Source organism: Triticum aestivum, chromosome 3A (assembly GCF_018294505.1).
Source record: "Triticum aestivum cultivar Chinese Spring chromosome 3A, IWGSC CS RefSeq v2.1, whole genome shotgun sequence".
Lineage (NCBI taxonomy): Eukaryota > Viridiplantae > Streptophyta > Magnoliopsida > Poales > Poaceae > Triticum > Triticum aestivum.
Genome location: NC_057800.1, coordinates 654,685,665 through 654,757,753, shown reverse-complemented (window position 1 = coordinate 654,757,753; position 72,089 = coordinate 654,685,665). Strand labels below are relative to the sequence as shown.

Here is a 72,089-nt window from a genome sequence, read left to right as displayed (position 1 = left end):
ATTTGGGGGAACCCTGTTTAAAGAAGTCTAAAAACATGATAAAGTGTAATACGAAAGAGGATCTATAAGCATCAAATCAGGACATAATTTCTAGTTGCCTCCCATGCGACCACCTTGTGTGCGGCTGTATCTTCAACAACCAAGAACCGAACGAAAGCCCCTAAAATTTGGGGGTTTGAGGGTTTGTGTGTGTGTGGGGGGGGGGGGGGGGGGGGGGGGGGGGGGGGGGGGGAGGGAGTTGAGCTCTCGTGCTCCAGGTCGGCGTGGCCTAGCATGTTGACGCGGCGCCACAGCTCGGGCTCGTCGCGGGCGGCGCCGCGCCAAGAGCAGCACACCTGGCCGGGTCCCATCAGGATGTCGACGTGGTCGAGCTTGTGGAGGATGGCCGAGATCGCGTCCAGCGGCAGTTCCGCCCAGTTCCTCGTCTCCTCCGCCGGCACCGGCGCCGTAGGCGGATGGAGGCCGCGTCTTCCGTCGCACTCGCCTGGACGACGGCTGGACGAGGAGGAAGAGGGCATCGCGCTGGGCGGCTGGAGAGGGTTAGGGTTCGGGGGAGGAAGGCGCGGGAATGGTGGACAGTTTTTTTCTAGGGGGAGAACGATGGACAGTTTTTGGGAGGAGCGATGCCGAACGGAGAAGAAACCCGGGCAATAGAAAGGTGCGAGGCTCGTGGGCCTACGGGCCCAATAGGAGCCTCGAGAGCATTTTCACGATCAGGAAAGCGCGGCCTCTTTTCCCCTGAAACAGAAAAAACAAACTAAAGCGTGGCCTCTTTTCTGGAAACCTCCCCAGGTTGCGACGAATAGCACGCTGCATGTGCGCCACTTGTTGTAACCAGGGAGTTTTTCTTTTTTTTCATAGATTCGTTTATTTGAAACGTTTTATCTCTTAAATTGTGCGTCTAAATCTGGAACTGTTTCACCGTTGAATTCCTCGTGTCGAGATTTTCAAAACTAGATTCCATGTTGATAGGTTTTGACGAACTTTTTTTTCACGAAAAAAATCAGACAAAAAACCGAACCAGGAGCACGAGTTTTTTCCGTTTTCGAAAGAGGTATGCCCGTGCCTCTCGTGAAAAGCACAACCGTGCCTCTCGCGGAAGCAAAACCATACCTCTCATGGAAGGAAAAACAGAAAACGTGTTTTTTTCGTTTCCGAGAGGCACGGTCATGACTCTCGTGAAAGCACAACCGTGCCTCTCGCGGAAGCAAAACTGTACCTCTCGAAAAAGAAAAAAAAATAGAAAACATATTTTTTTTTTGTTTTCGAAAGGCATGGCCGTGACTCTTGCAAAAGCATAACCGTGCCATTCGCGGAAGCAAAACCGTGACTCTCGTGAAAGAAATAAAATGTGCTTTTTTCACGCAAAAAAAATTCATTTTTTACCCAAAAGCTAAGGAAGGCCGGTGGAAACCAAAACGTCAAAAAAACCCTGGAAAAAACCGTTTAAAAAAATGAAAACTTTGCGAAAAAAAATCAAAAAAAGCGCCCAGAGCGCGACATGTGGCGGGCGGCTGAGAGCATGCCAAGTAACGCTGATCATTGTATTGGACGCATCGTTGTGGGATCAAGTACAAACGCACAGGAATCGAGCGGGATCGAGTGCACTGGACCGGCCCAGTTAAGTGATCTATTACGTTCGGTTCGGTTTTAGGAACCTTCTAGCACGTACCTGTGTGGTTTTATCGGATTTGGGAACCTTTCAGAGGGTTCACTAAACCGTTTTGTTACTGTATATTTTCCTATTTTTAAATTTTTTACTTTTGTTTTTCATTTTCATTTTCTTTTTTCCCTTTTTTGTTTCTCTTTTTACTTTTTTACCTTTTTATTTTATTTTCAACAAATGTGCATAAATTTAAAAAATGTTCGCAATTTAAATTTTTGTTCACAAATTCCGACAATTTTGGGGAACGTCAAAAAATGTTTCCATTTTCAAAATTTTGTTTGAAAAATTCAAAAATGTTCATGTTTTGCTAATTTGTTCACATATTCAAAAAATGTTCAGAAACTTTCAAAAATGTTCCCACTTTCTAATTTTGTTTACGAATTTGAAAATTGTTCATGTTTTGGAAAAAAACAGAAATTTAAAAAGTTTTGGGAATTTAAAAAATGTTCGCATTTTTTTGTCCACAGATTTAAAAATGTTTGGGAAATTCAAATAATGTTTCAGCTTTCCAATTTTGTTTACATATTCATAAAATGTTCACGTTTTCAAATTTTGTTCACAAATACAAAAAATGTTCATGTTTCTGAAAAATTGTTCGTTATTTTTAAGAAAGTTCACACTTTCAAATATTTTCCTGTTTTTCAAAAAAATGTTCATGTTTCTGAAAAATGTTCACCAATTCATACAGTGTTTATTCATTCAATTTTGTTCCTGTTTCTTCAAAAAATCTTCGTGTTGTAGAATTAATTTTTTTTGCAAAAATGTCAAGTTCAAAATTTTAAAATAAGTTGAAATCTATCGCGGTTGACAATTCATATAAACTCGGATGCCATCTTAGACATGAAGTTGCAGGTAGTACAGTGGCTAGCGATGTAATAAGTTGTTGCGATGTCGTGGGTTTGATACCTTGCACACACTTAATATTTTCTGGAATTATCACATGTGTTCGGTCGTAGTTCGCTCTAAGCTGGGCCGGCCCAGTCTAGCGACCCCCTGACCCCCCCCCCCCCCACGCGTGCGCGTTTGTTGGACGCAACATGCATCACATAGGGAGGTCCCCTCTTTTCCCTGAAACAGAAAAAACTAAAGTGTGACCTCTTTCTCTCTCTCTACAACCCTTCTCGTTTTTCTGTGGGAAAACTTCTGATATATTCATCATCAATCATGACAGTGCAATGAATACTAGAAATAATAAAAATTGCATTCAGATTCGTAGACCACCTACCAACGACTCCAAGCACTGAAGTGAGCGAAGGCGCGCCGCCGTCATCGCCCCTCCCCCAGCGAAGCCCAACAAAACTTGTCATAGTACACAGTCGAAAAGTCGTCGTGCTAAAGTCCTATAGCATCAGCGCGCCAGAGCCGCAACCACCGTTGTTGAAGAGAATCGTTGATCGAGAAGATCCAACCTGTAGACACACGAAGACACCCGAACAAAGACCGAATCCATGTGAATACACCGAAGACAAATGACGACCGATACCCACGAGATCCATCGGAGACAAACCTACACATGTCCTCCAACGACGCTAGAAGCACCACCGGGACATGGGCTAGGCAGGGAGAACTTTATTTCATCTTTATAGAGTCGTCGTCGCCTCGTCTATGTGAGCAGAACATAAACCCTATGAAAACTCAAAAAAGCATAAAAAATGAAGCCCTCCCACCGACAAGCTCCAAGATCGACCACGCCACCATGGCCCTAAGGCTACAGAAGACGAGGCAGACCGATGCCGGTGACGGCGCGAGGCAGGAGAAACCCTAGTAGCAGTTGGGTGCAATCTTTTCTCGTTGGGAGCTCACCACCCACATATAGAGCCGACCCATTATCTCACCACCCGTGCGCTTCTCAGGTTCGCTCGCATCGCTCTCACTCGTTATTCCATGTAGTGGTTTTAGCCCTTTTATTTTTGTTTTCTTTTTTCTTCTAATTTTTTGTTTCTCCACCAGTTTTACTTCTCTGTTTTCTTTCTTTTTCTTTGTTATTATCTTTCTCGTTTTTCTTTGTTTTGTTCTTGGTTTTAATTATTTTAATTCATTTGCATTGGTTTCCTTTTTGGTTTATTTGTTTTATTGGTTTTCATTATTATTCGCATTTTTGTTTATTTCTTGGTTTTCAACTTTTTTTTGCTTTGTTTCCGTATCGATTTTAACTATTTTTCATTCTTTTTGAACTTGTTCCTTTGGTTTTGTTTCTTTTTTTGGTTTATTTTGTTTCTTTTTTCGTCCTTCATTGTTTTTTTTTTGTTTTTCTTTGTTTCTATTCGTTCTAAGTTTTTTCTATACATCAAGAAGATCATGATAATACACGTTTAACTTTTTCAAATACAAGTTTAACATTTTTAATACATGTAAAACATTTTCTATACATATTTAATATTTTCAAATGCTTCATTAACATTTTTACCAGATAAACATTTTCTTATATATTTTTGATATTTTTTATACACATTTAACCTTTTTCACATGCTTGATTAACATTTTTGAAATACTTATTTCACATTTGAACAAATGATTTACTAACATTTTTAAATAGAATAGATGATAAACTTTTTTTCACACAGATTATATTATTTATACATTTTTTGTATACATGAAAAATAGATTCTTTGTATTCATTTAACATTTTTCCAATACGTGGTCAACATTTTTTGTACACATTTTAACGTTTTTAAACGCATGATTAAGATTTTTCAAATACAAGATTAACATTTATTAATACATGATCAACTTTTTTATACACATTTAAAAAAATTCATATGCCTGATTAAAATTTTCCAAACGCTTGTTTAATATTTATTCAAATGTTTGACTAACATTTTTAAATAGATGATCAACTTCTTTCACCCAAATTCTATATTTTCGTATACATAAAAAAAATCTTTATAGACATTTAACATTTTTCATATACAAGTTTAACATTTTCTGAATACATTGTCAATATTTTTCGCAATGTTTTTAAATTCTTGATTACTATTTTTCAACTACAAGATTAACATTTTTTAATACATAGTCAACATTTTTTATACACAATTTAAACATTTTTATGCACATTTTTGAAGAACTCTGGTGACTATTGCAAATCTACAAATTTACTTGAAGTATGTGTTTGGATTGCTCTCACCGACAAATAAAATGCAATACATTCTTAGAGCAGATATAAATAGAAAGTGCATGTCGACAGAATTTATTTGTACTAACTATTAATTTGTGCCAAATCCCAAGGACAGTCAATTTATGATAACTTCAAATAAACTACAAATTAAAACCATACAAACTAGGACTAGCCCTTGATGAAACTTTTTGATGAACAAAAGCATGCACCCAACAGAGGGCGAGCCTTGAACATGGGTCCAACAAGCTGCACATATTGTAGCCCACTCTAGCTAGACAACTACTTGATGCCTGTTCTTCAACCTGGAAACCGAATACATATGCAAAACACGAGGGCATGACCATTAAAGAAATATTGTAAATGTAAAAGAGAAACAAAGGTAAGGAATCCCGAATATAAATGTTGTTTGTTTACCATTCACTCCACCATTCAGTTTTTATGTCTATAAAAATATGAGGGCGTGGGCACACAGATGCGTGGGAATATATGTAGGACCTTGAAGTAGATGTGTCTAGAGGGGGGTGATTAGACACTTAATGCTAAAGTTGCAATTTTTAAGCTTTTTCGGTTTAAGTGGAATTTAGGCACAATTTCAACATTCACAATACATATCAAGCAAGCATGCAAAGAGTATATAGGCAGCGGAAAGTAAAGCATGCAACTTGCAAGAATGTAAAGGGAAGGGTTTGAAGAATTCAAGCGCAATTGGAGACACGGATGTTTTTCCCGTGGTTCGGATAGGTGGTGCTATCCTACATCCACGTTGATGGAGACTTCAACCCACGAAGGGTAACGGTTGCGCGAGTCCACGGAGGACTCCACCCACGAAGGGTCCACGAAGAAGCAACCTTGTCTATCCCACTATGGCCATCGCCCACGAAGGACTTGCCTCACTAGCGATAGATCTTCACGAAGTAGGCGATCTCCTTGCCCTTACAAACTCCTTGGTTCAACTCCACAATCTTGTCGGAGGCTCCCAAGTGACACCTAGCCAATCTAGGAGACATCACTCTCCAAGAAGTAACAAATAGTGTGTTGATGATGAACTTCTTGCTCTTGTGCTTCAAATGATAGTCTCCCCAATACTCAACTCTCTCTCACAGGATTTGGATTTGGTGGAAAGAAGATTTGAGTGGAAAGCAACTTGGGGAAGGCTAGAGATCAAGATTCATGTGGTAGGAATGGAATATCTTGGCCTCAACACATGAGTAGGTGGTTCTCTCTCAGAACATATGAGTTGGAAGTGTAGATGTGTTCTGATGGCTCTCTCCACGAGTGAAGAGGAGATGGAGGGGTATATATAGCCTCCACACAAAATCCAACTGTTACACACAATTTACCAATCTCGGTGGGACCAAATCAACAAACTCGGGCGGACCAAAATAGTAAACCTAGTGACCGTTAGAGATTTTCGGTGGGACTGACATGCAACTCAGTAGGACCGATATGGTTAGGGTTAGGGCATAACGTAATCTCGGTGAGACCGATTACACAAACTCGGTGAGACCAATTTGGTAATAAACTAACCAGAGGGTTGGTCAGGCAAACTCGGTGGGACCGATTACACAAACTCGGTGAGACCGATTTTGGTAATGAGCATACACAGTGAGTTTGCATTGTAACCTCGGTAGTACCGATTGCACAAGATCGGTGAGACCGATTTTGGCAATGGACATACACAGTGAGATTACAATCCCATCTCGGTGAGACCGAGATCCCTATCGGTAGAACCGATTTGCTAGGGTTTGGCAATGGCTATGACAAGTGAAACTCGGTGGCGCCGGATAGAAATAATCGGTAGGTCCGAGTTTGGCTTAGGTTTAGGTCATATGTGGAAGTGGGAAAGTAGCTGAGGATTTTGGAGCATATCATTAAGCACTTGAAGCAAGAGGCTCATTAAGCAACACCTCATCCCTCCTTGATAGTATTGGCTTTTCCTATAGACTCAATGTGATCTTGGATCACTAAAATGTAAATGAAGAGTCTTGAGCTTTAAGCTTTAGCCAATCCTTTGTCCTTAGCATCTTGGAGAATTTCCCACAACCTTTAGTCCATGCCACTCCATTGTTGAACTTATCTGAAACATATTAGATAGAAACGTTAGTCCAACAAGAGATATGTTGTCATTAATTACCAAAACCACCTGGGGAGCACTTGTGCTTTCAATATAGCATTTAGAATTAGCCACTAATGGGAATACATGCACAAAGAAGCTCTACAATTGGGATGTCAGTGCCACATTTCAACCGCCCTAAACATGTATAGCAATGAAAGCTTGATATTAAGGTTTAATGAAACTTACAAGAATTAACATTTATATCTCTACCTCATGTAGGACCATGCTAATCATAAATGCCAAAAAAACACTCACAAGAGCTAGAGATAGACAAAGCATTCTGCTCAACCATAGGTCTCGAAGATGTTGTATATTTTAGTGCATCTAGTGTTACTTGATGTGACCTCCCGTGAGAGCCTCATAATAATTTTTTAAGCTTTCGTGCAAATATAAGTAGTAGTTTCAGAAAATCAAACTCATGATCCACTCCTTCAAATCCATTGATTTCCAATTCTTCAAGAGCATTCAAGGAGATCGCTTGGGATCTTCAGTTTGTGGACTCACAGGGACAATTTGTTGGGCATTTTTTAAAATATAAGAACATTTTTCTTAAACTCATGAACATTTTTTATTTCCCGAAAGTTTTTCAAAAACATGAACATTTTTCGAGTATGCGAACATTTTTTGTAAAATCACAAACAATTTTTGAAATCGAGAAAAAATTTAAGATTTCCTGAACATTTTTTAGATTTGAGAACTTTCTGTAATCCCAAATTATTTAGAATAGACAAAAGGAAACACAAAAGAAAATGAAAAAACTCAAAATAAAAAAAAAGACAGTCGGCCGAACGGGCGTGCTGGGTGAGCGAGGGGTGCGCGCTGCATTTCCTCGAATTCTGTTTCTCGCATTAAGTGAGCCCTATGAGAACTCTCACTACGAGGTCCACCAGTAAAGGTCCGGCCCACTCGCGCACACTTCAAACGAAAATAGGGTAAAACGGAGCTCTGCGCGGGGGGGGGGGGGGGGGGGAGGGGGGGTTGGGATTCAAATCGTGGTTGTCGAACCGTGGTTGTGAAGATAAAAAAAGATAGTCGGCCGAACGGGCGTGCTGGGTGAGCAAGGGGTGCGCGCTGCATTTCCTCGAATTCTGTTTCTCGCATTTAAGTGAGCCCTATGAGAACTCTCACCACGAGGTCCACCAGTAAAGGTCCGGCCCACTCGCGCACACTTCAAACGAAAATATGGTAAAAGGGAGCTCTGCGGGGGGGGGGGGGGGGAGGGGTTGGGATTCGAACCGTGGTTGTGAAGATAAATTTCGACGGTGCTAGCCACCAGGCTAGGGTAGGGATTCTGATCACATAAGCGGGACCTACTTGAGGCGAAGGTAGCCTGAGTTTCATTAGTTTTTTTTGTTTTCTTTATGTTTTTTACAGTGTTTTCTTCATTGTTTGTTTGTTTTTTTCCTCTTCATTGTTTTCTTCTTTCTTCTCCATTCTTTGTTTGGTTTTCTTTTTTATTCTCCATTTTCTGTTTTTCTACTCTTTATTATGTTTTTTTCGTTTTCACTCTACATTTTTGTATATGTCAAAAACATTTTTTGTATACACGTTTTGTCCGAACGCTTATTCAACATTTTCAAATGCTTGTTTGACATTTTAATACTTATTTCAACATTTTTAAAATATTTACTCAACATTTTTCAAATAAGTGAGCAACATTTTTCAAATACTCATTCAACATTTTTCAAATACTTGTTCAACATATTTAATACTTATTCAACATTTTGAAATACTTGCTCAACATTTTTTAAATACTCGTTCAACATTTTTTGAATTGTGTTTTGAATAGTGTTTTTTGTAATATATGTGTTTCTATGTGTGTGTAGAATATTTTAAAGTATAAATAAAATTACAAAAATAAAGCAAAAATCGAGAACATAAAACAGAAAAAACAGAAAAAATAGGTCGCGGCCTCCCGCGTGGCTGGGCCGGTGCATCTGGGCCTCTCCCCGACACGATGGTTCGCCCTCGTCTCGCATAACGCAAGGATAGGTGCCCCCGCGCATTTGCACCCAAGCACGCAGCGCGCCGAATAGGAGCTCCCATATCTCGCTATCGCTGCCCGTATTTGGCGCGTGACGCACTGACGAATGAGCCAGCGCGCACCCCATCCCCTCCCGCGCCCTATTGGGCCGACCCATGATAGCGACTCGACGATGCCCAGTTTTTTTCGTTTTTATGCTATTTTTATTTTTCCTTCTTTAAAACAATGCAGAATTTTCAAAGAGTTCTATATTTCAAATGTTCCAGAAATTATAAAATATTCATAGTTTAAAAATTAGTTCATGATTTAAAAAAATGTTTGAGTATTGAAAAATGTTTGTGAATTAGAACAAAAGGTTTGTGAGTTAAAAAATGTTCATTAAGTTTAGAAAACTTTCATCAATTTTAAAAATGTTCATGATTTCAAAAACAAATGTTCATGTATTAAAAAAATGTTCACAGTTTCAAAAATTGTCCATGCATTTAAAATATTCAAAACAATGTCCAGGAATTTCAACAAATTATTCTCAATTAAAAAAAATCACAAAATTCCAAAAAGTTTGCTGATTCAAGAACATATTAATGAGTTCATAAAATGTTGGTAAAAAATAAAAAATGTTTATGAATTTGAAAAGTTGTTCCTGAATTTCAAAAAATGTTCACCCATGCAAAAAAACTTGTTCATGATATGCAAAAAAATGTACGCAATTTCAGCATGAAAAATGGGAAATGGCCACAAAAATTAAATGATAAGCCTTGTTTTCAGGGAGTTTTATGCAAAATACTCCCTCCATTTCATTTTAGTCTGCATATAAGATTTGGTCAAAATTAAATTTTGTAAAGTTTGACCAACTTTGTAGAAAAAATATCAACATTTACAATATTAAAGCTATATGGTATGAAAATTAATTTTATGATGCATCTAACAATATTGATTTCATATTGTGAATCTCGATATTTTTTTTCTATAAACTTAGTCAAAGTTAACAAAGTTTGACTTTGACCAAATCTTATATGCAGACTAAAAAGAAACGGATGGAGTATTTCACATGGCGGTGATCAGCATGTCACATATGTAAATCAAAGCTAGGCCCACATAGAGATGTGTGATTTTATGAATATTAAGATGAGCTATTTTTCCATTCAAGAAGAAAAGAGACTAGCTATTTTTTGGCAGTTTAGACTTACTTTTTTTAAGCTTATGAAGAATCACCCCCTCGAATATGGTCTAGGGCTTCTGGTGTATTTCACTCGCATAAGGGCATACAAACAGATGATGTGAAAATTTGATGCCCTAAAGTGGTTTTAGGGTAGGAGAGAAGGTTTTTGACATCGCGATTGCTATTCTTTTCAGATGCCCAAAATAATTAGCCCTATTCTTTGCTAATCCACAATTGCATATATATTGAAACAACGACATGATAATTAAAATTGTGTGAGATCATAACACACAAAATCAACAACAATTCAAATTCAAATTCAAATCCACTAATCAAATTCAAATTCAAACTGCATTACGCATCACAATCACGAAAAACTTGTATAGAACATGAATGCATAGCCATCTCAAATGTGATTGCTTCCATTGCCATCACTAGTGCTTGCATTGTATCCATGACTTACTTACTCTCCATTGGCACCATTATTTTCATTGTCACCAAGGCCTCCCATGCCTTCCCCATGCCTCCTCACATGCGACCCATGACACCATCCATGGCACTATCCATGCCTCCCATGGCACCTAAGGATGAAAATGGACATGGTATGGTGTAGGTACAGTAATCGCATGCCATTACCCATGTGTCTCATGGACATAAAAATCCTACCCATGCCCTATCTATCACGGAAAATCCATGATCGTGTCAATACCAAATGGATATCCATGACGGGTACCCATCGGACCTATCAACACATCAATGAAGGGTGGCGGCGTAATTACTAGATCCATTGGCTCCATGCGAGGTTTCTAGGTTTGGGGAAATGGTGATTGTTAGGAGGATGGGGCAACGTATGGCTTGGGAGTGCGAGTAGAGGATGGAGGAGGACTATGGTATAAATCTCTAGTGCTTTAGTGCTTATATACAAAGATTCAGGTTTGTGACACATGTGGCCCACCTATAAGATCATCGGTTCGGTTTTGGGCATATCCATGGGCACATAACCATATCCATGCCCTACCCATGACTAGTATGGTAGGGTTCAGGTACTACCATTGGCATAAAAATGTGTCAATACCCCATCCATTCATGTTGGGTACCCATGCCCATGGGTAAAACTGCCATCCTTAGGGCATCTCCAACGTCGATCGTCAAACCGTCGGCATACGTCTGGACCACACGGTTCAGACGTATTGTGCCATTCAATGCGGGCCTATATCTGTCCGCTGACTGGTCCGGACGCACTTTTTCCCACAAATTGGAAGCAAAGTTGTGGGGGCTTTGCGGGAGTCCGGACAACAACCACATTGGACTCTAATGCCCCCGACCCACTAATATCCCCCGGTCCCATTCTCTTCCAATCCGCCCCTTCTCCCTCTTACTTTGCATCCACAACCTCCTTCTTTGACACTGTTGATGTACCTATCCGGTTGCTGTACAGGCATTGCCGGACTTTCACAACTAGCACAAACGCTCCCGCTCGCCTTTTACGACGGCACCATCCACCTAGGACCCGTCCGTAACCAGCTACACCCCTGTCAACGACATCCATGGCGGACACCATGCCCAGTAGGTGCTTGATCAAATGCCATGGAGATTATGTTCGAACGTCGTATTGTTTCTCAGAGTACAAATGATGGCGGGGTACTCAACCATGGAGGATGAGTTGTTGTGCGATGCGTGGTTAGCCGTATCCGCGGATTTCGTCGGCAGGAGCAGAAGAAGGCTCCTCTGGGAACACGTGCATGATTTGTTTCACTTGCGAAAGCACATTGCGTCCTACGACATGCACAACACCCGTGATAGTAATGTGAAGTCATTATCGTATCGATGGTACACCATCTAGACCACCATCACCAAGTTTTGTGGTGCAGTTGCTCGCCTCGAGTGTGACGCCCAGATAATTAAGCGATAATGAACCTCCGCTAATGATGCCATGTCACCTCGGTTACTGTTGATAAACTCGCGTTAGTTTGAAACCGATTCAAATTCAAATTCAAAATCAAGCAGACCATAAAAGTTTTCAAATAATAAAACAAAAATGTTCGGAGTGAACCAAATATTGCATAGGTAATTTTGGTGATGAAACCACACTTTTATAAAAGTGTTTAAATGCACTATAGTAAATAAAACAGCAGCAAAACTATTATTTAAGTGATATTTAAACAAAACCGTTTTTTTAGTTTGGGTAGAAAATTAATGTGACAGTGGCATAGCTGGTAACATCAATTTAGGTGCCACTTTGATATGTTAATGAAACTATTATAAATAGGAACTAAAAGAAACAGAAAAGAAATAAGATAAGGAAAAGAAAAGAAAAAAAACAAAGGAAACAAAAAGAAGAAGAGCAGGACCCCCTGGCCTCTGGGCCGCTAGGCAAGCCCACGCCCCCCCATTCTCTCTGGCCTACAAGGCCACTCCCCCCGACCCCAAACCCTAACCGCACCCACTCTCCCCCACTCCTCGCTCTCCCTCCCCGATCCGATCTGGATCGGGGGCACGAACACCTCAGCCGCCCGGATCGGCCTCGTCGCTCACTGCCCATCGCCCCTCGCCGCTGGATCGCCACCCGGCGCCAACCACCGCCCTCGACTGGAGCTCCTTCGCCTCGACCGCCGCACGTCGTCCCCGTCTTCCTCCCCACGGGTCACCCTCGAGCCTCGCCGCCCGATCACCTGCAACGCTGGTGAGGCCACCGGCCTCCTCTCCCCTCGTTCTCTGTCGCCGTTGACGTCCGCCGCGCACTGACGCGTTTGGTCCCGCGCCTCACCGTGGGCTCCGGCACCCACCTACCTCGCCGTGCGCCGCCCTACTCGCTCGCGTGCCTCGGCCACCTCGTCAACACGCCCGCGCTGTCCATGCCCGCGGTCACCGCACGTCGTGCGCCCTCACAGCCACGCCAAGCCGCACCCGCCGTGTCGCTCCTCCTGTAATGCTCGCGCCTGCTGTGGCCCGCGTAGCCGCAACCATCTCGGCTGCCTCCACCGCCTGGCCGCGCCGTCGGCACCCGCCTCGCGCTCCACCCCACAGCCGATGCCCTGCCGCTACACCGCCCACCACTGCGGCCCGCTCTGCCCTCCCCCCGTGCGACGCCTCGGCCGTCGAGCCTGCTCTGCCCACGATGTCCACGCGCCCGACCCCGCCCTGACCTCACTCGCCTCCGCTCTGCCGCATCCCGCTCCTCCTTGTCGGGCTTCTCCCCTTCGCGCCGCTCCCTTGCTGCTGCTGCTCTGGCAGCCGCAGCCACAACCGCCAGTGCCCCACTGCGCTGCGGATGGCTTGGGCGAGCGCCCGCCGGGCTGGCGCCTATGCGCCCTATGCCCGTAACCCGCTAGCGCCGGCGCCTGCTAAAGACCCCCTGGGCAATGACAAGTGGGGCTGCCCCTATGAAACGTTTTAGAAATAAATGGATATAATAAAATAATTAATTAATTAACTTCACTAATTACGTATATTAAACTTACTTAACTTAACTAATTACATATATTAAACTTAGTTAACTTAATGAAGTAAGTAACCTAATTAATTGGTAATTAGATAAACAGTCAATGACAGTGGGCCCCACTGCCCAGTTTGACCAGTCAAATGCATTGTTGACTGATGACATCATGCTGATATAATGCTGATGCAATAAACATATTTTTGATTTAAATTAATTCTGTTAATGAAAAAGGAATTAAATCTTTATAAATTAATATAAAATAATCCGTAGCTCGGATGAAAATACTTTGTACATGAAAGTTGTCCAGAATGACGAGACGAACCCGGATACGCAGCCCGTTCGTCCGCCACGCATCCCTAACCTATCGAACTCGCAACTTTCCCCCTCCGGCTCCTCTATCCGAAAACGCGAAACACTGGGGATATTTTCTCGGATGTTTCCCCCCTTCACCGGTACCACCTCGTACCGCGTTAGGGCACACCTAGCATCACACTTTGTCATGTCATGCATCATCATGCATTTGTTTGCATTATATTTATTGCTTCTTCCCCCTCTTCTCTCGCTAGACACCGAGACCGACGCCGCCGCTACCCAGTACGACTACGGTGTTGACGACCCCTCTCTCTTGCCAGAGCAACCAGGCAAGCCCCCCCTTGATCACCATATATCGCCTACTCTCCTCTACTGCTTGCATTAGAGTAGTGTAGCATGTTACTGCTTTCCGTTAATCCTATCCTGATGCATAGCCTGTCATTGTTGCTATAACTATTGATACCTTACCTGCAATCCTAAATGCTTAGTATAGGATGCTAGTTTATCATCAGTGGCCATACATTCTTGTCCGTCTGCCATGCTATACTATCGGGCCGTGATCACTCGGGAGTTGATCAAGGGTATATACCTATACTTTATACATGATACATGTGATGACTAAAGTCGGGTTGGCTCGAGGAGTACCCGCGAGTGATTCATGGATTGGGGGCTGAAAGGACCTTTGTCCCGACGGCCCTCTGGGTGGATCTTTGTGGCGGAGCGACAGGGCAGGTTGAGACCACCTAGGAGAGAGGTGGACCTAGCCCTGCTCGGCGTTCGCGGTGTCTTCAAGATAACACGTTTAACGAGATCTTGGTATTTGATCTGAGTCTGGTTATTGGCCTATACACACTAACCATCTACGCGGGGACAGTTATGGGCACTCGACGTCGTGGTATCAGCTGAAGCCTTCGTGACGTCAGTGAGTGAGCGGTGCCCGCTGGGTTGGACCGCGTAACACAACTTCCTTTGTAATGGAGGTTGCTAGGTCTGCTCACCGGCCGCGTTCGCAACATGCAGGTGTGCAAAGGGCGATGGGCCCAGACCCCTGCGCCATAGGATTTAGACCGGCGTGCTGACCTCTCTGTTGTGCCTAGGTTGGGATGTGACGTGTTGATCTTCCGAGGCCGGGCATGACCCAGGAAAGTGTATCCGGCCAAATGGGATCGAGCGTGTTGGGTTATGTGGTGCACCCCTGCAGGGAAGTTAATCTATTCGAATAGCCGTGATCTTCGGTAACATGATGACTTGGAGTTGTACCTTGACCTTATGACAACTAGAATCAAATACTTAATAAAACACACCCTTCCAAGTGCTAGATACAACCGGTGGTCGCTCTCTCACAGGGCGACGAGGGGAGGATCATCGGTTAGGATTATGCTATGCGATGCTGCTTGGTGAACTTACCATCTACTCTCTTCTCCTGCTGCAAGATGGAGGTTACCAGAAGCGTAGTCTTCGAAAGGACTAGCTATCCCCTCTGATTCCGGCATTCTGCAGTTCAGTCCACATATGATACCCTTATTCCATTTGATACCAATGCATACATATGTAGTCTAGCTCCTTGCTTGCGAGTACTTTGGATGAGTACTTACGGTTGCTTTTCTCCCTCTTTTCCCCTTTCTATACTCGATTGCTGCGACCAGACGTTGGAGCCCAGGAGCCAGACGCCACCGTCGACGACTACTACTACTACTCGGGAGGTGCCTACTACTACGTGCAGCCCGATGACGACGACCAGGAGTAGTTTAGGAGGCTCCCAGGTAGGAGGCCTTGCCTTTTCGATCATTGTTGCTTTTGTGCTAGCCTTCTTAAGGCAATCTTGTCTAACTTATGTCTGTACTCAGATATTGTTGCTTCCGCTGACTCTTGTGTATTCGAGCTTATGTATTTGAGCCCTCGAGGCCCCTGGCTTGTAATATAAAGCTTGTATTATTTTGATTTGTGTCTAGAGTTGTGTTGTGATATCTCCTCGTGAGTCCTTGATCTTGATCGTACACATCTGCGTGTATGATTAGTGTACGATTGAATCGAGGGCATCACAAGTTGGTATCAGAGCCGACTGCCTATAGGAATCCCCCTTCCACACTCCTTGGCCGAAGTTGAGTCTAGTCATTACAAAACTTTTACTAACATGGTTGTGCGTCTTACGGGCCCACGTCGCCATTGGGTGGTATTAGGATCTTTTACTCCTTGTCTATACTCTGGGACTCTGATCTCTCTTCTATTCGGGTTAAATGAATTTTGCTAAATCTAACATTAGGAGCTCGTTATCACTTTCACCCGGAGAGCCCTTTATTACTGATGATCATCTGCTGCACGTGAAGACCCTGAAGATACGCTCCGCTGTTAACCCGAGAACTTGTGTTCATCGCGTTTGCAATTCCCCTTCCACCGTCAACCCTTATGGATAACTACTTACAGTTGTTATTCTTACATTCATCCCTAGTTGGTCTTGTTATTACAAGATACCCCGAAATACTCGTTGTTGTTTCGATAATCCTTTGAGCTTACTGCCTTGCTGTTCTTTGTCACCTGAATAACCCTATGGATAATTCTCGCACTTATCGAGTATCCGCTCACCCCCAGTTGTTCATGTGTTTCACAATGGTCTTCGAAATACTATTCGATCCTCTAAGAATCCTTAGTAGCTTATTGCTCTGCAATACTTGTTTGCTTGCATTTTGGATGCTTTCCATATGTCTGGCAATATTTGTTAGTATCCTTAGACACCGTAATTTTGATCCTAATGATTCAACATGAGTGCGAATGCACGCAATTATCAGTTGATCCTTTTAAATTATCTTTCTAACTCAGACGTCATTTTTGAACATGAGCTTGTTCTCGACCAATCTGTTTGCCGTCAATTGTACCCTTAGGTCTATTGAACTTATCCACCCTTGATCAGAGCGTCTGCTTCTGATCCTTCTATTTGGGAATCATAATTCATTTGATAACTAAGCATCAAATCATTCAGGTGTTCTATAATTTGAGGCCCTTGCATCCTATCTTCAACTGATTGTGTGCCGATGCTCACATCAGCTCCGCTATGGAACGTCAGATCCTTTATTGGTTTATTATTCGACAGTGTCCTCCTTATTCAATAACCTTGTGAGCCTTTCCTCGGATACATAATGCTTTTGGTGAATTGTATCATCTGTTTTCTCAACCATGCTCTGTTTTCGAGCTGGTGGTATTTACGATTGAAGCTTGTGGTATATGATTCCACGATACCCTGACGGGTTGAACCTATGCCTTTCTTAATCTGTGTGAACCCGAAAGTTTTTCACGGGTCATGCTCCTCTGGTAATTCACCAGGTAGGTTTTTGACACTGAAATCATTTTTAGCTAGAGCAGTGAATGAAAGTTCTTGCATTGAAGGAGTGGGAGTCGACCTTGAACCTTGTGTTCATGCCCATGGACACAATGTAGATCTTATCATTAAAGCTTCTCTTAAATTAATTATTCCTTTGGTATAAGTTCATCTTATATCTGGGATCTGACCTTTTGGTTCCGACCATGTTCTCCTTTAAATACCATTTCTCGTGCAAGTTTAAGCACTTGTCTTCTGCGGAGTAATACCCCACTCCAACCTCTACTTTGATTTTTCATCGAGTATTACCCCCTGGTATCTCAAGATTATCATGGAACTGCATAACTTCTTATGAGTTCTTCATCAAGTGCTACATTCTCATTGATTCCAATTTTTCATGGGTTCTGAGTTGTTAGTCGCTCAAGAACACCGGTAAGTGAACCGATTCCGCACTCTGGTTCGATAACTCTAAGTAATCTTCATTGCTTATGAGTTTAATAATCCTTCAAGTCATTCCAAGCCTGATCGGCTATATCATTAGCGTGCTAAATTTTAACTATGCTACCTGGTCCTTAATCCCGGAGCACAACTTTCGATGATGAGCTAAGCTTACGTCGACTTTCCACGTCAGATCATTTTGCCTTGAACAACAAGTTGGATTCCGAGTTTGTGGCGTACTCGTGGTTCCAATAACTTTTCGCTTCATCATTCCTTTGACTTGAGATGTCATCGCCAACCGATTACATCTCCATGAAACCTCTCGACAGAATTTGTCATGATCATCATCACCATTCTTTTCTTGGTCCCCATGTTGTTTCTAATCGGAATACCGACAAATGGTTTGTGATGTGTAAATTCTAAAATTCTAGCAACCCTATTGCTTTGAAGTTATTGGTCTATAGTTTCATGCTACGTCTATGGCTTATTGAATCATCATTCAAACATTGATCGTGCTACCTAGCCCATATTTCGGGTGCGCATTTCAACCAATGTTTAATTGTGTATGTTTTCCTCGAGCATACATCATTAAGTCATTTGATCTAGCTTATGTTATCTCCTTGTTCACATAGTTGTGGAAATCCATCTTTTTGGAAATCTCAATGGATTATCGCTGAGTCAATCAGTCACCTCCTCACCTCTCCTTGATTTAATGGTGAACCCTTGTTCGGAACTTGCTTCCATAGTTCATTTCCCGAGAACCTTACAATGTCATCTCGACAATTTGTGTTGCATCTTTCTTCTCAGGCATCCTAAGTCCGAGTTATCGTGACACCAATCAGATATGAATCTCGGTCAGATATGATGGTTGGAACATATTTCCAGGAGTTATAACATCTTTATATGACTCGGTAAGGTGATGTCATGCCTAGCACACCTGGCCGGAGGACTTATGGTTATAGTTCATCCTTTTTAGCAAGGTTATCCATTCTTCCCTGAGGAAATTGTAAGGCTTATTCTACAAGTTGTTCCTGATGAATCCCTTGAGTATCCAAAATCCGACATTTGACTGTTGACCATGTCCATGCTGTCTCGAAGCATGTCTGTGGTACTCCGATTTTCAATAAGAGCATTTTAAGCACAATGCTAAATTATCTTTATCAATTATCCAAACACCGTTGTATGGGTAATGTCATGAAATTTCTCTCCCCTTTCCGAAAGGGTTTTCTACTTTATATCCTATCATGGCTATCATGCTCTGTTTGTCCTTGGGAAGGATATACCCCCTGAAATTTGTGTTTAAACACATTTTCCTTTCCATTGTTCTGTTTAATATGAAGATCACCTTTTCCTTTCCATTGTTTTGTTTACCCTTTCTGATGACCTATATGATCTAAGCAGTAATGTTCTTCTGCTTATGTAAACACCTTGGTGTACAACCGTGTCAGTAAGACCCTGTTTCTATTGTTGATGACATTCCGGTAACCACCGATGGATGAGAACTTTGCCTATTGGTCCGCCTCGTTCAACGAGCAGGAAAAATGGTTCTCTTCATCCCTCACCCTTGGTACCGACGTTGTTGCCAACATAGCTGGCAGGCTACCCTCTGATATGCCTTGCTATCGTGATCGTACAAGATGTCAGCCCCCTTTCTACTTTTAACCCACATGGTGGGCCCATAACCCACAGTTCCACAGGATCAAAACCTGACTCTCCTGTACACCCTGTTGTCAAAGTTATTCCTCATGCTTGACTTTGTATGTAATTCACGGGCCACCTGCCTGTTGATCTATTCTGGTATAAGACGCAATACTTATTCCCGATTGCTTTGAGCCCCTTTCACGCCCTGTTTCAGGCATCGAACGGTTGCCTACTCGCTCGAAACTTCCCATGAAACCTCATTACTTTGCTCTCGATATTTTCTTAAGTATCAATTCGAGAGTTACTTTCCGCCACCTTCCCCGATGTTATCGACCAGATAGTCGACCTTGTAGAGGTTCGTTCTCCCGAAATACCCCCTTACTCTTTCGTAAGTACGATGGAACCCCCGAAGGAAGGATGCCGACTTCATCTTGATGATCTGAAGCAGAAAAATGAAGACATCAATATAATGGATCGACCACTTCGAGAAGAGCAACCAATACCGAGAAGAATCGTTAGAATTTCGTAACCTATTCTTCCCCCTTACTCCCCTCTTAAATCTCGGGACGAGATTTCTTGTAGTGTAGGAGAATTGTGACGCCCGGATAATTAAGCGATAATGAACCTCCGCTAATGATGCCACGTCACCTCGGTTACTGTTGATAAACTCGCGTTAGTTCGAAACTGATTCAAATTCAAATTCAAAATCAAGCAAACCATAAAAGTTTTCAAATAATAAAACAAAAACGTTCGGAGTGAACCAAATATTGCATAGGTAATTTTGGTGATGAAACCACACTTTATAAAAGTGTTTAAATGCACTATAGTAAATAAAACAACAGCAAAACTATTATTTAAATGATATTTAAACAAAACCGTTTTTTAGTTTGGGTAGAAAATTAATGTGACAGTGACATAGCTGGTAACATCAATTTAGGTGCCACTTTGATATGTTAATGAAACTATTATAAATAGGAACTAAAAGAAATAGAAAAGAAATAAGATAAGGAAAAGAAAAGAAAAAAACAAAGGAAACAAAAAAAGAAGAAGAGCAGGACCCCCTGGCCTCTGGGCAGCTAGGCAAGCCCACGCCCCCCACTCTCTCTGGCCTACAAGGCCACTCCCCCCGACCCCAAACCCTAACCGCACCCACTCTTCCCCACTCCTCGCTCTCCCTCCCCGATCTGATCTGGATCGGGGGCACGAACACCTCAGCCGCCCGGATCGGCCTCGTCGCTCACTGCCCATCGCCCCTCGCCGCTGGATCGCCACCCGGCGCCAACCACCGCCCTCGACTGGAGCTCCTTCGCCTCGACCGCCGCACGTTGTCCCCGTCTTCCTCCCCACGGGTCGCCCTCTAGCCTCGCCGCTCGATCACTTGCAACGCTGGTGAGGCCACCGGCCTCCTCTCCCCTCGTTCTCTGTCGTCGTTGACGTCCGCCGCGCGCTGACGTGTTCGGTCCCGCGCCTCATCGTGGGCTCCGGCACCCACCTACCTCGCCGTGCGCCGCCCTGCTCGCTCGCGTGCCTCGGCCACCTCGTCAACATGCCCATGGTCACCGCACGTCGCGCGCCCCCACAGCCACGCCAAGCCGCACCCGCCGTGCCGCTCCTTCTGTAGTGCTCGCGCCTGCTGTGGTCCGCGCAGCCGCAGCCTTCTCGGCTGCCTCCACCGCCTGGCCGCGCCGTCGCCGCCCGCCTCGCGCTCCACCCCACGGCCGATGCCCTGCCGCTGCACCGCCCACCGCTGCGGCCCGCTCTGCCCTCCCCCCGTGCAGCGCCTCCGCCGTCGAGCCTGCTCTGCCCACGATGTCCACGCGTCCGACCCCGCCCTGACCTCACTCGCCTCCGCTCCGCCGCATCCCGCTCCTCCTTGCCGGGCTTCTCCCCTTCGCGCTGCTCCCTTGCTGCTGCTGCTCTGGCAGCTGCAGCCACAACCGCCGGCGCCCCACTGCGCTGCGGATGGCTTGGGCGAGCGCCCCGCCGGGCTGGCGCCTATGCGTCCTACGCCCGTAACCCGCTAGCGCCGGCGCCTGCTAAAGACCCCCTGGGCAATGACAAGTGGGGCCGCCCCTGTGAAACGTTTTAGAAATAAATGGATATAATAAAATAATTAATTAATTAACTTCACTAATTACGTATATTAAACTTAGTTAACTTAACTAATTACGTATATTAAACTTAGTTAACTTAATGAAGTAAGTAACCTAATTAATTGGTAATTAGATAAATAGTCAATGACAGTGGGCCCCACTGCCCAGTTTGACCAGTCAAATGCATTGTTGACTGATGACATCATGCTGATGTAATGCTGATGCAATAAACATATTTTTGATTAAATTAATTCTGTTAATAAAAAAGGAATTAAATCTTTATAAATTAATATAAAATAATCCGTAGCTCGGATGAAAATACTTTGTACATGAAAGTTGCCCAGAACGACGAGATGAACCCGGATACGCAGCCCGTTCATCCGCCACGCATCCCTAACCTATCGAACTCGCAACTTTCCCCCTCCGGCTCCTCTGCCCGAAAACGCGAAACACCGGGGATATTTTCCCGGATGTTTCCCCACTTCACCGGTACCACCTCGTACCGCGTTAGGGCACACCTAGCATCGCGCTTTCTCATGTCATGCATCATCATGCATTTGTTTGCATTATATTTATTGCTTCTTCCCCCTCTTCTCTCGCTAGACACCGAGACCGACGCCGCTGCTACCCAGTACGACTACGGTGTTGACGACCCCTCTCTCTTGCCAGAGCAACCAGGCAAGCCCCCCCCCTTGATCACCATATATCACCTACTCTCCTCTACTGCTTGCATTAGAGTAGTGTAGCATGTTACTGCTTTCCGTTAATCCTATCCTGATGCATAGCCTGTCATTGTTGCTACAACTATTGATACCTTACCTGCAATCCTAAATGCTTAGTATAGGATGCTAGTTTATCATCAGTGGCCATACATTTTTGTCCGTCTGCCATGATATACTATCGGGCCGTGATCACTCGGGAGTTGATCACGGGTATATACCTATACTTTATACATGATACATGTGATGACTAAAGTCGGGTTGGCTCGAGGAGTACCCGCGAGCGATTCACGGATTGGGGGCTGAAAGGACCTTTGTCCCGACGGCCCTCTGGGTGGATCTTTGTGGCAGAGCGACAGGGCAGGTCGAGACCACCTAGGAGAGAGGTGGGCCTGGCCCTGGTCGGTGTTTGCGGTGTCTTCAAGATAACACGTTTAACGAGATCTTGCTATTTGATCTGAGTCTGGCTACTGGCCTATACGCACTAACCATCTACGCGGGGACAGTTATGGGCACTCGACGTCGTGGTATCAGCTGAAGCCTTCGTGACGTCAGCGACTGAGCGGCGCGCCCCGGGTTGGACCGCGTAACGTAACTTCCTTTTTAATGGAGGTTGCTAGGTTTGCTCACCGGCGGTGTTCGCAACGTGCAGGTGTGCAAAGGGCGATGGGCCCAGACCCCTGCGCCATAGGATTTAGACCGGCATGCTGACCTCTCTATTGTGCCTAGGTAGGGCTGCGACGTGTTGATCTTCCGAGGCCGGGCATGACCCAGGAAAGTGTGTCTGGCCAAATGGGATCGAGCGTGTTGGGTTATGTGGTGCACCCCTGCAGGGAAGTTAATCTATTCGAATAGCCGTGATCTTTGGTAACAGGACGACTTGGAGTTGTACCTTGACCTTATGACAACTAGAATCAGATACTTAATAAAGCACACCCTTCCAAGTGCCAGATACAACCGGTGGACGCTCTCTCATAGGGCGACAAGGGGAGGATCATCGGTTAGGATTATGCTATGCGATGCTGCTTGGTGAACTTACCATCTACTCTCTTCTCCTGCTGCAAGATGGAGGTTACCAGAAGCGTAGTCTTCAAAAGGACTAGCTATCCCCTCTGATTCCGGCATTCTGCAGTTCAGTCCACATATGATACCCTTATTCCATTTGATACCAATGCATACATATGTAGTGTAGCTCCTTGCTTGCGAGTACTTTGGATGAGTACTTACGGTTGCTTTGCTCCCTCTTTTCCCCTTTCTATACTCGATTGCTGCGACCAGACGTTGGAGCCCAGGAGCCAGACACCACCATCGACGACGACTACTACTACTCGGGAGGTGCCTACTACCTCGTGCAGCCCGACAACGACGACCAGGAGTAGTTTAGGAGGCTCCCAGGCAGGAGGCCTTGCTTTTTTGATCGTTGTTGCTTTTGTGCTAGCCTTCTTAAGGCAATCTTGTCTAACTTATGTCTGTACTTAGATATTTTTGCTTCCGCTGACTCTTGTGTATTCGAGCTTATGTATTCGAGCCCTCGAGACCCCTGGCTTGTAATATAAAGCTTGTATTATTTTGATTTGTGTCTAGAGTTGTGTTGTGATATCTCCTTGTGAGTCCTTGATCTTGATCGTACACATTTGCGTGTATGATTAGTGTACGATTGAATCGAGGGCGTCACATCGAGGCAAGATGGCCATTGCGCGCGACAGCGGTGGAGATCGTAAGTTTTGCTTCTTCTTGCTCAACTTGTTGATTGAATCATTCATTCACTCATTCTTGCTCTACACATTGTGTAGCTTGTACACGCTGTCGTGATGTACCACAGGACAAAGGAACGACCATTTATGTACATATACTGTTGGATGAAGCTGAAGGGGCAATATGTGCGGGACGACATGATCCGTTCATAAAAAACTTGTTGAACGTCCAGTTAATCTCGTTGAATTTGAACTATATCCTTTTGAATTTAAACTATTGGTGTACCAGACTTATTTTCATGTTATATATGGATGATTTGTGTTATTTTTAATCCAAGCTTTGATGAATTCCGTGGGGTTTGATGGATTTTAGCCATTTTGTTAAAACCCGGCTTGAAATGTATGTGGATAGTGTTGGATGGCTAGCTCTCGCATCCATGTCCATAGACTAACCCTTCCTGTCTGTGGATGGATGCGAAAGAGAATTTGCGGATCAACGTTGGAGATGCATTTACATACAAATAGTGCAAGCTGTTCTCTCCCTGCTCGTCATGCTGTCGAATGTAGTGCTTTTGTTTTCACCTTTTCACTGGGTTTTTACGTCCTTTGATTCGGCCCCTCTACTAACCAACGAAGAAAACATATCAGTTGAAACACACACACACACACACCGCGTGGAATAAATGGTTAGCTATCTAAAAAACAATCAAAAAAGAAACACACACACACACACACGTCCTCCTCGAACAACTTCCACGTCTCTCTAGGATTAAGAGATGCCAGCCACGCGAACCAATCTGTGGTTGGATGGTTAGAGGGACTGTGGTATCCCCAGCCCACTAGGGTTCAAATCCTGTTGCTCGCATTTATTCCTGGATTTATTTCAGGATTTCCGGCGATGCGCATTCAGTGAGAGGAGACGTTCCCGTCGACGACGAGGTGTCTACACTGACTTCGTAAATTTTGAGATGATATGCCGGCTCAGTCTTTCGAAAGTGCTTATAGGGGTAGAGTGTGCGTGTGTACATTCATAGGGATGAGTGTATGCGCGTGTATATGAGCGCTTATGTCTATACTGAGATGGCGGTTACGAAAGCGCTGCATCGTGATCAGCTGCCTCCCCTCCGACGCCACGAACAGCTGCGATCTCTCATCCTCTATCACCAGCAGTTGTGAGGGACCCTAAAAAAGCAGTTGTGAGGAAGGGCAGTATTTCTCCTTTCCCGTGACTAGAAAGCCCGTTTGGCCTGCATGCTAATTTTTCTATCACTCCCCGTGAATCTCCCTCACACATAACACATGCTTATGTATTATCTCTGATTATAATAATTATTTTAGGATTGACCTTAAGTTTTGTGGAACTTATTAGTGCAGCAGGAACACGAGAGAGTATGGATTGAGTTGATCCAGATACACGTAAGTATTTGGAGTAGTAGGCATTTTATTTCAAAAAGGTATGAAATTGATGGTACTCAGTGAAAAAGTTCTCTTGCGGTACAATGCATGGAATCACTCAATATTCTAGATAGATTGACACATGTTATTCAAGTCACAACCTTCATTCTTTCACATCATTACTTCCATGTCGAATATCTTTTACAATTGATTCAATTTATTTTGTACATAAAGCTACCAGTCCTTCAAGAGTCATGAGATTTGTTGACAAGTTATAGAAACGTTCTTTAATTTTAATTCACCGATAGAAACATTTTTAGCACTCTACATCTTTTATTATGGTTGTACATTTATCCACTGACTTGTTATTTATAGAAATGTGTTTATACATCTGCAGTTATGCCTAAAATGTTATCTTCAAGCATTTATGGTTGTATCGAAAGAGGGGACAAAGAAACATGTTTTAAAATGGATCATAATGTTGTCTCGAACATTTTTCTTTACATGTAATGTTGAATGGTTGCACCTATAAAATTTTGAGCTTGAAGATATCTTATTTTGTCTAATAACATGTGATTCAGATAATTAGATTTCATTCAATGATGTTCTTTGGTAGTTAAAATGTCCTATGTCAAAGTTTTCAACAGTTATGCTTCATACCCAAAAATTGTCTTTTTTTAGTTTATTTGATTTGCATTAGGATTTGTCCTCGCACTGCTCTTATTGGCTACTGTAGCAACGCATGGCCACATACCTTTATGGCTAATATAGGATGCAAGCGTCTAGGGTTCGTAGGATCCTAGTTGGTCAGGGTGGTTGAGTAGTCCACCTGGATGCCGACTTCCTTTTAATATACTCCAAGTATTCCGAGTCCTTCCTTTCATAAGGCCTCTGGGCCGAGACGTCGGACAAAGGCGTAACTGACCTAGGGTGCTGTAACATCCCAAATTTTCAAATTGGAATGTTATACATAAATCACCCATGCATATCATGATTTATGGCATTTCCATTCCGCAATCCTCGAAATCCTAAGCAACTCAAGGACCCACGGAGAGAGTTGGGGATTTTCCGGTTTCATATTTGATTTTTATCAAATAGTGAAACGAGGATTTTTTATTTTAATAATTTTTCTCTATGAAAAATATTTAATATTAAATCAAATGAGTGGAGATAATATGACTTCTTCAAAATAATTGAAATATTGGAGGAAAAATACTAAAATCATTTATTGGATTTTATTTGCTTTTATTTGGATTTTATTTGCATTAGAAAAATTGCATGTTTTCGAAATTTCATTTTAGGGCCAAGAAAATGTTCAACTCGTCCTAAATATTTTATTTAGACAGTGAAAATTTGTTTTGGCATTTTTAGGTTTTTTTAGGATTTTATATCGGTCGGCGAAGTTTAAAAAAAAGGTTCCCGCGCCAACTGGGCCTAAGGCCCAGCCGCGCCAGGCCGCCGCCTCCTGCGCGCGCGCGCGCCGCCGCCGCCGCCACTCGGACCGGAGTCCGAGTTGGACTCCGCCTCCGCCGCGCCTTGCCCCCTCCTCCAAGTCGCTGCCCCAGCCCCTTTATATACGCCACCACCCCGCCCCCAACACCACACCACCACCGTCGTCGCCCGCGCCACGCCAAGCCGCCGTCGCCGCTTGCCGTCGCCGCCGCTGCCGCCTGCCGCCGCCACCGCCGCAGCTCGCGCCGCCGCCCCGCAAGCCGCCGCCCCGCAAGCCGCCACCCGCCGCTGCCTCGCCTCGCCGGACCTCTCGCCGGAGGTAGCCGCCGCGCCCCGCCGCCGGTTTTTTTAGAAACCCTAGATCCGTTTTTTTTGGATTCGCTAGTTTTTTTCTCGGTTCTTCTAGTTAGCGGACATTCGTCCGAACATTCGTTTTAACAAACGCGTTCTTCGTTTAGATCCAGATAACGAACGTTCGTTCGTTAATCTCTTCGTCGTTTTTCTTTTTCTCGGATTTATTCCGCGATTTTCTCTGATCGCGATTTCTGATCCGATTTTAATTTCTGTTTATCTTTTCGCTCATTTATCGGAATCAGGCGATTCAAGCGCTTAGAGTTTCGTCCCGAAACCCTCTTTCCGTTTAACCAACTCAAACAAGTTTTCTCTACTGTAAAATTTGACCTAAGTTCAAATTAGTAAACGAAGTGGTTTTCTTTCGCTGTTTGACTTTCGTTGCTTTGTTTGATTTGATTCTTTTTGCGTACCGGAGTTCTTAAGTTGAACTTTCTGGTCAACCTCTCTTATTTGAGTTTTGCTTGTGCATCGTTGCTTGTTACTTATGTATGTTATTGTTTGCTTGCGTTAGAATTCCCGGAGTGCGAAGCGTGTTACTACGAGTCTCTAGGATTCACGGATCATCAGCAAGGCAAGTAACACCTTGATCATATCCCATTATTACCCGGTTTTTATGCATTAGTTTCAATCCTCAAACATTGCATGATTAGGATGTCATTAACTTGTGGGTTGGGAAGTAGTTGCTGAGGTAGAACCTATTGCCCTGTTATATTCAAATCCTTGGGAGTTACTTCTACGTATTGCTTATATTGCTATGCTATGCTCGTAGACGTGGTTTGGGTTTGAGTGAAATTCATGTCATATGTGAGATTGTTAATTAATGGTTCAACTTAAGGTGGCAACCTAATCAAACAACTGGGTGGATTGAGGCACCTGGGGAACCCAGTGTTGTCTGTATTTTTTTTGGAAATCCCGGGGTACCCGTGTGATCTTCCTATGGACCGCCACCCAGGCTCAAAGGGAACTGAGATGATTCATGCTAGAAACTTCCGTGTGCAGCCACAAGCTATTATGGGCTCTAGCATAGTTGAGTAAGTTACGTGAAGCTCTTGAAGAGGTAGATTAACAGGTAGTGGGTTTTGTAGGTTTGGTAGGGTCTACCTGGAGTAGAGAGTTAACGTTTCTGAAAGACTGTGTCTCGGTCATCCGTTTCTCAAACACCATGTAGTGCGAGAAATCCAACGGAGGCGATCGAGTCTTGTGGGGAAAAGTGCGCAAACCTCTGCAGAGTGTACAATTTAATCATGGTTAGCCGTGTCCCCGGTTATGGACAATTCTTGAGTATCTAGTACTTGGGTTATCACATGTATCTCACCATGTTTAATTAATACTGTCGGGTTGTTAATCACTTTAATTGGGATTGAGTTGGGGATACCTTCTCAATGATGTTTCAACCACCATGATAGTTAAACTAAAATCTATTCCTTTGTTGTAGGGAAAAATTGGCTTTTCGCAAAAACTATAACCATACAGCTTTCCACCAGCCATATATGCATGTAGTGATAGCATTATTCAGTTTCCGCTCTGCTGTGTTAAATTGCCAGCATATTCCATGTGCTGACCCGTTATCGGGCTGCAACGTATTATGTTGCGGACGAGGAGTAAGGTTCGTTAAGTCGTTGCTGTGCAGCTCAGCTATGCCGTTGGAGTTGATGGACTCACCTTATCTTCCAAGCCTTCCGCTGTTATCGCATTAGATGGCCTTAAGCCATATTATTGTAATAAGTTCTCTTTTAGACTTTTCGATGTAATAAGTGTGTGATTGCTACTCTGTTATAAATCCTCGAGTATTGTGTGTGTCAGTATTACCGATCTAGGGATGACACTGAAGCACAAAGACTTGACCATTTGAGGTCGGGTCGCTACAAGATGGTATTAGAGCCAGGTTGAGTGTAGGACACGACCACTAAGATAAACCCTAGGTCACACTTCTCTTCTCATTTCTGACTCCTCTCCAGTTTCTACTCTTTAGGATGACGGAGATGAAGAACAAGTTTGCACAACCGGATGAAGACACACCTTTTGGACGCCACTTGAAGGAAGTCACTAGGTACTTGAACATTGGAATACCAAGCTTCACCGGGACGTACAACGCCACTTTACCTGAAGAGGAGCGCTGGATGATTCAAGTACAAGTTCCAGGAAGGACGTTCTCGCCAACCTCTAAACCCATAGAATTTTCTTTCGAAGCACCCACCTGGAGTCTAGGTAAGAGCATGACAGCCCACATTACCATGGGACGCATTGGAGAAGTTTACAACAGGGAGCTTAAGGACTCTATTTACCAAATATGTGGGCGCCGAGACGAGCAATGGGAAGTAATCAACACCAGGAAGGATAGATCCATTGCAGCTTTCATCCAGGAATTAAACCAGCACATCCGACGTTAGGAAAACCAGATGTGCGCAGACATGATGGACTTGAAGAAGGCGAAGACTAGGATCATTGATCTGGAGGAAGAACTCAAGTTTACCCGCGATGGATATGAGGAGGAAATCAAGACACTACTGGAGAAGAATGACGACTTAGTCAAGAAGATCAGAGTATTCATGGGAGGACCAGCACCAATAGAAGAAGAAGAAGAACCCAAGTAAATACGCCCCAAGGAATACATCATCATCGACGACACCGATTCCAATCCTAGTGATGATGACTTTGAAGACGAAGCTGGAGCAGACATCATGGAGTCTTCCACCGATCAAAATTTCTAGATGACTACCATATATCACTAGTATTCCCCATGTATTTAGTAGTAGTTGAGGACTTGTGCGATAGTTCTAGATCGTTTGTATGCCCTTGCTTGATTGATTGAGTGAAATGATTGTGTTTGTCTCATGTGCATATGGGTAGTGTTTTCTCATTAGACCTCTTCTATTCTAAATCTCTCCCATCTAAACCCCTCAGATGCCTCCGAGACGTGACCCCGGTTTTGCTTTCCCACCGGAGCTCACCCAGTTGATCCAGCAGTAGAATGCCTTGATGCAATTGCTAGTTCAGAACCAGGGCAACAACAACAACAACAACAACCCACCGCCAGTGGACAACCTAGCCCGTTTTCTAAGGTTACAGCCGCCGGTGTTTTCCAGTAGCACCGAGCCTATAGTTGCTGATGATTGGCTACGTCGTATTGGAAGGGAGTTGAACACCGCAGGTTGCACAGATGCTGAGAGGGTGCGCTTTGCCGCACATCAATTGGATGGACCAGCAGCCTCATGGTGGGAGAATTACACAACCACTTTTCCTGTAGCCAACGTCACTTGGGACCAGTTTCAGCAAGCTTTCCGCACCGCCCATGTCTCAACTGGAGCTATGCATATGAAGAAGCAGGAGTTCCGCAACCTACGTCAGGGGAACTGTACTGTGGCTCAGTACGTGGATGAGTTTAGCAAGTTATCACGCTATGCCCCTGATGATGTGGCCACTGATGCTGCGAAGAAGGAGAAGTTTATGGAAGGGCTGAATGATGAGATGAGCATGCAGTTGATGGTAGCAACCTTCAACAACCACCAGGAGTTGGTAGATAAGGCTCTTATGATTGAAGGGAAACAACAACAGATTGAGAGCCGCAAGAGAAAGTATGGACACGGGAAGTATAACTCAGGAGCTCAGCAGAAGCCTCGCCTAACCCCGAACTCGGGAGGACTTGTTCACAACCATGGAGGTCACAACCACACTAGAGGAGGATCACATAACCACAGTGGTGCTAAGAATGGGAATGGGAACGGAGCTAACAACAATCTGAACCGCTCCAACCCGTCCTCTCCCGCCAAAAGAGACTTAAGTCAGGTTACCTGTTTTAAGTGCGGGAAGACAGGGCACTATGCCAATGATTGCCCCGAAGGAAGGAATGGAAATGGAAATGGAAGCGCTGGGAAGAAGCCCAATCCATTCAACAAAGGACAAGTGAACCACGTTAACATGGAGGAGGTTGAAGAGCAGCCGGACGCGGTAATAGGTAAGTTTTTGGTTAAGTCATTTACCGCTCTTGTTCTTTTCAATACTGGTGCATCGCATTCATACATATCAAGGGGATTCGTGGATAATTTTCAACTACCAACCCAAACCCTTAGGACCCCTCTTTTAGTGAGTTCACCCGGAGCAGAATATATGGCTAACCGATGGTGTGACCAGATACCCTTAACCATTGGCACACATATGTTTCCGTCCGACCTAATTATCTTGGAGTCGCAAGGATTGGATGTGATATTGGGTATGGACTGGATGTCAAAGTATGGAGGAAGCATTGACTGTGCGAGTAAGTCGATTTATCTCACCACCCCGGAGGGAAAAAGGATTAAGTATGTGTCTAGGCATGTGCCAAAAAGGAGCCAACTGAATGCCCTTACAGGAGTTGTTCAGGAGGAAGTGCCGGTAATAAAGGATTACCCGGATGTTTTCCCAGAGGAGTTACCAGGCATGCCACCGGACAGAGACATTGAGTTTTTGATAGAGTTGTTACCAGGAACAGGACCAATATCCAAGAGACCCTATCGGATGCCCACAAATGATCTGGAAGAAATTAAGAAGCAGATCAAGGAGTTATTGGAGAAAGGATACATCCGAAGAAGTTCATCACCTTGGGGAGCCCCAGTACTTTTGGTTGAGAAGAGGGATAAATCCCTAAGGATGGTTGTTGATTATCGAGCCTTGAATGAAGTGACGATAAAGAACAAGTACCCACTACCAATGATCAACGATCTATTTGATCAGTTGCTAGGAGCTAAAGTGTTCTCAAAGATCAATTTAAGATCAGGGTATCATCAGTTGAAGATACGAGAGAAGGACATACCAAAGACAGCGTTCACAACGCGATATGGATTATACGAGTACACGGTCATGTCGTTTGGACTGACTAACGCCCCTACCTATTTCATGAGCATGATGAACTAAAGGAAACATGCCCTAGAGGAAATAATAAAGTTATTATTTTATTTCCTTATATCATGATAAATGTTTATTATTCATGCTAGAATTGTATTATCCGGAAACATAATACTTGTGTGAATACATAGACAAACTAAAACGTCACTAGTGTGCCTCTACTTGACTAGCTCGTTAATCAAAGATGGTTATGTTTCCTAACCATAGACATGTGTTGTCATTTGATTAACGGGATCACATCATTAGGAGAATGATGTGATTGACATGACCCATTCCATTAGCTTAGCACCCGATCATTTAGTATGTTGCTATTGCTTTCTTCATGACTTATACATGTTCCTATGACTATGAGATTATGCAACTCCCGTTTCCGGAGGAACACTTTGTGTGCTACCAAACGTCACAACGTAACTGGGTGATTATAAAGGAGCTCTACAGGTGTCTCCAAAGGTACATGTTGGGTTGGCGTATTTCGAGATTAGGATTTGTCACTCTGATTGTCGGAGAGGTATCTCTGGGCCCTCTCGGTAATGCACATCACATAAGCCTTGCAAGCATTGCAACTAATGAGTTAGTTGCGAGATGATGTATTACGAAACGAGTAAAGAGACTTGCCGGTAACGAGATTGAACTAGGTATTGAGATACCGACGATCGAATCTCGGGCAAGTAACATACCGATGACAAAGGGAACAAAGTATGTTGTTATGCGGTCTGACCGATAAAAGATCTTCGTAGAATATGTGGGAGCCAATATGAGCATACAGGTTCCGCTATTGGTTATTGACCAGAGACATGTCTCGGTCATGTCTACATTCTTCTCGAACCCGTAGGGTCCGCACGCTTAACGTTACGATGACAGTTTCATTATGAGTTTATATATTTTGATGTACCGAAGTTTGTTTGGAGTTCCGGATGTGATCACGGACATGACGAGGAGTCTCGAAATGTTCGAGACATAAAGATTGATATATTGGAAGCCTATGTTTGGACATCGGAAGTGTTCCGGGTGAAATCGGCATTTTACCGGAGTACAGGGAGGTTACCGGAACCCCCCGATAACCTAATGGGCCTTAATGGGCCTAGTGGAGGAAGATGAGAGGAGGCCTAGGGGCTGCCGTGCGCCCCTCCCCCAAGTCCGAATTGGACAATGAGGGGGGGGCGCCCCCCCTTTCCTTTCTTCCCTCTCCTCCTTTCCTCAAGTCCTAATCCAACTAGGGAAAGGGGGGAGTCCTACTCCCGGTAGGAGTAGGACTCCTCCGGCGCGCCTCCTCCTAGGGCCGGCCGCACCCCCTTGCTCCTTTATATACGGGGGCAGGGGGCACCCCTAGACACACAAGTTGATCTCCAAGATTGTTCTCTTAGCCGTGTGCGGTGCCCCCTTCCACCATAGTGCTTGATAATATTGTAGTGGTGCTTAGGCAAAGCCCTGCAACAGTAGAACATCAAGATCGTCACCACGCCGTCGTGCTGACGGAACTCTTCCCCGACACTTTGCTAGATCGGAGTCCGGGGATCGTCATCGAGCTGAACGTGTGCTAGAACTCGGAGGTGTCGTAGTTTCGGTGCTTGATCGATCGGGCCATGAAGACGTACGACTACATCAACCGCGTTATCATAACGCTTCTGCTGTCGGTCTACGAGGGTACATAGATTACATTCTCCCCTCTCGTTTCTATGCATCACCATGATCTTGCGTGTGCGTAGGAATTTTTTTGAAATTACTATGTTCCCCAACACTGGCATCCGAGCCTGGTTTTATGTGTTGATCTTATATGCACGAGTAGAACACAAGCAAGTTGTGGGTGATATAAGTCATACTGCTTACCAGCATGTCATACTTTGGTTCGGCGGTATTGTTGGATGAAGCGGCCCGGACCGACATTACACGTACGCTTACGCGAGACTGGTTCTACCGACGTGATTTGCACATAGGTGGCTGGCGGGTGTCAGTTTCTCCAACTTTAGTTGAACCGAGTATGGCTACGCCCGGTCCTTGCGAAGGTTAAAATAGCACCAACTTGACAAACTATCGTTGTGGTTTTGATGCGTAGGTAAGATTGGTTCTTGCTTAAGCCCGTAGCAGCCACATAAAACTTGCAACAACAAAGTAGAGGACGTCTAACTTGTTTTTGCAGGGTATGTTGTGATGTGATATGGTCAAGACATGATGCTAAATTTTATTGTATGAGATGATCATGTTTTGTAACCAAGTTATCGGCAACTGGCAGGAGCCATATGGTTGTCGCTTTATTGTATGCAATGCAATTGCGCTGTAATGCTTTACTTTATCACTAAGTGGTAGCGATAGTCGTGGAAGCATAAGATTGTCGAGACGACAATGATGCTACGATGATGATCAAGGTGTTGCGCCGGTGACGATGGTGATCATGACGGTGCTTCGAAGATGGAGATCACAAGCACAAGATGATGATGGCCATATCATATCACTTATATTGATTGCATGTGATGTTTATCTTTTATGCATCTTATCTTGCTTTGATTGACGGTAGCATTTTAAGATGATCTCTCGCTAATTATCAAGAAGTGTTCTCCCTGAGTATGCACCGTTGCGAAAGTTCTTCGTGCTGAGACACCACGTGATGATCGGGTGTGATAGGCTCTACGTTCAAATACAACGGGTGCAAAACAGTTGCACACGCGGAATACTCAGGTTATACTTGACGAGCCAAGCATATACAGATATGGCCTCGGAACACAGAGACCGAAAGGTCGAGCGTGAATCATATAGTAGATATGATCAACATAGTGATGTTCACCAATGAAACTACTCCATCTCACGTGATGATCGGACATGGTTTAGTTGATTTGGATCACGTGATCACTTAGAGGATTAGAGGGATGTCTATCTAAGTGGGAGTTCTTTAGTAATATGATTAATTGAACTTAAATTTATCATGAACTTAGTACCTGATAGTATCTTGCTTGTTTATGTTTGATTGTAGATAGATGGCCCGTGCTGTTGTTCCGTTGAATTTTAATGCGTTCCTTGAGAAAGCAAAGTTGAAAGATGATGGTAGCAATTACACGGACTGGGTCCGTAACTTGAGGATTATCCTCATTGCTGCACAGAAGAATTACGTCCTGGAAGCACCGCTGGGTGCCAGGCCTGCTGCTGGAGCAACACCAGATGTTATGAACGTCTGGCAGAGCAAAGCTGATGACTACTTGATAGTTCAGTGTGCCATGCTTTACGGCTTAGAATCGGGACTTCAACGACGTTTTGAACATCATGGAGCATATGAGATGTTCCAGGAGTTGAAGTTAATATTTCAAGCAAATGCCCGGATTGAGAGATATGAAGTCTCCAATAAGTTCTATAGCTGCAAGATGGAGGAGAACAGTTCTGTCAGTGAGCATATACTCAAAATGTCTGGGTATAATAATCACTTGATTCAATTGGGAGTTAATCTTCCAGATGATTGTGTCATTGACAGAATTCTCCAATCACTTCCACCTAGATACAAGAGCTTCGTGATGAACTATAATATGCAAGGGATGAATAAGAGTATTCCCGAGCTCTTCGCAATGCTGAAAGCTGCGGAGGTAGAAATCAAGAAGGAGCATCAAGTGTTTATGGTCAACAAGACCACTAGTTTCAAGAAAAAGGGCAAAGGGAAGAAGAAGGGGAACTTCAAAAAGAACAACAAACAAGTTGCTACTCAGGAGAAGAAACCCAAATCTGGACCTAAGCCTGAAACTGAGTGCTTCTACTGCAAGCAGACTGGTCACTGGAAGCGGAACTGCCCCAAGTATTTGGCGGATAAGAAGGATGGCAAGGTGAACAAAGGTATATACGATATACATGTTATTGATGTGTACCTTACTAATGCTCGCAGTAGCACCTGGGTATTTGATACTGGTTCTGTTGCTAATATTTGCAACTCGAAACAGGGACTACGGATTAAGCAAAGATTGGCTAAGGACGAGGTGACGATGCGCGTGGGAAATGGTTCCAAAGTCGATGTGATCGCGGTCGGCACGCTACCTCTACATCTACCTTCGGGATTAGTATTAGACCTAAATAATTGTTATTTGGTGCCAGCGTTGAGCATGAACATTATATCTGGATCTTGTTTGATGCGAGACGGTTATTCATTTAAATCAGAGAATAATGGTTGTTCTATTTATATGAGTAATATCTTTTATGGTCATGCACCCTTGAAGAGTGGTCTATTCTTATTAAATCTCGATAGTAGTGACACACATATTCATAATGTTGAAGCCAAAAGATGCAGAGTTGATAATGATAGTGCAACTTATTTGTGGCACTGCCGTTTAGGTCATATCGGTGTAAAGCGCATGAAGAAACTCCATACTGATGGACTTTTGGAACCACTTGATTATGAATCACTTGGTACTTGCGAACCGTGCCTTATGGGCAAGATGACAAAAACACCGTTCTCCGGTACTATGGAGAGAGCAACAGATTTGTTGGAAATCATACATACAGATGTATGTGGTCCGATGAATGTTGAGGCTCGTGGCGGATATCGTTATTTTCTCACCTTCACAGATGACTTAAGCAGATATGGGTATATCTACTTAATGAAACATAAGTCTGAAACATTTGAAAAGTTCAAAGAATTTCAGAGTGAAGTTGAAAATCATCGTAACAAGAAAATAAAATTCCTACGATCTGATCGTGGAGGAGAATATTTGAGTTACGAGTTTGGTGTACATTTGAAACAATGCGGAATAGTTTCGCAACTCACGCCACCCGGAACACCACAGCGTAATGGTGTGTCCGAACGTCGTAATCGTACTTTACTAGATATGGTGCGATCTATGATGTCTCTTACTGATTTACCGCTATCGTTTTGGGGTTATGCTTTAGAGACGGCCGCATTCACGTTAAATAGGGCACCATCAAAATCCGTTGAGACGACGCCTTATGAACTGTGGTTTGGCAAGAAACCAAAGTTGTCGTTTCTGAAAGTTTGGGGCTGCGATGCTTATGTGAAAAAGCTTCAACCTGATAAGCTCGAACCCAAATCGGAGAAATGTGTCTTCATAGGATATCCAAAGGAAACTATTGGATACACCTTCTATCACAGATCCGAAGGCAAGACTTTTGTTGCTAAATTCGGAAACTTTCTAGAGAAGGAGTTTCTCTCGAAAGAAGTGAGTGGGAGGAAAGTAGAACTTGATGAGGTAACTGTACCTGCTCCCTTATTGGAAAGTAGTACATCACAGAAACCAGTTTCTGTGACACCTACACCAATTAGTGAGGAAACTAATGATGATGATCAGGAAACTTCAGAACAAGATACTACTGAACCTCGTAGATCAACCAGAGTAAGATCCGCACCAGAGTGGTACGGTAATCCTGTTCTGGAAGTCATGCTACTAGATCATGATGAACCTATGAACTATGAAGAAGCGATGGTGAGCCCAGATTCCGCAAAATGGCTTGAAGCCATGAAATCTGAGATGGGATCCATGTATGAGAACAAAGTGTGGACTTTGGTTGACTTGCCCAATGATCGGAAAGCAATTGAAAATAAATGGATCTTCAAGAAGAAGACTGACGCTGACGGTAATGTTACTGTCTACAAAGCTCGACTTGTCGCAAAATGTTTTCGACAAGTTCAAGGGATTGACTATGATGAGACCTTCTCACCCGTAGCGATGCTTAAGTCTGTCCGAATCATGTTAGCAATTGCCGCATTTTATGATTATGAAATTTGGCAGATGGATGTCAAAACTGCATTCCTGAATGGATTTCTGGAAGAAGAGTTGTATATGATGTAGCTGGAAGGTTTTGTCGATCCAAAGGGAGCTAACAAAGTGTGGAAGCTCCAGCGATCCATTTATGGACTGGTGCAAGCCTCTTGCAGTTGGAATAAACACTTTGATAGTGTGATCAAAGCATTTGGTTTTGTACAGACTTTTGGAGAAGCATGTATTTACAAGAAAGTGAGTGGGAGCTCTATAGCATTTTTGATATTATATGTAGATGACATATTACTAATCGGAAATGATATAGAATTTCTGGATAGCATAAAGGGATACTTGAATAAGAGTTTTTCAATGAAAGACCTCGGTGAAGCTGCTTACATATTGGGCATTAAGATCTATAGAGATAGATCAAGACGCTTAATTGGACTTTCACAAAGCACATACCTTGACAAAGTTTTGAAGAAGTTCAAAATGGATCAAGCAAAGAAAGGATTCTTGCCTATGTTACAAGGTGTGAAATTGAGTAAGACTAAATGCCCGACCAATGCAGAAGATAGAGAGAAAATGAAAGATGTTCCCTATGCTTCAGCCATAGGCTCTATCATGTATGCAATGCTATGTACCACAGACCTGATGTGTGTCTTGCTATAAGTCTAGCAGGGAGGTACCAAAGTAATCCAGGAGTGGATCATTGGACAGCGGTCAAAAACATCCTGAAATACCTGAAAAGGACTAAGGATATGTTTCTCACATATGGAGGTGACAAAGAGCTCATCGTAAATGGTTATGTTGATGCAAGCTTTGACACTGATCCGGACGATTCTAAATCGCAAACCGGATACGTGTTTACATTAAACGGTGGAGCTGTCAGTTGGTGCAGTTCTAAACAAAGCGTTGTGGCGGGATCTACATGTGAAGAGGAGTACATAGCTGCTTCAGAAGCAGCAAATGAAGGAGTCTAGATGAAGGAGTTCATATCCGATCTAGGTGTCATACCTAGTGCATCGGGTCCAATGAAAATCTTTTGTGACAATACTGGTGCAATTGCCTTGGCAAAGGAATCCAGATTTCACAAGAGAACCAAGCACATCAAGAGACGCTTCAATTCCATCCGGGATCTAGTCCAGGTGGGAGACATAGAGATTTGCAAGATACATACGGATCTGAATGTTGCAGACCCGTTGACTAAGCCTCTTCCACGAGCAAAACATGATCAGCACCAAAGCTCCATGGGTGTTAGAATCATTACTGTGTAATCTAGATTATTGACTCTAGTGCAAGTGGGAGACTGAAGGAAATATGCCCTAGAGGCAATAATAAAGTTATTATTTTATTTCCTTATATCATGATAAATGTTTATTATTCATGCTAGAATTGTATTATCCGGAAACATAATACTTGTGTGAATACATAGACAAACTAAAACGTCACTAGTGTGCCTCTACTTGACTAGCTCGTTAATCAAAGATGGTTATGTTTCCTAACCATAGACATGTGTTGTCATTTGATTAACGGGATCACATCATTAGGAGAATGATGTGATTGACATGACCCATTCCATTAGCTTAGCACCCGATCATTTAGTAGGTTGCTATTCCTTTCTTCATGACTTATACATGTTCCTATGACTATGAGATTATGCAACTCCCGTTTGTCGGAGGAACACTTTGTGTGCTACCAAACGTCACAACGTAACTAGGTGATTATAAAGGAGTTCTATAGGTGTCTCCAAAGGTACATGTTGGGTTGGCGTATTTCGAGATTAGGATTTGTCACTCCGATTGTCGGAGAGGTATCTCTGGCCCTCTCGGTAATGCACATCACATAAGCCTTGCAAGCATTGCAACTAATGAGTTAGTTGCGAGATGATGTATTACGAAACGAGTAAAGAGACTTGCCGGTAACGAGATTGAACTAGGTATTGAGATACCGACGATCGAATCTCGGGCAAGTAACATACCGATGACAAAGGGAACAAAGTATGTTGTTATGCGGTCTGACGATAAAAGATCTTCGTAGAATATGTGGGAGCCAATATGAGCATCCAGGTTCCGCTATTGGTTATTGACCGGAGACATGTCTCGGTCATGTCTACATTATTCTCGAACCCGTAGGGTCCGCACGCTTAACGTTACGATGACAGTTTCATTATGAGTTTATATATTTTGATGTACCGAAGTTTGTTTGGAGTCCCGGATGTGATCACGGACATGACGAGGAGTCTCGAAATGTTCGAGACATAAAGATTGATATATTGGAAGCCTATGTTTGGACATCGGAAGTGTTCCGGGTGAAATCGGCATTTTACCGGAGTACCGGGAGGTTACCGGAACCCCCCGGTAACCTAATGGGCCTTAATGGGCCTAGTGGAGGAAGATGAGAGGAGGCCTAGGGGCTGCCGCGCGCCCCTCCCCCCAAGTCCGAATTGGACAATGAGGGGGGGGGGGGCGGCGCCCCCCTTTCCTTTCTTCCCTCTCCTCCTTTCCCCAAGTCCTAATCCAACTAGGGAAAGGGGGGGAGTCCTACTCCCGGTAGGAGTAGGACTCCTCCGGCGCGCCTCCTCCTAGGGCCAGCCGCACCCCCTTGCTCCATTATATATGGGGGCAGGGGGCACCCCTAGACACATAAGTTGATCTCCAAGATCGTTCTCTTAGCCGTGTGCGGTGCCCCCTTCCACCATAGTCCTCGATAATATTGTAGTGGTGCTTAGGATAAGCCCTGCAACAGTAGAACATCAAGATCGTCACCACGCCGTCGTGCTGACGGAACTCTTCCCCGACACTTTGCTGGATCGGAGTCCGGGGATCGTCATCGAGCTGAACGTGTGCTAGAACTCGGAGGTGCCTTAGTTTCGGTGCTTGATCGATCGGGCCGTACTACATCAACCGCGTTATCATAACACTTCCGCTGTCGGTCTACGAGGGTACGTAGAGTACATTCTCCCCTCTCGTTGCTATGCATCACCATGATCTTGCGTGTGCGTAGGAATTTTTTTGAAATTACTATGTTCCCCAACATGAACAAGGTGTTCATGGAGTATTTGGACAAGTTTGTTGTGGTGTTTATTGATGATATCATGGTATACTCAAAGAACGAGGAGGAGCACAAAGAGCATTTGCGTTTAGTTCTCGAGAAGCTCAGGGAACACCAGTTGTATGCTAAGTTTAGCAAATGCGAGTTTTGGTTGAAGGAAGCCGGATTCCTTGGACATGTTATATCAGGAGAAGGTATAGCAGTAGACCCCAGCAAGGTTCAGTCAGTCACTGAATGGTTGGCACCCACCTTAGTTAGCGAGATCCGCAGTTTTCTTGGACTCGCAAGATACTACCGGAGATTCATTGAGAATTTTTCCAAGATTGCAAAACCAATGACTGAACTTTTGAAGAAGGATACCAAGTTTAAATGGACAAAAGATTGTGAAGCAAGTTTCCAGGAGTTGAAGAAACGTTTGACTACAGCCCCAGTGCTAGTACTGCCAGATATACATAAGGAGTTCCAAGTGTATTGCGACGCCTCTCGCTTAGGACTTGGATGTGTGCTTATGCAGGACGGAAGAGTTGTTTCGTATGCCTCACGACAACTAAAACCTCATGAGTTGAATTATGCCACGCATGATTTGGAGCTAGTAGCCGTAGTGTATGCGTTGAAGACTTGGAGACATTACCTTATTGGAAACTGTTGTGATGTGTACACGGATCACAAGAGTTTGAAGTACATCTTCACCTAGAAGGAGCTAAACCTTAGGCAGAGGAGATGGTTGGAGCTTATAAAGGATTATGACATGAAGCTACACTATCATCCAGGAAAGGCCAATGTCGTAGCAGACGCATTGAGTCGGAAGAGTTATGCTAATATCCTTGAAAGTAAAGGACTGCCGAAGGAATTAGCAAAGGACATCATGGAACTTCAATTAGAGATTGTACCTAGAAGGTTCATTGCCACAATGAAGGTTCAGTCGACATTGCTGGACAAGATTCGGGAAGCTCAGAAAGATGATAAAGAGATTGCCGAGATAAAGGAGAAGATGGTCAAAGGAAAGGCCAAAGGTTTTCGTGAAGATGAGCACGATACCCTATGGTTTGAGGACCGAGTTTATGTGCCCAACAACCAGGAGATTAGGAAGTTAATACTTCAAGAGGCCCATGACTCACCATACTCGATACACCCCGGAAACACCAAGATGTATTTGGATTTGAAGGAACATTTCTGGTGGACTGGTATGAAGAAGGATATTGCCGAGTATGTAGCCGTATGTGATGTATGTCAAAGAGTTAAGGCAGAACATCAGAAGCCAGCAGGACTGTTACAGCCTATGCCGATACCCGAATGGAAGTGGGATAAACTTGGCATGGACTTTATCACCGGATTACCCAGGACTAAAGCAGGATATGATTCCATATGGGTAGTAGTTGATCGTTTGACCAAAGTAGCTCACTTCATCCCAGTGAAAACCACCTATACAAGTGCAAAGTTGGCCAAGATCTATATGTCCAGGATCGTATGTCTGCATGGAGTTCCAAGGACCATTGTATCGGATCGAGGGACATAGTTTACTTCAAAGTTTTGGCATCAATTACACCAGACTCTGGGAACGAGATTGGAGTTCAGTACAACATTTCACCCGCAAACAGATGGACAGGCTGAGAGAGTCAATCAAATTTTGGAGGACATGTTGAGAGCCTGTGCGCTAGATTATGGATCTAGTTGGGATGACAATTTGCCGTATGTAGAGTTCTCATACAACAATAGCTACCAAGCCAGTTTGAAGATGGCACCGTTTGAAGCCCTGTATGGACGCAGGTGCAGAACACCGTTGATGTGGGATGAGGTAGGAGACCGACAGTTGTTTGGACCAGACTTGATTAAAGGATCTGAGGAGAAGGTAAAATTGATCCGAGACCGACTGAAGATTGCTTAGTCCAGGCAGAAGAGTTATGCAGACTCAAAACACAAGGAGGTAACCTACGAAATTGGAGATAGAGCATATCTGTGAGTATCTCCCTTGCGAGGAGTAAAACGTTTTGGAGTTAAAGGAAAGTTAGCCCCTAGATTTGTAGGACCGTATCGCATTTTGGAACGGATGGGAGAAGTTGCCTACAAGTTGGAGTTACCTGAGGGATTGTCAGGAGTCCACGATGTGTTCCATGTTTCACAGCTGAAGAAGTGTCATGCTGAGATGGCGGATATACCATTAAGAGATACAATACCCTTGGAGGCGATTCAGTTGGACAGTGATTTGACTTACGAGGAGAAGCCAGTTAAGATTCTTGAATTTGCCAGCAGAGTCACCCGCAGTAAGGTTATCGAATTTTGCAAAGTTCAGTGGAGCCAGCATACCGAGGATGAAGCCACCTGGGAACGAGAAGATGATCTCCGCAAGGACCACCCATACCTATTTTCTAGCCAACCCGAATCTCGAGGGCGAGATTCATCTTAAGGGGGGTAGGTTTGTAACATCCCAAATTTTCAAATTGGAATGTTATACATAGATCATCCATGCATATCATGATTTATTGCATTTCCGTTCTGCAATCCTCGAAATCCTAAGCAACTCAAGGACCCACGGAGAGAGTTGGGGATTTTCCGGTTTCATATTTGATTTTTATCAAATAATGAAACGAGGATTTTGATTTCTCCAAAATAATTGAAATATTGGAGGAAAAATACTAAAATCATTTATTGGATTTTATTTGGTTTTATTCGGATTTTATTTGCATTAGAAAAATTGCATGTTTTCGAAATTTCATTTTAGGGCCTAGAAAATGTTCAACTCGTCCTAAATATTTTATTTAGATGGTGAAAATTTGTTTTGGCATTTTTAGGTTTTTATTTATTTTTTTCCAGGATTTTATTTCGGTCGGCGAAGTTTAAGAAAAAGGTTCCCGCGCCGACTGGGCCTAAGGCCCAGCCGCGCCAGGCCGCCGCCGCCGCCACCACTCGGACCGGAGTCCCAGTTGGAGTCCTCCTCCGCTGCGCCTTGCCCCCTCCTCCAAGTCGCTGCCCCACCCCCTTTATATACGCCACCACCCCGCCCCCAACACCACACCACCACCATCGCCGCCCGCGCCATGCCAAGCCGCCGCCGCCGCCTACCGCCGCCACCGCTGCCACCCAGCAAGCCGCCGCCCGCCGCTGCCTCACCTCGCCGGACCTCTCGCCGGAGGTAACCGCCGCGCCCCGCCGCCATTTTTTTTATAAAGACCATTTGGTTTTATTAGAAACCCTAGATCCATTTTTTTCGGATTCGCCGGTTTTTTTCTCGGTTCTTCTAGTTAGCGGACGTTCGTCTGAATGTTCGTTTTAACGAACACGTTCTTCGTTTAGATCCAGATAAAGAACGTTCATTCGTTAATCTGTTCGTCATTTTTCTTTTTCTCGGATTTATTCCGCGATTTTCTCTGATCGCGATTTCTGATCCGATCTTAATTTCTGTTTATCTTTTCGCTCGTTTATCGGAATCAGGCGATTCAAGCGCCTAGATTTTGTCCCGAAACCCTCTTTCCGTTTAACCAACTCAAACAAGTTTTCTCTACTATAAAATTTGACCTAAGTTCAAATTAGTAAACAAAGTGGTTTTCTTTCGCCGTTTGACTTTTGTTGCTTCGATTGATTTGATTCTTTTTGCGTACCGGAGTTCTTAAGTTGAACTTTCTGGTCAACCTCTCTTATTTGAGTTTTCCTTGTGCATCGTTGCTTGTTACTTATGTATGTTATTGTTTGCTTGCGATAGAATTCCCGGAGTGCGAAGCGTGTTACTACGAGTCTCTAGGATTCACGGATCGTCAGCAAGGCAAGTAACACCTTGATCATATCCCATTATTACCTGGTTTTTATGCATTAGTTCCAATCCTCAAACATTGCATGATTAGGATGTCATTAACTTGTGGGTTGGGAAGTAGTTGCTGAGGTAGAACCTATTGCCCTGTTATATTCAAACCCTTGGGAGTTACTTCTACGTATTGCTTATATTGCTATGCTATGCTCGTAGACGTGGTTTGGGTTTGAGTGAAATTCATATCAGATGTGAGATTGTTAATTAATGGTTCAACTTAAGGTGGCAACCTAATCAAACAACTAGGTGGATTGAGGCACCTGGGGAACCCAGTGTTGTCTGTATTTTTTTGGAAATCCCGGGGTACCCGTGTGATCTTCCAATGGACCGCCACCCAGGCTCAAAGGGAACTAAGATGATTCATGCTAGAAACTTCCGTGTGCAGCCACAAGCTATTATGGGCTCTAGCATAGTTGAGTAAGTTACGTGAAGCTCTTGAAGAGGTAGATCAGCAGGTAGTGGGTTTTGTAGGTTTGGTATGGTCTACCCGGAGTAGAGAGTTAACGTTTCTGAAAGACTGTGTCTCGGTCATCCGTTTCTCAAAGACCATGTAGTGCGAGAAATCCAACGGAGGCGATCGAGTCTTGTGGGGAAAAGTGTGCAAACCTCTTCAGAGTGTACAATCTAATCATGGTTAGCTGTGTCCCCGGTTATGGACAATTCTTGAGTATCTAGTACTTGGGTTATCACATGTATCTCACCATGTTTAATTAATACTGTTGGGTTGTTAATCACCTTAATTGGGATTGAGTTGGGGATACCTTCTCAATGATGTTTCAACCACCATGATAGTTAAATTAAAATCTATTCCTTTATTGTAGGGAAAAATTGGCTTTTCGCAAAAACTATAACCATACAACTTTCCACCAGCCATATATGCATGTAGTGATAGCATTATTCAGTTTCCGCTCTGCTGTGTTAAATTGCCAGCATATTCCATGTGCTGACCCGTTTTCAGGCTGCAACATATTATGTTGCAGACTTTTCAGACGAGGAGTAAGGTTCGTTAGGTCGTTGCCGTGCAGCTCAGCTATGCCGTTGGAGTTGATGGACTCACCTTATCTTCCAAGCCTTCCGCTGTTATCGCATTAGATGACCTTAAGCCATATTATTGTAATAAGTTCTCTTGTATACTTTTTGATGTAATAAGTGTGTGATTGCTACTCTGTTATAAATCCTCGAGTACTGTGTGTGTCAGCATTACCGATCCAGGGATGACACTGAAGCACAGAGACTTGACCATCTGAGGTCGGGTCGCTACAGGTGCCATGGTCCGACTTCCGATATGATGATGCACCCCTAGGCCGTAACACTGGCATATATCCAGACCAAATATCAACAAACAAATATGTCATATTAGCTAAGTAACAGAAGATGCATATGTTGTTCATTGTAGGGTGCAATAGTTAGAAAAGAGAGTAAATGGAAGGTAATTCTTGGTTTTTGGCCCTTAGCTTTCACAAAGCTCTTTGGTTCATCTAACCAAAGTTATAAGCATAATTCAGTGGAAACATGTAGTAACTAGCTACAGTGATTGACTGACATAAGTTGACACATTAACTTAAGTAATTGAATTGCATCACAACCATTCAGGATTTAACTATCAACATTTGCACAATACACTAGCAAAACAACATGTTGAATGGATTTAATTGACATGGAAAGGACGATCTTGTCGATGGGCAATGAGAAACCACATATGCAAGAGGATGATAATCATGCCGATGGTTGATTTTGGATGTCATCTATTAAACTTGCAGCAGATGCAATTTGAAGAACTTTGGTCACTATTGCAACATGCAAATTTGGTTGAAGTATGTGTTCGATTGTTCTCACTGGAAAATAAAATGCAATACATGCTTAGAGCCAATATAAATAAAAAAGTGCATGTTGACAAAAATTATTTGGAACTAATAATTTGTGCCAAATCCCAAGGATAGTCAATTTAGTCAAGATAGCTTCAAATAAACAAGAAATTAAAACCATACAAACCACGACTAGCCCTTGATGGAACTTTTTGATGAACAAAAGCATGCAACCCAGTGGGGGCCGAGCCTTTAACATGAGTCAACAAGATGCACAAATTATAGCCTACTCTAGTTAGACAACTAGTTGATGACTAGTTCTTTAACTTGGAAAGCAGAATACATATGCAAAACATGAGGGCTTGACCATTACAGAACATTGTAAACGAAAAAGGGAAACAAAGGTAAGGAAATCTGAATATAAATATTTATTTTTTATCATTCAATCCACCATTCAGCTTTCATTCTAATAGAATATGAGGGTGTGGGCACACAAATGGCGTGGGATTATAGCATTTAGAATTAGCTACTAATGGAAATACATGCACAAGTAAACTCTACAATTGGGATGCCAGTGCCACATTTCAACCACCATAAACATGTAAAGCAATGAAAGCTTGATATTAGGTTTCAAAGAAACTTACAAGAATTAACATTTATATCTCTACTTCATGTAGGAGGATGCTAATCATAAATGCCAAATAAAATACTCACCAGAGCTAAGATAGACAAAGCATTCTGCTGAACCATAGGTCTCCAAGACGTTGAATATTTTAGTGCGTCTAGTGTTACTTGATGAGACCTCCTGTGTGAGCCTCACAATAATTTTTTTAAGCTTTGGTGCGAATACAAGTAGTTGTTTTAGTAAATCAAACTCAGATCCACTCCTTCAAATCCATTGATTTCCACTTCTTCAAGAGCAGTCAAGGAGATAGCTTGGGACCTCTAGTTTGTGGACTCACAAGGACAATCTATTGGGCATTCTTCTTTTACCAAGGACCGAAAAGTAAATGTAAGCTACTACACAATCTATTATTGAGATATTGTTAGAGCAGAAAATTAATTACCACTGATCTTAATAGGATGATCTTAAGCTTCTGCATTGAACTAGAAATTTGATTAATCTGAAGGAGATAAAACACGAGTGCTCCAAAAACATGTCCATCTATTTTGAGATCTAGCTCCAAAGGAGAGAAGTCAACAACCATATGCTTCTCTATCTCCTATGCAAAGTTTGGCTCATAGGGGAAAAGTGACGAATCCTGAAAAACAATTATGCAAGATCTATGTAATTCATAAATTTTAGTTAGTATAATATTCCACTAAATTAAGCGGGAGAGGGGACTTACTACACTTGCACGAATATGCAACAAAGGGAGTTGTCCTTGTCTATCTGCCGCCTGAAATCCCAACAACTCAAGATACCAAAGGCCAAACACAATAGACTCCTCTGTGTAGCAGCAGTACCACCAGACATTCTCCATAATTGGTGCCAACACCGAAATGTTAACCTCCAACATCACGGTAAAGAGAATCTCCAATTTCTTAAGCATGGGGGCTACAATGTTGACACGCTCTGTCGAGAATGAGTTTACAACAAGCTCCTGTCGCGACGGTGAATTCACCCTTAGATCAGATGTCTCAAATAAAATGCCGCTGAGGAGGAGGGTGCGCAACCGCGGGCAGCATGAGAGCAAGGCATCGAGGTTGCCATTGCAGTGCAGTAGGGGCAACGTCTCGAGCATAGGGAACTCGATGCCGACTGGCACAGAGCGAATGTATACATGGTCCAGCATGATGCAGGTGGTGCGGTGGAAGCAAGGCAAATCAATGATGATGGTCCTGGATAATAGGCCAAAGCTTGAGGTTAAGGAGGCGACGAACTCCTTCGGCTCAAGTTCCGCAGCGACAGACAACAACGAGTTGACTTGTGCGGTGCTGGCCATGTCTTGCTCAGGGGCGTGGATTTCCAACAGGGAAACTGCAGGAGGACAAGAGATCTGGCGGAGTGCTGGTTCGATCGGGTCGAACACGACCTCGCGAAAGATTATTTGGCGGAGATGGGCACAGAGGCCACACCATCGCTGTGAGAGGATGCTTGTGCGCGCCACAACTTTGATGCAGGGGAGCCTGACAAGGATGAGAAGGAGTAGATCATCGGTAAGGGTGCTGATGTGATCTGAATCTAGGAAACCCAGGCGACACCCAGATCTGAACTCCATCGAAGCTTTTGCAGAACACCACCGCCCCCCTCCAAAGAGAGAGAGGGGCGGGGGTGAAGGGACAGAATAAACTAGAGGTGAGGACACCGGGGAGAGGTGAGGACGCCGGGGAGAGGGGAGGGAGAGGAATGGGGGCGGCAATGGTGGTGCTTGGTGGGTTCATGAGGGTGGGTGGCGGTGGACATTTAGTGGTGTGTGGTTGTGTCAGTTTACTTGAGGAAAGTTCCTTATTCGATAATGGTAAAATTATGGATTCCATATTTGACCCTGGAGATTTCAAACTTTTTGTTTGAATCTAGATCTAGATTTCATTCTTAATATGACACTACTGACATGTTTTTTTGTTTGATGGACGAAATTACCCCTTGTTGTATGTGGTCCAACCCTGCCACTCGCCCCCTTAATACATGCCTCTCTCCCATCTTTGCCTTATCCAGAATCTTCTCATATGGATCATCTCCCCACACCTTGCAAAGTGGTAATAAATAGCTTGACCTTCAATCAAGCATTGTTAGAATAAATCCGAGGCCATCATCGATCTACCAAGGACCAAGCAATCACACAAGCATGACATCGAGATCTGTTAACGAGTTTACCCGATATGGATACATCCCCGGGGCCTGACTACGGGGGCTCCTCCCCATGACACCACTACAATACCGCACCCCGGCCGCCCGGGCTCCGGCACACGTCGCCGACTCCCCCGCGTGTCTGTGCTACTATGTTGGCATAGGTTACATCGTGCGTCTACCCTCTCATTAGTATATAAGAGGCCTAGGATACAAGTGTCCTATTAGGACATGACTCCATATCCTATCTACACACCATAAGGCTCAGAGTCCAACTGTAATCTAACTTGTAAAGTAATATTCAACACAATTCTAACAAACTCCACCTTGGCGAATATTCTCCACCTCCTTGGATTCATCCATGCGTCAAACCTCCATGTACATTAGACTTGACATATGCCATGAGCACCACTGCTACTCCCAGACTGCACATCCCTCCACCTGCAACTGTAGTCCCTTCTCGTCTTCTTCACAGTCAACACTCGAGCAAAATTAAGTTCCTCTTTACTCTACTTTGTGCTCCCAACTTTTGGAGTATCTATTACATCGATCACTTATATGCATGAAAGTGAACAACTCACATATTGGATATCACATATAAGAGTTACCTGAACTCAACATCACCACTCTTTCTTGACCGTCTGTCTGAAACTTCAAGGAAATTCACCGTCACCCTGTGTCACCCTGAGTCAAATTCGCAGTTGTCTCACCCTTTTCCCGGATAGTCTCTGACATGTCCCACCGCTATAACACTCACCTCCTTCTGTACTTGTCATCCGCACTTTTCAATGTGCACTGAACACCGTAGAATATACAACCATTGTTGGGAAACGTAGCATGCAATTTCAAAAAAAAATTCTACGCTCAGGCAAGATCTATCTAGGAGATGTATAGAAACGAGAGGGGGAGAGTGTGTCCACGTACCCTCATAAACCGAAAGCGGAAGAGTTTGACAACGCGGTTGATGTAGTCGAACTTCTTCTCGTTCTGACCGATCAAGCATTGAACATACTTCACCTCCGAGTTTTGCACACGTCCAGCTCGATGACGTCCCTCGAACTCTTGATCCAGCAAAGTGTCGAGGGAGAGTTCCGTCAGCACGATGGCGTCGTGACGGTGATGGTGAAGTGATCCACGCAAGGCTTCGCCTAAGCACTACGTGAATATGAATGGAGGCGTAAACTATGGAGGGAGGCGCCGCACACGGCTAATGGATGTTGTTGTGTGTTCTAGGCACCCCCCTCATATATATAGGTGGGAGGGAGAGGGAGCAGCCAAGGGGACGCCCAAGTAGGAGGAATCCTACTTGGCGCCCTAGTGCAATTCGGCCCCCCTTACCATAACTTCCGGAGGGGAAGGAAGGAGGAGGGAGAAAGGAAAGAAGGGGGAGGCCGAATCCGTCCCCTTTGTTTCTCTTTTGTCCTATTTCCTTCCCCTCCTATTTCGGCCTACATGGGGCGCACCAGCCCCTTAGGGGCTGGTTTGTCCCCCTCTTGGCCCATTAGGCCCATGTAGTTGCCGGGGGGATGCCCGGAACCCCTTTCGGTGACCCGATATGTACCCGGTACCCCCGGAACACTTTCGGTGTCCGAATACCATCGTCCTGCATATCAATATTTACCTGTCGACCATTTTGAGACTCCTCGTTATGTCCGTGATCTCATCCGGGACTCCGAACAACATTCGGTCACCAAATCAATAACTCATATAATACAAAATCTTCATCGAACGTTAAGCGTGCGGACCCTATGGATTCGAGAACTATGTAGACATGATCGAGACACCTCTCCGGTCAATAACCAACAGCGGAACCTGGATGCTCATATTGGTTCCTACATATTATACGAAGATCTTTATCGGTCATACCGTAATGACAACATACGTTATTCCCTTTGTCATCGATATGTTACTTGCCCGAGATTCGATCGTCGGTATCTACATACCTAGTTAAATCTCGTTACCGGCAAGTCTCTTCACTTGTTCCGTAATACATCATCCAGCAACTAACTCATTAGTCACATTTCTTGCAAGGCTTATTATGATGTGCATTACCGAGAGGGCCCAGAGATACCTCTCCGATACTCGGAGTGACAAATCCTAATCTTGATCTACGCCAACCCAACTAACACCTTCAAAGATACCTGTAGAGCATATTCATAATCACCCAGTTATGTTGTGACGTTTGATAGCACACAAGATATTCCTGTGGTATCCGAGAGTTGCATAATCTCATAGTCAAAGGAATATGTATATGACATGAACAAAGCAATAACAATAAAACTGAACGATCAATATGCTAAGCTAATGGATGGGTCTTGTCCATCACATCATTCTCCTAATGATGTGATCCTATTCATCAAATGACAACACATGTGTCGGTGCAACAAACCCTGGGTCTGTTTCCCAGACTGTGCACAGGCACGGGAACAAGATCAAGGCTCCAACCCAAGCCAGAGTACAAGGAACCGAGAACTCCGAAGGACCAACATGCAGATCAAGAGGACCAAGGTCAAGCCAGAGGAGCAAGATACCACTAGGAGAAAAGCCTCCCTTGCCGGGCAGGCAAGCTCGACAAGGACAGGGCCATCCCCGAAAGAAGACGTCCAAGGCATCTCGGCAGGGCCTGCCGGGACATGCGGAGGCAGAACCACCTCACCCAACCACTCCGCCATGACCCACGTTGTCAATCAGTGCGGTGTCAAGCCATTCGCCACATGGCCATGACCCGGAAGATGACTAAGTGGCAGCCATTCACCACATGGCGACCTCTTTCTACAGGAGATGCCTACAGATGACACCCGTCGTGCGATGTGTCAAGCAAGAAGGCATGGAGCTAGCAAGATAGCCCGACAAGGCTTACGCGGGCACCCAATGACGTGACATTGAGCGGCGCATTTAATGCGCCCTGTCAGCCTGCAGAGTTAGGTATGATAGCACTGTTTGCTATATTATCAGTGCATAATGACTACTTTGCCATTGTGGTAACCCCTTAATCTATAAAAGGAGGCCCATGGCAACCGTAGAAAGGGTTAGAAGGTTGGACAACTCACACCCCCATACCTGTGTAGCCACTGCCGCCCCTATCGGGCAAGTGTACTACGCTCCACCACTTATCTTCCACCATCAGTCCACCAAAGCAGGAGGACTATGGTATAAATCTCTAGTGCTTCTGTGCTTATATACAAAGATACAAGTTTGTGACACATGTGGCCCACCTATAAGATAATCGGTTTGGTTTTGGGGATATCCATGGGCACATAACCATATCCATGCCCTACCCATGACTAGTATGGTAGGGTCCAGGTACTACCATGAGCATAAAAATGTGTCAATACCCTAACCATTCATGTTGGGTAACCATGCCCATGGGTAAAACTGTCATCCTTAGGGCATCTCCAACGCCGATCGTCAAACCGCCGGCATATGTCTGGACCAAGCGGTTCAAACATGTTGTTCCATCGAATGTGGGCCTATATCTGTCCGCCGACTGGTCCGGACGCACTTTTTCCCACAAATTGGAAGCAAAGTTGTGGGGGCTTTGCGGGAGTCCGGATAGCAGCCACATAGGACTCCGATGCCCCCGGCCCACTAAAACCCCCCGGTCCCATTCTCTTCCAATCCGCCCCTTCTCCCTCTTACTTTGCATCCGTAACCTCCTTCTTTTACACAGTTGATGTACCTCTCCGGTCGCCGTATAGGGATTGCCGGACTTTCACAACTACCACAAATGCTCCTGCTCGCCTTTTATGATGGCACCATCCACCTAGGACCCGTCTGTAACCAACTACACTCCACCCCTATCAACGACGTCCATGGCGGACACCATGCCCAGTAGGTGCTCGATGAAATGCCATGGAGATTATTTTCGAACATCGTGTTGTTTCTTAGAGTACAAATGATGGCGGGGTACTCAACCATGGAGGATGAGTTGTTGTGTGATGCGTGGTTAGCTGTATCCGTGGATTTCGTTGGCAGGAGCAGAAGAGGGCTCCTCTGGGAACACGTGCATGATTTGTTTCACTTGCGAAAGCACATTGCGTCCTACGACATGCACATCACCCATGATAGTAATGTGAAGTTGTTATCATATCGACGGTATGCCATCTAGACCACCATCATCAAGTTTTGCGGTGCAGTTGCTCGGCTCGAGGCAAGATGGCCATTGCGCGTGACACTGGTGGATATCGTAAGTTTTTCTTCTTCTTGCTCAACTTGTTGATTGAATCATTCATTCATGCATTGTTGCTCTACACATTGTGTAGCTCGTACACGCTGCCGTGATGTATCACAGGACCAAGGGACGACCATTTACGTACATATACTATTGGATGAAGCTGAAGGGGCAGTATGTGCGGGACGACATGATCCGTTCATAAAAAACTTGTTGAACGTCCAGTTAATCTCGTTGAATTTGAATTATATATCTTTTTGCATTTGAACTATTGTTGTCACAGACTTATTTTCATGTTATATATGGATGATTTGTGTTATTTTCTATCTGAGCTTTGATGAATTCCATGGGGTTTGATGAATTTTAGTCGTTTTGTTAAAACCCGGCTTGAAATGTATGTGGATAGTGTTGGATGGCTGGCTCTTGCATCCCTGTCCATAGACTGACCCTTCCTGTCTGTGGATGGATGCGGAAGAAAATTTGCGGATCAACGTTGGAGATGCATTTACATACAAATAGTGCAAGCTGTTCTCTCCCCTCTCGTCATGCTGTCGAATGTAGTGCTTCCGTTTTCACCTTTTCACTGGGTTTTTATGTCCTTTGATTCGGCCCCTCTACTAACCAATGTAGAAAACAGATCAGTTGAAACACACACACACACTGCGTGGAATAAACGGTTAGCTATATCAAAAACAATCAAAAAAGAAACACACACACACACACGTCCTCCTCGAACGACTTCCACGTCTATCTAGGATTAAGAGATGCCAGCCACGCGAACCAACCTGTGGTTGGATGGTTAGAGGGACTGTGGTATCCCCAGCCCACTAGGGTTCAAATCTTGGTGCTCTCATTTATTCCTAGGTTTATTTTAGAATTTCCGACGATGCGCATTCAGTGGGAGGAGACGTTCCCATCGGCGACGAGGTGCCTATGGTGACTTCATGAATTTCAAGATGGTATGCTGGCTCAGTCTTTCTGAGGTGCTCATAGGGTTAGGGTGTGCGTGTGTGCGTTCATAGGGGTGAGTGTTTGTGTGTGTATATGAGCACTTGTGTCTGTACTGAGATGCCGGCCACCGCCTTCGTCCATCCAATCGTCATGAGTATCCCTCTACTGGAAAAAAAGTTACGAAAGCGCTGCATCGCGATCAGCTGGCCTCCCCTCCGACGCCACGAACAGCTGCGATCTCTCATCCTCTATCACCAGCAGTTGTGAGGGACCCTAAAAAATAGTTGTGAGGGGTGGGAAGTATTTCTCCTTTCCCGTGACTATAAAGCCCGTTTGGCCTCCATGCTAATTTTTCTATCACTCCCCGTGAATCTCCCTCACACATAACACATGCTTATGTATTATCTCTGATTATAATATTTATTTTAGGATTGAACTTAAGTTTTGTGGAACTTATCAGTGCAGCAGGAACACGAGAGAGTATGGATTGAGTTGATCCAGATACACGTAAGTATTTGGAGTAGTAGGCATTTTATTTCAAAAAGGTATGAAATTGATGGTACTCAGTGAAAAAGTTCTCTTGCGGTACAATGCATGGAATCACTCAATATTCTAGATAGATCGACGCAGGGACCTCGCCGCTGACCCTGAACAAGTTCATGTCCAGGACTTTTGATGTTGGTTATTTTATTTGAGAGATGGCATGTACAAATGGTTCTATTCTTAGGCTTGTGCATTTTGGATTTGTTCTAATGCGACCACAACATCTTTTCCAGTCACGCGTGTACTCCAGAAAGGTACATGAACTCATCTAATTAAGGTTATGGAAATGTGTGTTAAGTTGTTAATTGTGAGAGGAAGACCTACACATAACAGTATATTCTTGAGAAATTTAAACAAAATGATAATGTATTTTTACTATATAATTATATTAATGGGATTTGTTGTTGTCTTTCAAGTCACAATCTGAAGGAAATATGCCCTAGAGGCAATAATAAAGTTATTATTTATTTCCTTATATCATGATAAATGTTTATTATTCATGCTAGAATTGTATTAACCGAAAACATAATACTTGTGTGAATACATAAACAAACAAAGTGTCACTAGTATGCCTCTACTTGACTGGCTCGTTAATCGAAGATGGTTATGTTTCCTAACCATAGACATGTGTTGTCATTTGATTAACGGGATCACATCATTAGGAGAATGATGTGATTGACATGACCCATTCCATTAGCTTAGCACCCGATCGTTTAGTATGTTGCTATTGCTTTCTTCATGACTTATACATGTTCCTATGACTATGAGATTATGCAACTCCCGTTTACCGAAGGAACAATTTGTGTGCTACCAAACGTCACAACGTAACTGGGTGATTATAAAGGTGCTCTAGAGGTGTCTCCAAAGGTACATGTTGGGTTGGCGTATTTCGAGATTAGGATTTGTCACTCCGATTGTCAGAGAGGTATCTCTGGGCCCTCTCGGTAATGCACATCACTTAAGCCTTGCAAGCAATGCAACTAATAAGTTAGTTGCAAGATGATGTATTATAGAATGAGTAAAGAGACTTACCGGTAACTCGATTGAACTAGGTATTGAGATACCGACGATCGAATCTCGGGCAAGTAACATACCGATGACAAAGGGAACAAACGTATGTTGTTATGCTGTCTGACCGATAAAGATCTTCGTAGAATATGTAGGAGCCAATATGAGCATCCAGGTTACGCTATTGGTTATTGACCGGAGACGTGTCTCGGTCATGTCTACATTGTTCTCGAACCCGTAGGGTCCGCACGCTTAATGTTACGATGATAGTTTCATTATGAGTTTATATATTTTGATGTACCGAAGGTTGTTCGGAGTCCCGGATGTGATCACGAACTTGACGAGGAGTCTCAAAATAGTCGAGACATAACGATCGATATATTGGACGACTATATTTGGACACCGGAAAGGTTCCGGGTGAGATTGGGACAATACCGGATCACTGGGAGGTTATCGGAACCCCCCGGGAGGTATATGGGCCTTATTAGGCCTTAGTGGAAAGGAGGGGAAAAGAGCAAGGGAGGGGGCGCCCCCCAAGCCCAATCCGAATTGGGAGGGGGCCCGGCCCCCCTTTCCTTCCTCCCTCCTTCCTCTTCCTTCCCTCTCCTACTCCTAATAGGAAAAAGGGGAGTCCTACTCCCTGTGGGAGTTGGACTCCCCCTTAGGGCGCGCCACCCTCCTTGGCCTGCCCCCTCCTCCACTCCTTTATATACGGGGGCAGGGGGGCACCCCGTAGACACAACAATTGATCATTGATCTCTTAGCCATGTGCGGTGCCCCCCTCCACCATAATCCTCGATAATATTGTAGCGGTGCTTAGGCGAAGCCCTGCGACGGTAGAACATCAAGATCGTCACCACGCCGTCGTGCTGACGGAACTCATCCCCGACACTTTGCTGGATCGGAGTCCGGGGATCGTCATCGAGCTGAATGTGTGCTAGAACTCGGAGGTGCCATAGTTTCGGTGCTTGATCGGTCGGGCCGTGAAGACGTACGACTACATCAACCACGTTGTGCTAACGCTTCCGCTTCCGGTCTACGAGGGTACGTAGACAACACTCTTCCCTCTCGTTGCTATGCATCACCATGATCTTGCGTGTGCGTAGGAATTTTTTTGAAATTACTACGTTTCCCAACAGTGGCATCCGAGCCTAGGTTTTATGCGTTGATGTTATGCACGAGTAGAACACAAGTGAGTTGTGGGCAAAATAAGTCATACTGCTTACCAGCATGTCATACTTTGGTTCGGCGGTATTGTTGGATGAAGTGGCCCGGACCGACATTACGCGTACGCTTACGCGAGACTGGTTCTACCGACGTGCTTTGCACACAGGTGGCTGGCGGGTGTCAGTTTCTCCAACTTTAGTTGAACCGAGTGTGGCTACGCCCGGTCCTTGCGAAGGTTAAAATAGCACCAACTTGACAAACTATCATTGTGGTTTTGATGCGTATGTAATAACGGTTCTTGCTAAGCCCATAGCAGCCACGTAAAACTTGCAACAACAAAGTAGAGGACGTCTAACTTGTTTTTGCAGGGCATGTTGTGATGTGATATGGTCAAGACATGATGCTAAATTTTATTGTATGAGATGATCATGTTTTGTAACCGAGTTATCGGTAACTGGCAGGAGCCATATGGTTGTCGCTTTATTGTATGCAATGCAATCACGCTGTAATGCTTTACTTTATCAGTAAGCGGTAGCGATAGTCGTGGAAGCATAAGATTGGCGAGACGACAAAGATGCTACGATGGAGATCAAGGTGTCGCGCCGGTGACGATGGTGATCATGACGATGCTTCGGAGATGGAGATCACAAGCACAAGATGATGATGGCCATATCATATCACTTATATTGATTGCATGTGATGTTTATCTTTTATGCATCTTATCTTGCTTTGATTGACGGTAGCATTATAAGATGATCTCTCACTAAATTTCAAGATAAAAGTGTTCTCCCTGAGTATGCACCGTTGCCAAAGTTTGTCGTGCCCAGACACCACGTGATGATCGGGTGTGATAAGCTCTACGTCCATCTACAACAGGTGCAAGCCAGTTTTGCACACGCAGAATACTCAGGTTAAACTTGACGAGCCTAGCATATGTAGATATGGCCTCGGAACACTGAGACCGAAAGGTCGAGCGTGAATCGTATCGTAGATATGATCAACATAGTGATGTTCACCATTGAAAACTACTCCATTTCACGTGATGATCGGTTATGGTTTAGTTGATTTGGATCACGTGATCACTTAGAAGATTAGAGGGATGTGTTTCTAAGTGGGAGTTCTTAAGTAATATGATTAATTGAACTTAAATTTATCATGAACTTAGTACCTGATAGTATCTTGCTTGTTTATGTTTGATTGTACATAGATGGCCCGTGCTGTTGTTCTGTTGAATTTTAATGCGTTCCTTGAGAAAGCAAAGTTGAAAGATGATGGTAGCAATTATATGGACTGGGTCCGTAACTTGAGGATTATCCCCATTGCTGCATAGAAGAATTACGTCCTGGAAGCACCGCTGGGTGCCAGGCCTGCTGCTGGAGCAACACCAGATGTTATGAACGTCTGGCAGAGCAAAGCTGATGACTACTCGATAGTTTAGTGTGCCATGCTTTACGGCTTAGAATCGGGACTTCAACGATGTTTTGAACATCATGGAGCATATGAGATGTTCCAGGAGTTGAAGTTAATATTTCAAGCAAATGCCCGGATTGAGAGATATGAAGTCTCCAATAAGTTCTGTAGCTGCAAGATGGAGGAGGACAGTTCTATTAGTGAGCATATACTCAAAATGTCTGGGTATAATAATCACTTAATTAAACTGGGAGTTAATCTTCCGGATGATTGCGTCATTGACAGAATTATCCAATCACTTCCACCAGCTACAAGAGCTTCGTGATGAACTATAATATGCAAGGGATGAATAAGGCAATTCCCGAGCTCTTCGCAATGCTAAAAGCTGCGGAGGTAGAAATCAAGAAGGAGCATCAAGTGTTGATGGTCAACAAGACCACTAGTTTCAAGAAAAAAGGGCAAGGGGAAGAAGAAGGGGAACTTCAAGAAGAACAGCAAGCAAGTTGCTGCTCAGGAGAAGAAACCCAAGTCTGGACCTAAGCCTGAAACTGAGTGCTTCTACTACAAGCAGACTGGTCACTGGAAGCGGAGCTGCCCCAAGTATTTGGCGGATAAGAAGGATGGCAAGGTGAACAAAGGTATATGTGATATACATGTTATTGATGTGTACCTTAATAGAGCTCGCAGTAGCACCTGGGTATTTGATACTGGTTCTATTGCTAATATTTGCAACTCGGAACAGGGACTACGGATTAAGCGAACACTAGCGAAGGATGAGGTGATGATGTGCGTGGGAAATGGTTCCAAAGTCGATGTGATCGTGGTCGGCACACTACCTCTACATCTACCATCGGGATTAGTATTAGACCTAAATAATTGTTATTTGGTGCCAGCGTTGAGCATGAACATTATATCTGGATCTTGTTTAATGCGAGACGGTTATTCATTTAAATCAGAGAATAATGGTTGTTCTGTTTATATGAGTAATATCTTTTATGGTCATGCACCCTTGAAGAGTGGTCTCTTTTTGATGATTCTCGATAGTAGTGATACACATGTTCATAATGTTGAAGCCAAAAGATGCAGAGTTGATAATGATAGTGCAACTTATTTGTGGCACTGCCGTTTAGGTCATATCGGTGTAAAGCGCATGAAGAAACTCCATACTGATGGACTTTTGGAACCACTTGATTATGAATCACTTGGTACTTGCGAACCGTGCCTCATGGGCAAGATGACTAAAACACCATTCTCCGGTACTATGGAGAGAACAACAGATTTGTTGGAAATTATACATACAGATGTATGTGGTCCAATCAATGTTGAAGCTCATGGCGGATATCGTTATTTTCTCACCTTCACAGATGATTTAAGCAGATATGGGTATATCTACTTAATGAAATATAAGTCTGAAACATTTGAAAAGTTCAAAGAATTTCAGAGTGAAGTTGAAAATCATCATAACAAGAAAATAAAGTTTCTACGATCTGATCGTGGAGGAGAATATTTGAGTTACGAGTTTGGTTTACTTTGAAACAATGCGGAATAGTTTCGCAACTCACGCCACCCGGAACACCACAACGTAATAGTGTGTCCGAACGTCGCAATCGTACTTTACTTGATATGGTATGATCTATGATGTCTCTTACAGATTTACCGCTATCGTTTTGGGGTTATGCTTTAGAGACGGCCGCATTCACGTTAAATAGGGCAGCATCAAAATCCGTTGAGACAACACCTTATGAACTATGGTTTGGCAAGAAACCAAAGTTGTTGTTTCTGAAAGTTTGGGGCTGCGATACTTATGTGAAAAAGCTTCAACCTGATAAGCTCGAACCCAAATCGGAGAAATGTGTCTTCATAGGATACCCAAAGGAGACTGTTGGGTACACCTTCTATCACAGATCCGAAGGCAAGACATTTGTTGCTAAGAATGGATCCTTTCTAGAGAAGGAGTTTCTCTCGAAAGAAGTGAATGGGAGGAAAGTAAAACTTGATGATGTAACTGTACCTACACCCTTATTGGAAAGTAGTACATCACAGAAACAGGTTTCTGTGACACCTACATCAATTAGTGAAGAAGCTAATGATGATGATCATGAAACTTCAGAACAAGTTACTACTGAACCTCGTAGATCAACTAGAGTAAGATCCGCACGAGAGTGGTATGGTAATCCTGTTTTGGAAGTCATGCTACTAGATCATGATGAACCTACGAACTATGAAGAAGCGATGGTGAGCCCAGATTCCGCAAAATGGCTTGAAGCCATGAAATCTGAGATGGGATCCATGTATGAGAACAAAGTGTGGACTTTGGTTGACTTGCCCAATGATTGGCAAGCAATTGAGAATAAATGGATCTTCAAGAAGAAGACTGACGCTGACGGTAATGTTACTATCTACAAAGCTCGACTTGTCGCTTTCGACAAGTTCAAGGGATTGACTACGATGAGACCTTCTCACCCGTAGCGATGCTTAAGTCTGTCCGAATCATGTTAGCAATTGCCGCATTTTATGATTATGAAATTTGGCAGATGGATGTCAAAACCGCATTCCTGAATGGATTTCTAGAAGAAGAGTTGTATATGATGCATCCGGAAGGTTTTGTCGATCCAAAGGGAGCTAACAAAGTGTGCAAGCTCCAGCGATCCATTTATGGACTGGTGCAAGCACGGAGTTGGAATAAACGCTTTGATAGTGTGATCAAAGCATTTGGTTTTATACAGACTTTTGGAGAAGCCTATATTTACAAGAAAGTGAGTGGGAGCTCTGTAGCATTTCTGATATTATATGTGGATGACATATTACTAATCGGAAATGATATAGAATTTCTGGATAGCATAAAGGGATACTTGAATAAGAGTTTTTCAATGAAAGACCTCGGTGAAGCTGCTTACATATTGGGCATTAAGATCTATAGAGATAGATCAAGACGCTTAATTGGACTTTCACAAAGCACATACCTTGACAAAGTTTTGAAGAAGTTCAAAATGGATCAAGCAAAGAAAGGATTCTTGCCCGTGTTACAAGGTGTGAAGTTGAGTAAGACTCAATGCCCGACCACTGCAGAAGATAGAGAGAAAATGAAAGATGTTCCCTATGCTTCAGCCATAGGCTCTATCATGTATGCAATGTTGTGTACCAGACCTGATGTGTGCCTTGCTATAAGTCTAGCAGGGAGGTACCAAAGTAATCCAGGAGTGGATCACTGGACAGCGGTCAAGAACATCCTGAAATACCTGAAAAGGACTAAGGATATGTTTCTCGTATATGGAGGTGACAAAGAGCTCATCGTAAATGGTTACATTGGTGCAAGCTTTGACACTGATCAGGACGATTCTAAATCGCAAACCGGATAGTATTTACATTAAACGGTGGAGCTATCAGTTGGTGCAGTTCTAAACAAAGCGTCGTGGCGGGACCTACATGTGAAGCGGAGTACATAGCTGCTTCCAAAGCAGCAAACGAAGGAGTCTGGATGAAGGAGTTCATATCCGATCTAGGTGTCATACCTAGTGCATCGGGTCCAATGAAAATCTTTTGTGACAATACTGGTGCAATTGCCTTGGCAAAGGAATCCAGATTTCACAAGAGAACCAAGCACATCAAGAGACGCTTCAATTCCATCCGGGATCTAGTCCAGGTGGGAGACATAGAGATTTGCAAGATACATACGGATCTGAATGTAGCAGACCCATTGACTAAGCCTCTTCCACGAGCAAGACATGATCAGCACCAAGGCTCCATGGGTGTTAGAATCATTACTGTGTAATCTAGATTGTTGACTCTAGTGCAAGTGGGAGACTGAAGGAAATATGCCCTAGAGGCAATAATAAAGTTATTATTTATTTCCTTATATCATGATAAATGTTTATTATTCATGCTAGAATTGTATTAACCGGAAACATAATACTTGTGTGAATACATAGACAAACAAAGTGTCACTAGTATGCCTCTACTTGACTAGCTCGTTAATCGAAGATGGTTATGTTTCCTAACCATAGATATGAGTTGTCATTTGATTAATGGGATCACATCATTAGGAGAATGATGTGATTGACATGACCCATTCCATTAGCTTAGCACCCGATCGTTTAGTATGTTGCTATTGCTTTCTTCATGACTTATACATGTTCCTATGACTATGAGATTATGCAACTCCCGTTTACCGGAGGAACACTTTGTGTGCTACCAAACGTCACAACGTAACTGGGTGATTATAAAGGTGCTCTACAGGTGTCTCCAAAGGTACATGTTGGGTTGGCGTATTTCGAGATTAGGATTTGTCGCTCCGATTGTCGGAGAGGTATCTCTGGGCCCTCTCGGTAATACACATCACTTAAGCCTTGCAAGCAATGCAACTAATAAGTTAGTTGCAAGATGATGTATTAAGGAACGAGTAAAGAGACTTGCCGGTAACGAGATTGAACTAGGTATCGAGATACCGACGATAGAATCTCGGGCAAGTAACATACTGATGACAAAGGGAACAACGTATGTTGTTATGCGGTCTGACCGATAAAGATCTTCGTAGAATATGTAGGAACCAATATGAGCATCCAGGTTCCTCTATTGGTTATTGACCGGAGACGTGTCTCGGTCATGTCTACATTGTTCTCGAACCCGTAGGGTCCGCACGCTTAACGTTACGATGACAGTTTCATTATGAGTTTATATATTTTGATGTACCGAACGTTGTTCGGAGTCCCGGATGTGATCACGGACTTGACGAGGAGTCTCAAAATGGTCGAGACATAAAGATCGATATATTGCACGACTATATTTGGACACCGGAAAGGTTCAGGGTAAGATTGGGACAATACCGGATCACTGGGAGGTTATCGGAACCCCCGGGAGGTATATGGGCCTTATTGGGCCTTAGTGGAAAGGAGGGGAAAGGAGCAAGGGAGGGGGCGCCCCCCCCCCAAGCCCAATCCGAATTGGGAGGGGGGCCGGCCCCCCCTTTCCTTCCTCCCTCCTTCCTCTTCCTTCCCTCTCCTACTCCTAATAGGAAAAAGGGGAGTCCTACTCCCGGTGGGAGTTGGACTCCCCCCTTGGGTGCGCCACCCTCCTTGGCCGGCCCCTCCTCCACTCCTTTATATACGGGGGCAGGGGCACCCTAGAGACAACAATTGATCATTGATCTCTTAGCCGTGTGTGGTGCCCCTCTCCATCATAATCCTCGATAATATTGTAGCGGTGCTTAGGCGAAACCCTGCAACGGTAGAACATCAAGATCGTCACCACACCGTCGTGCTGACGGAACTCATCCCCGACACTTTGCTGGATCGGAGTCCGGGGATCGTCATCGAGCTGACCGTGTGCAAAACTCGGAGGTGCCGTAGTTTGGTGCTTGATCGGTCGGGCCGTGAAGACGTACGACTACATCAACCGCGTTGTTATAACGCTTCCACTTCCGGTCTACGAGGGTACGTAGACAACACTCTCCCCTCTCGTTGCTGTGCATCACCATGATCTTGCGTGTGCGTAGGAATTTTTTTGAAATTACTATGTTTCCCAACACAACCTTCATTCTTTCACATCATTACTTCCATGTCGAATATCTTTTACAATTGATTCAATTTATTTTGTACATAAAGCTACCAGTCCTTAAAGAGTCATGAGATTTGTTGACAAGTTATAGAAACGTTCTTTAGTTTTAATTCTTTGGTAGAAACATTTTTAGCACTCTGCATTTTTTATTATGGTTGTACATTTATTTGCTGACTTGTTATTTATAGAAATGTGTTTATACGTCTGCAGTTATGTGTAAAATGTTATCTTCAAGCAATTATGGTTGTATGGAAAGAGGGGACAAAGACACATGTTTGTAAATGGATCATAATGTTGTCTCGAACATTTTTCTTTACATGTAATGTTGAATGGTTGTACCTATAAAATTTTGAGCTTGAAGATATCTTATTTTGTGTAATAACATGTAATTCAGATAATTAGATTTCATTCAATGATGTTCTTTGGTCATTAAAATGTCTTATGTCAAAGTTTTTCACCAGTTATGCTTCATACCGAAAAATTGTCTTTTTTTTTGTTTATTTGATTTGCATTAGGATTTGTCCCCGCACTGCTCTTATTGGCTATTGTAGCAACGCATGGCCACATACCTTTATGGATAATATAGGATGCAAGCGTCTAGGGTTCACAGGATCCTAGTTGGTCAGGGTGGTCGTAGTCCTCCTGGATGCGAACTTGCTTGTCATATACTCCAAGTATTCCGAATCCGTCCTTTCATAAGGCCTCTGGGCCGAGACGTCGGATAGAGGTGTAAAATGACCTAGGGTGCCATGGGCCGACTTCTGATATGATGATGCACCCCTAGGCCGTAACACTGGCATATACCCAGACCAAATATCAACAAACAAATATGTCATATTAGCTAAGTAACAGAAGATGCATCTGTTGTTCATTGTAGGGTGCAATAGTTAGAAAAGAGAGTAAATGGAAGGTAATTCTTGGTTTTTGACCCTTAGCTTTCACAAAGCTCTTTGGTTCATCTAACCAAAGTTATAAGCATAATTCAGTGGAAACATGTAGTAGCTAGCTACAGTGATTGACTAACATAAGTTGACACATTAACTTAAGTAATTGAATTGCATCACAACCATTCAGGATTTAACTATCAACATTTGCACAATACATTAGCAAAACAACATGTTGAATGGATTTAATTGACATGGAAAGGATGATCTTGTCGATGGGCAATGAGAAACCACATATGCAAGAGGATGATAATCATGCCGATGGTTGATTTTGGATGTCGTCTATTAAACCTGCAGCAGATGCAATTTGAAGAACTTTGGTCACTATTGCAACATGCAAATTTGGTTGAATTATGTGTTTGGATTGTTCTCACTAGAAAATAAAATGCAATACATGCTTAGAGCCAATCTAAATAAAAAACTGCATGTGCCAAATCCCAAGGATAGTTAATTTAGGTAAGATAGCTTCGAATAAACTAGAAATTAAAACCGTACAAACCAGGACTAGCCCTTAATGGAAATTTTTGATGAACAAAAGCATGCAACCCAGTGGGGGCCGAGCCTTTAACATGAGTCAAAAAGATGCATAAATTATAGCCTACTCTAGTTAGACAACTAGTTGATGACTAGTTCTTTAACCCGGAAAGTAGAATACATATGCAAAACATGGGGGCTTGACCATTACAGAACATTGTAAACGAAAAAGGGAAACAAAGATAAGGAAACCCGAATATAAATATTTATTTTTTATCATTCAATCCACCATTTAGCTTTCATTCTAATAGAATATGAGGGTGTGGGCACACAAATGCAGTGGGATTATAGCATTCAGAATTAGCTACTAATGGAAATACATGCACAAGTAAACTCTACAATTGGATGCCAGTGCCACATTTCAACCACCATAAACATGTAAAGCAATGAAAGCTTGATATTAGGTTTCAAAGAAACTTACAAGAATTAACATTTATATCTCTACTTCATGTAGGAGGATGCTAATCATAAATGCCAAATAAAATACTCACCAGAGGTAAGATAGACAAAGCATTCTGCTGAACCATAGGTCTCCAAGACGTTGAATATTTTCGTGCGTCTAGTGTTACTTGATGAGACCTCCTGTGTGAGCCTCACAATAATTTTTTAAAGCTTTGGTGCGAATACAAGTAGTTGTTTTAGTAAATCAAACTCATGATCCACTCCTTCAAATCCATTGATTTCCACTTCTTCAAGAGTAGTCAAGGAGATAGCTTGGGACCTCCAGTTTGTGGACTCACAGGGACAATCTGTTGGGCATTCTTCTTTTACCTAGGACCGAAAAGTAAATGTAAGCTACTACACAATCTATTATTGAGATATTGTTAGAGTAGAAAATTAATTACCACTGATCTTAATAGGATGATCTTAAGCTTCTGCAATGAACTAGAAATTTGATTAATCTGAAGGAGATAAAACACGAGTGCTCCAAAAACATGTCCATCTGTTTTGAGATCTAGCTCCAAAAGAGAGAAGTCAACAACCATATGCTTCTCTATCTCCTGTTCAAAGTTGGGATCATAGGGGAAAAGTGATGAATCCTGAAAAACAATTATGCAAGATCTATGTAATTCATAAATTTTAGTTAGTATAATATTCCACTAAATTAAGCAGGAGAGGGGACTTACTACACTTGCACGAATATGCAACAAAGGGAGTTCTCCTTGTCTATCTGTCGCCTGAAATCCCAACAACTCAAGGTACCAAAGGCCAAACATAATAGACTCCTCTGTGTCGCAGTAGTACCACCAGACATCCTCCATAATTGGTGCCAAGACCGAAATGTTAACCTCCAACATCACGGTAAAGAGAATCTCCAATTTCTTAAGCATGGGGGCTACAATGTTGACACGCTCTGTCGAGAACGAGTTTATAACAAGCTCCTGTAGCGACGGTGAATTCACCCTTAGATCAGATGTCTCAAATAAAATGCCGCTGAGAAGGAGGGTGTGCAACCGCGGGCAGCATGAGAGCAAGGCATCGAGGTTGCCATTGCAGTGCAGTAGGGACAACGTCTCGAGCATAGGGAACTCGATGCCGACTGGCACGGAGCGAATGTATACATGGTCCAGCATGATGCAGATGGTGCGGTGGAAGCAAGTAAAATTAATGATGATGGACCTGCCTAATAGGCCAAAGCTTGAGGGGAAGGAGGCGATGAACTCCTTTGGCTTAAGTTCCGCGGCGACGGACAACAACGAGTTGACTTGTGCGGTGCTGGCCATGTCCTGCTCAGGGGCGTGGATTTCCAACAGGGAAACCGCAGGAGGACAAGAGATCTGGCGGAGTGCTGGTTCGATCGAGTCGAACACGACCTCACGAAAGATGATTTGGCGGAGATGGGCCCAGAGGCCATGCCATCGCCGTGAGAGGATGCTTGTGCGCGCCGCAACTTTGATGTAGGGGAGCCTGACGAGGATGAGAAGGAGTAGATCATCGGTAAGGGTGCTGATGTGATCTGAATCTAGGAAACCCAGGAGATACGCAGATCTGAACTCCATCGAAGCTTTTGCAAAACACCACCGCCCCCTCCAAAGAGAGAGGGGGGGTGGAGGGACGGAATAAACTAGAGGTGAGGACACCGGGGAGAGGTGAGGACGCCTGGGAGAGGGGAGGGAGGGGAATGGGGGCGGTAGTGGTGGTGCTTGGTGGGGTCATGAGGGTGGGTGGTGGTGGAGATTTAGTGGTGTGTGGTGGTGTCAGTTTATTTGAGGAAAGTTCCTTATTCGATAATGGTAAAATTATGGATTCCTTATTTGACCCTAGAGATTTCAAATTTTTCTTTGAATCTAGATCTAGATTTCATTCTTAATATGACACCACTGACATGTTTTTTGTTTGATGGACGAAATTACCCCTTGTTGTATGTGGTCCAGCCCTGCCACTCGCCCCCTTAATACATGCCTCTCTCCCAACTTTGCCTTATCCAGAATATTCTCATATGGATCATCTCGCCACACCTTGCAAAGTGGTAATAAATAGCTTGGCCTTCAATCAAGCATTGTTTGAATAAATCCGAGGCCATCGTCGATCTACCAAGGACCAAGCAATCACACAAGCATGACATCAAGATCTGTTAACGAGTTTACCCGATATGGATACCTCCCCGGGGCCTGACTATGGGGGCTCCTCCCCATGACACCACTACAATACCACACCCCGGCCGCCCGGGCTCCGACACACGTCGTCGACTCTCCCGCGTGTCTGTGCTATTATGTTGGCATAGGTTACATGATGCTGAAGGATATATGCCCTAGAGGAAATAATAAAGTTGTTATTTATATTTCCTTATATCTTGATAAATGTTTATTATTCATGCTAGAATTGTATTAACCGGAAACTTAATACATGTGTGAATACATAGACAAACAGATTGTCACTAGTATGCCTCTACTTGACTAACTCATTGAATCAATGATTGTTATGTTTCCTAACCATAGACATGAGTTGTCACTTGATTAACGGGATCACATCATTAGAGAATGATGTGATTGACTTGACCCATCAGCTTAGCACGATGATCGTTTAGTTTCTTGCTATTACTTTCTTCATGACTTATACATGTTTGTATGGCTATGAGATTATGCAACTCCCGAATACCGGAGGAACACTTTGTGTGCTACCAAACGTCACAACGTAACTGGGTGATTATAAAGGCGCTCTACAGGTGTCTCCGATGGTACGTGTTGAGTTGGCATAGATCAAGATTAGGATTTGTCACTCCGATTGTCGGAAAGGTATCTCTGGGCCCTCTCGGTAATGCATGTCACTATAAGCCTTACTAGCAATGTGAGTAATGAGTTAGTTGCGGGATGATGCATTACGGAACGAGTAAAGAGACTTGCTGGTAATGAGATTGAACTAGGTATTGAGATACCGACGATCGAATCTCGGGCAAGTAACATACTGATGACAGACGGAACAACGTATGTTGTTATGCGATTTGACCGATAAAGATCTTCGTAGAATATGTAGGAGCCAATATGAGCATCCAGGTTCCGCTATTGGTTATTGACCAGAGATGAGTCTCGGTCATGTCTACATAGTTGTCAAACCCGTAGGGTCCGCACACTTAACATTCGGTGACGATCAGTAATCTGAGTTGTGTTTTGATGTACTGAAGGTAGTTCAGAGTCCCGGATGAGATTGGGGACATGGCGAGGAGTCTCGAAATGGTCGAGATGTAAATATCGATATATTGGACGACTATATTCGTACATCGGAAAGGTTCCGAGTGATTCGGGTATTTTTCGGAGTACCAGAGAGTTACGGAAATTCGCCGGGGAGTATATGGGCCTTATTGGGCTTTAGGGAAAAGAGAGAGGGGAGGCTGCGCACCCCCCAAGGCTTAGTCCGAATTGGACTAGGGGGAGCGCCAGCGCCCCCTCCTTCCTTTTCTTCTCTTTTCCCTTTCCTTGACTCCTACTCCTACTACATGGAAAGGGTGGGAATCCTAATCCCAGCAGGAGTAGGACTCCCCAGGGCGCGCTGTAGTAGAGGGCTGGCCCTCCCCCTCCTCCACTCCTTTATATACGGGGAGGGGGAACCCCATGGAGACACACAAGTTGATCATTGATCTTTTAGCCGTGTGCGGTGCCCCCCTCCACCATAATCCACCTCGGTCATATCGTAGCGGTGCTTAGGCGAAGCCCTGCATCGGTAGCTTCATCAACACCGTCATCACGCCATCGTGCTGACGGAACTCTCCCTCGAAGCTATACTGGATTGTGAGTTCGTGGGACATCACCGAGCTGAATGTGTGCAGATCACGGAGGTGTCGTACGTTCAGTACTAGGATCGGTCGATCATGAAGACGTACGACTACATCAACCGCGTTGTCATAACGCTTCCGCTTACGGTCTATGAGGGTATGTGGACGACACTCTCCCCTCTCGTTGCTATGCATCACTATCAGTGTCAAAACCAGCAGATCTCGGGTAGGGGGTCCCGAACTGTTCGTCTCCGGCTTCGTCGTCCATACCGTCGAAGTCTTCGGAGTCGAAGTCGAGCATGTCGGTTAAGTCATCAACAGTGGCTACTAAGTGGGTGGTGGGTGGGCAGCGAATTTCTTCGTCGTCCGCATCCCATTCTAGCTGGACATAGTTCGGCCAACATTCTCCTGATAGGGAGAGAGACCTTAATGAATTTAGCACATCTCCGAAGGGTGAGTGCTGAAAGATATCCGCGAAGGTGAACTCCATAATCGGCGCCCAGTCGGTTTCGACGGGCACGGATGTGAGCGGCTCGGAGTCCGTGGCCGAAGATGAATCTAGTGGTTCGGCGACACGGTTCTCGTAAGGGGTGCAGTCAGTATTTGGCTCTATCGCCACTGAGAGTGCGGCCTCCATGGCAGGGTCTATCCCTCCGCTCTCGGATGGCGCGATTTGCTCCGGGCTAACGACCAGAGTAGTTGCGGATGCAATCTCCCGAACACTATCCGACGGCAGAGTTATGTCATGCTCGTTGCGACTGTGCGGCGCGTCCGTCATGGGCTCGAATCCGTCGAAGATCAAGTCTCCGCGGATGTCGTCTGTGTAGTTCAAGTTTCCAAATCTGAACTAATGGCCAGGGACGTAGCTTTCGATCTGCTCCAGACGGCCAAACGAATTGGCCCGCAGTGCGAAGCCGCCGAATACGAAGATCTGTCCGGGGAGGAAAGCCTCACCCTGGGCCCGTCGCTAGAGATGATCGAAGGAGCCATCAAGCCTTATGGTGACGACACAGTGGAACTCTCAATGAAAGCACCAATGTAGGTGTCAAAACCGGCGGATCTCGGGTAGGGGGTCCCGAACTATGCGTCTAAGGCAGATGGTAACAGGAGGCAGGGGACATGATGTTTACCCAGGTTCGGGCCCTCTTGATGGAGGTAATACCCTATGTCCTGCTTGATTGTTCTTGATAATATGAGTAGTACAAGAGTTGATCTACCACGAGATCGAAGAGGCTAAACCGTAGAAGCTAGCCTATGGTATGATTGTATGTTGTCCTACGGACTAAAACCCTCCAGTTTATATAGACACCGGAGGAGGCTAGGGTTACACAAGGTCGGTTACAAAGGAGGAGATATACATATCTGTATTGCCTATCTTGCCTTCCACGCCAAGTAGAGTCCCACCCGGACATGGGACGAAGTCTTCAAACTTGTATCTTCATAGTCCAACAGTCCGGCCAAAGGATATAGTCCGGCTATCCGGAGACCCCCTAATCCAGGACTCCCTCAGTAGCCCCTGAACCAAGCTTCAATGATGATGAGTCCGGCGTGCAGTGTTGTCTTTGGCATTGCAAGGCGGGTTCCTCCATCGAATACACCATTGAAGATTTTGATTACAAGGATAGTGTCCGACCCTGCAAAATAAGTTCCACATACCACCGTAGAGAGAATAATATTTCCACGAATCTAATCTGTTGACACGTTTTGACAGCAGGACATCATGCCATGGCCCAGTTTTTATTCGAACCACTTTTCTTAACCAACTCCGCACATATCGCGAGGCGGTTTTCTTGACACGTCTTGTCAAAGCAGAGATCGTGTTCCCCTTATCACGGAATTCTCATCAATACGGACGTGGGTAACCCAACCGCGCCATCAATTACGGCGCCTGGGGAATAAGCGGTTTTGCTAGGCAAGTGGGGAGGCACATCGCCTCTTCCGCCCTTATAAAAGGGACAAAGATTTACTTTTTTCACCCACGCCTTCTTCCTCCTCGCTTACCCATTCCCGCACACTCGAGCTCTAGCGCCCAAGCTCTCGTTCTTCTTCTGGAACCACTCCAAGCATGTCTGGAGCAGGAGGCAAGTGGATGGTCTCCTCCATCACAGAGGAGAACGTCAAAGAGTTACGGGAAGCCGGATACTTGGCTGCGGATATCGCGCACCGGCTGCCGAATGCGGGGCAGATCGTCCCAACACCCGAACCCCATGAGAGGGTAGTTTTCCTTACCCATTTCGTCCGCGGACTAGGATTCCCTCTCCCCCCATTTGTCCGCGGGCTCATGTTCTACTACGGGCTGGATTTTCATGATCTGGCCCCCAATTTCATCCTTAACATCTCGGCGTTTATCATCGTGTGCGAGGCCTTCCTCCGCATCAGGCCCCACTTCGGCCTATGGCTAAAAACCTTCAATGTCAAACCGAAGGTGGTGGGAGGCCAGCAAGCAGAGTGCGGAGGCGCCATGGTGGGCAAGATGCCTAATGTCACCTGGCTCGAGGGCACCTATGTGGGTATCATAAAGGGGTGACAATTGGGGTGGTTCTACATCACCGAGCCGCGCGACTCCAACTAGGTGGCGGCCCCCAAATATCGATCCAGAATCCCCACGCGGCTCACCTCCTGGAAAAATAAGGGCCTGTCCTGGGGTTCTTCAGTAGAGCTGACCGGACTTTAGAACTTACGAGCAGAAAAATCAAC

At 44.2% G+C, this 72,089-nt stretch overlaps 2 protein-coding genes across 2 annotated transcripts; both read right to left on the bottom strand.

The window, feature by feature from the left end:
• Positions 1-239: 239 nt before the first annotated feature.
• Positions 240-581, bottom strand: LOC123058960 (F-box protein SKIP19-like; the record flags this gene model as incomplete). The annotated part of the gene is made up of 1 exon (XM_044481627.1): positions 240-581. A coding segment is annotated over exon 1 (279 nt), but the record flags the coding sequence as incomplete, so codon positions are not given.
• A 46,551-nt stretch (positions 582-47,132) lies between these two features.
• On the bottom strand, positions 47,133-48,485 carry LOC123058959 (uncharacterized). The gene is made up of 2 exons (XM_044481626.1): positions 47,460-48,485; positions 47,133-47,372 (listed from the first exon to the last, which is right to left on the bottom strand). Exons 1-2 carry the CDS (start codon positions 48,330-48,332, stop codon positions 47,334-47,336), a joined length of 912 nt encoding a protein of 303 aa, XP_044337561.1. The 5' UTR covers positions 48,333-48,485; the 3' UTR covers positions 47,133-47,333.
• Between the last annotated feature and the right edge of the window lie 23,604 nt (positions 48,486-72,089).

Excerpts from the sequence above, each read along its gene's own strand:
- LOC123058959 (XM_044481626.1), bottom strand. The coding sequence starts at position 48,332 with ATGGAGTTCAGATCTGGGTGTCGCCTGGGTTTCCTAGATTCAGATCAC. Across the intron at positions 47,373-47,459 it reads TGCATATTCGTGCAAGTGTA|GATTCGTCACTTTTCCCCTA; the intron begins GTAAGTCCCCTC and ends ATTGTTTTTCAG.